At 39.5% G+C, this 72,089-nt stretch overlaps 1 protein-coding gene across 3 annotated transcripts; it reads right to left on the bottom strand.

The window, feature by feature from the left end:
- Positions 1 to 28,931: 28,931 nt before the first annotated feature.
- LOC124615641 lies at positions 28,932 to 58,770 on the bottom strand. Of its 3 annotated transcripts, XM_047143653.1 has the most exons (5): positions 58,485 to 58,617; positions 43,129 to 43,374; positions 34,083 to 34,170; positions 31,665 to 31,895; positions 28,932 to 29,443 (listed from the first exon to the last, which is right to left on the bottom strand). In XM_047143653.1, the coding sequence occupies exons 2-5, from the start codon at positions 43,140 to 43,142 to the stop codon at positions 29,327 to 29,329; spliced, it is 450 nt and encodes a 149-aa protein (XP_046999609.1). In that variant the 5' UTR covers positions 43,143 to 43,374; positions 58,485 to 58,617; the 3' UTR covers positions 28,932 to 29,326. The 3 variants fall into 3 exon arrangements, with proteins under 3 accessions (XP_046999609.1, XP_046999608.1, XP_046999607.1); XM_047143652.1 differs by lacking the exon at positions 43,129 to 43,374 and having other exon boundaries at positions 58,611 to 58,765; XM_047143651.1 differs by lacking the exon at positions 43,129 to 43,374 and having other exon boundaries at positions 28,933 to 29,443; positions 58,485 to 58,770.
- Positions 58,771 to 72,089: the final 13,319 nt, after the last annotated feature.

Raw genomic sequence — 72,089 nt, 5'->3', positions numbered from 1 at the left:
GTTAGGTGTAATTACTGATGTTGAGTGCAGAACACAGAAGCCATACTTTAGGTGATAATCTACTGCTGTACTGGGCAATACTTTTACAAATACTATCATAATTAGTCTGGAGCTGTGCCTGAAAAATGGGCAGTTTGATCACAAGTTGATTGATTGACTGATTGTGTTGGTGTTTTCAGGTGCCTAAAAAAGTATCGAGACTGTGACAGAGGAACTGCAAACGCAAATATTGACACATATGAATAGTTTTGCTGATAAAGATACTCAGGATAGTGATTTACAAGGTCTAGTTGGTGTGCAGCTGGCAAAAAGAGAAAGGAAGTCAAATACTACAAATCTCAAAATGTGAATAGCTTATTTGCATTCTCGTGGGAGCAGTGATAGAAGAGGAACCCAAGTTTGTAAAAATGCATTCTTGAGTCTCCATGGAACAGGTGAGAAGCATGTTTAAATCATCTGCTACTGTTAGGTATCTCACTAGATGACATGCGGGTCAAGTCGGAGGATTCACGACATAACTTAATCCTAGAGGAAGTATGTTCCCTAATTAAGGGCCATATTGATTCATTACCAGTATATAAAGCTTATTATTCAAACAAAACATGAAGAAAATATATATCACCGCAGTTGGTTGTCAAGAAAGTGCATGAGTTATTCAAACAACATTATACTGATGCTACAGTGAACTACAAATTTTATTTGAAATTCAAGGAAAATTTTGATAACAAATTTGGAAAACATCAGACTGACATGTGCTCAGTATGTGAGGAGCTGAATCAAAAGTTTTAAGCACACAAGTGAATGACAATGCAAAAAGAGTAGCCACACCAGAACTAATAGTACATAAAAAGAAGTCAAGAAATTTTACAAGAAAATTGATGCAATCAAGAAGCTTCCACAGGAAAACAATAGTGTTGGTGACATTAATATCAATTACACGCAGAACATCCCAGTGCCAGAGATTCCGGTACAGGAAGGGTATTATTACAGACAATTGTGGGATTTTTTAGTTTTGCATTGTCAACTTATAGGAACATACAGCAACGTTTTTCTCATACCATGAAGGACAGGCTCGTAAGGAATCCAATGAAGCCTGCTCATTGCTAAGCAAGCATTATCAGGAAAGTATTCCCAAATGGATGCTCTGGTCAAAATAAAAACATCATCATGGTCAGAGTTTTGTTGCTACAGAATCACCTGAGCAAATGGAAAAGATTATTCATTATTTTCGAATCAGAGGACATCTGTTCCTGCCTTATGATAGGGCTTTTACCACAGCAGAGAGACTTGTTCACAAGACTGATCAAACAACCTACAACATGGATTTAGAAAAGGGAGATCTACTACAACAGCAGTAGCATCTTTTATACATGAAATATTAAATAAGCTGGACAAAAGGGGCAAGGTGATAGGCACTTTCCTAGATATGAGTAAAGCCTTTGATACTGTGAATCATACCATTCTTCCGTGTAAGCTAGAAGAGTATGGGTTGAGGGGACTAACCTTGAACCTACTTACCTTCTATTTGAAAGACAGGAAACAGTGTGTAAAGCTAACTTATAAAAATAATGAACAGCTCCTAACAACCAAATCAAACTTCTGCTAACTTCAATGTGGCGTGCCTCAAGGAAGCATACTAGAGCCTTTTCTGTTCCTTGTATATGTAAATAACTTATTTGAACCCCAAAATTGCATGGTTGTAAGCTATGCTGATGACATATCCTTCATCAGTTGTGGCAGTGATATGCAAATTGCAGCTAACAGTACCGAGATCAGTTTCAATACTCTGTCCACATACCTTACAGCAAAACAGTAATAATGAAGGTCATCCACAGTTATAATGCTGCCATAACTGATACTGTATTTACATCCCCATTGGGCCTTGCATATGCAAATTCACATAAATTTTTGGGCATCGTTGTTGATGAACACTTATCATGGAAAGACCATGTAGATAATATTTGCAAGAAAATCAGTAGAAATGTGTGTCTACTGAAACGGGTCTCAGCCTTCTTGGACCATGATACTTTAAGGCAAATATATTTTGAGTTAATTCATCTGCACCTTCAGTATGGTATTGAGATATGGGGTGTGGTATCAGCAGTTCATATAGATAGACTTTTTAGATTAAAAAAAGGCAGTAATAATGGTAGCCAAGGTAAAGAAGAGAGAGCCTTGTAGAGACATCTTTAGAAAATATAAAATTCTTACAATGTACTCCATGTATATACTGCAGACAGTCATGTTCGTGAAACAAAATCCTGAATTTAATATGAGAGACAGTATTGTACACAACTATGATACACGGGGAAGGGAAAATTTTCATAGAATTGTGACTAATAAAAAGGCAATGGACCACAGCCCATACAGAATGGGAGCAATTTTCTACAATGCACTACCCTGTGAACTCAAGAAAGTAAATCAAAATATACTAAAGAGTAGACTGAAGCAAGTATTAATAGAGAAGTGTTGTTACTCTATAGAGGACTTTAAGTTGTAATGCCATCTTGGAAAACAGTGTATATAGACAATGTATCTGATCTGTCAGTGGTATGAAAGAATGTACAGTAGAGCATCGATTATCCGAAGTAATTGGGGGACATGGGTGTTCGGAAAACTGGTTTGTTCAGATAATTGAACTGTACACGTTTATTTGCCAAAAAGAAGTACTGTACAGTAAATTTATTCATAAAAACAGGCATCTCTTTCAGTATTACAAATTAACATACAAAGGCAACTTCAGTAGGAAATAGTGGCACAGTTTCTAAAATTTGCTATGCTCGTCTTTTGTTTTTTTTATATCCATAATTGTCGACTTCCCCACCTTGTACTCATTGGATAAAGTGGTTGCAGATTCACCTTCTTCTAACCTTTTAATAATCTCGTACTTGTCCCTCATAGAAAGAACAACACGTTTGCATTTAAGCATTTTGTATCGTCAAGTTCACTTTTTCACGCAGCAGCACACAAGTGGTCGTAACAGAGAACAGAAGGTGACTGTTTACACCGTGAGAAGCTCTTCTTGGGGGCGCGCAATCCTTCAAACTGTGCGGAGCGGCACACCTCAACTCTAAGCTGGCGCAGCTGTTGCTGTGAACAGTTTTGATGCTGCCGCTACTTCTACTGCCAGTGCCAAGCTGACAGAAGTGTGCTGATTGTTGAAACACAGCGACTGGCAGCTTGGCCGGTCAGCAGCGCCTTGTGAAGGCCCCATTAGAAGCAATGTTCCGCCAGCGGTGGCCCAGTGTGGCGACTACTGTGGGGAACTTGGTTTGGGAGTGAGGGGGATGATGGACGGTAGGGTGGGAGAGTAACAGGTGCGAGCAAGTACACAGTTTGGTTAAGCGGTCGTTCGGTGACCGACGTTCGGATAATCGACGCTCTGCTGTAATTATACACTGTATTATGTGTACTGTACTATTATAAATATAAGCTAAATTGTGTTACACTATAGAGGAAACTACTTGTAGTGCCTTTTTGAAAAATGATGTGTACAGATGTGTCTTACCATACGAAAGTGCTGGCAGGTCGACAGAAACACAGACAGACACATACATACACACAAAATTCAAGCTTTCACAACAAACTGTTGCCTCATCAGGAAAGAGGGAGGGTCATTGTGGGGGTGTTGTGAGGGTGACATGGTATTAGAAGGTGGAAAGTGTAACATGAGGCTGAAATGAAAATGAAAATAAAAATATATGGGGAGGGATAAAGGTGGATTGGAAAGTAACTGGAGATCTGGCGTGAAAAAAGGTGAAAAGGTGTTGGTTACAGATGGGCTATGTTGGATTTGGGTTGGTAGACAACGATGTGCACAAAGGTTTTCCTGATGAGGCAACAGTTTGTTGCGAAAGCTTGAATTTTGTGTGTATGTATGTGTCTGTTTGTGTTTTTATCGACCTGCCAGCACTTTCGTATGGTAAGTCACATCATCTTTGTTTTTAAACACACACACACACACACACACACACACACACACACACACACACAAGACACAAGACAAACTCAAGTCACTAATGTAAAAAGCGAGTTCTGATTTCCAAGTTCATCCAGTGCAACCTAGTGGCATCATTGATTTTAAGGCATGGTGGTCTAACCCTCATCAAAAATCTGTTGTATGAAGGAAAAAACTGGCCAAAATTCCATGTGAACAGAAAGTGATATTACAACTGTTGCCGTATATGATGTTTGAATATTGAAAGAGTAAACCTGGTTTATTGAAAGCATATCAGCTGATCGACGGCCTGCAGTGAAAAGAATTTTTCTTAGAGAAGCATGCGAGCTCCATGCCTGAAGCACTGAACACTTCTGTATACAAAAGAAAACTTCCGATCAGTGTAAAAAAATTACAGACATTAGGAAATTGATTCAGTACATACAAGACATTACTTAGGTTTCTACAGTGAACTTTGTGAATGGCCTGAAAACGCCCTGAATGAGCATGAAGAAGACTTTGGATGATTAAGAGCTTTTCTGTTTTGTACTGTTCCAATCTCAAGAAAAAACTTACTGACATATGTGTCGTACTGCATTCCATATAACTCACATTTTTTATCATGTTACTTGACCATAACACAAGTCATGTATCATTTTGCCACACAATTTCATGGTCACATTATGTTAAATATCCTACACTATAGTCTAAATATACAGGGTGATTATAATTAAAGTTAAAGTTTCAAACTGCTGTAGAAATAACACCACATGTCAGAATGACATCAAATTGCAACAGAATATTATCGGAGAAGGGGAAAAACGTACGGCAGAAGAAAAATAAATAGTTAAAAAATGTAGCAATTGATGGCACTGTAAGCATCATAATTTAATAGTAGTTGACTACAAATGACAAATGAATCAAATGCCTATGCCAAGGTCATATCACATCGGATGGGAAAAATCGGTTTTTAACTGTCTTGAGGCCAAAAACGGCATAAAAAGCATCACTCACATCGGTGTTTAATTGTCCTGAAGCCAAAAACCGCATATGAAGCACCAGTCAAAATCAAATCAGATTATTAATTTCTGTGTGACCAGCGCAAAACATGTTCAATATGCTGTCCACTGTTTTCTGCAACAAGTTGAAATCAAAAAACAGCATGCTCCACAACTGATCACAGTGTTTCCGAGATCATGTTCAGAATGTGTTACACAATGCGTGCTTTCAATGTAGTTGTTTGCAATCGGAAAACTGAAACAACACCTTTCAGATAGCCCCATAGCCAGAAGTCACATGGCTTAAGACCAGGTGATTGGGACGGCCAGGCTGTAGAGAAATGGCGGCTGATAATTTTAACATTTCTGAAATGGCGCTTCAGCAGCTGCTTAACTGGATTTGTAATATGCAGAGGTGCACCATCTTGCATAAAAATGATCTCATCCACACATCCATGCTTTTGGAGAGCTGGAATGACATGGATGTGCAAAAGACACTCATAGCTCTTACCAGTGCTGGTACAGGTAACAGGACCAGAAACACCTGTTGCTTTGAAAAAATATGGTCCTATGATAGATGATGCCTTAAACTTGCACCACACAGTGACGTTTTCATGATGAAGTGGTACTGGTTGATTTGCATGTGAATTTTCCATTGCCCATATTTGACAATTCTGTGTATTGACATATCCAGTCAGATGGAATTGGGCACCATCTGTCCACTAAATCTTCCACAGCCAATCATTGTGCGCTGCCATGTGAGCAAGAAATTCTAAAGCAAAGATCTCTCTTGCTGGCAGGTCAACAGGAAGCAACTTGTGCACATGGGTCATTTTGAATGGATAGCAAAGAATGTTTCATAGGATTTTACGCACCATGCTCATGGATATGTCCAATGTTTGGGCAATTCTCTGTGCACTACTCCTTCTGCATTGCTGTGGCCACTGCTTCCATTGACATTGAATCAATGCACTTCCTCCCTCTACCAGGCTGCACACCGAAAGAAACCCATCTTTTTGAATTTCCGGGTCATTTTCTCCAGACCCATGGCAGCGTTTTGAAAGTTTAACATTAATTATAATCATCCTGTAAATGAAGACATTTTACACTTTGATCTTGTAATCCAAACAGTTTTTTTCTTTCTCCTGAAAATTTTACTTTGCTGGATATATGGCCTTTTCAAATTCACAGATTCAAATGTAGGATACAAATTTGAAATCTACTACAGTTGCCAGATATCTCAAAGTTATAAATTTTATTTACAATATTTATCATTTGGCATAAACATTAGGACGTGTATGGTGCAATGAACATTTAAATTACTCCAGATAAGGAGCTAAGAAAACAAGTACATCAAGTTTTACGTGCATTAGTTGTAAAATAGATATAAGATATGCGCTGAAATAAACAGTGGAATGAGTGATGCAGTGGACAGTAGAATGACTACTAAAAATGGCCTGTGAGAAAAGGAGCACAAAATTGTACATTAAGATAACCAGCTGAATGGACTTTAAAGACAATACGAAAAATAACATTAAAATGGGCTGTAAGATCAGTAATGAAATGAACAATAAATTTATAGTAATAAAGTTGACCAGATTACGAGACATAAGCAGCAAGCATAATCCTTGTGTTTTAATGTTTACACCATGCAGCCAAGAAACAGCAGCATCCTTCAGTTCATGTAGATCTGTTTTTGGACCAGGGTATCCTCTAATGTTGCACTTACTCAGATTGTGGTCAATTGTCTGATAAAGAGTATTACAGTCACAATGAGAGCTTGAGGACTTGTCCTACTTGTACACAAAGTCCTGGCAGACTCTGTGTGTTGTTTGAATCCTGTTAACAGCCTTCTGCTGGCAGTGGAGAAGTCTGAACCCAATGGGCCTTTGTGAGGGATCAGGAGGAGGTCAGTGAATCATCATGTTGGCGTTCCAGGTTCTGTCTGTCTCTGTGCAGCATGGGGGAGCACAGGGCGCACCCCCCCCCCCCCCCCGGTGTGCTCCTCCCCCTCCCCCCCCATTGCAGGGCCGTCCATATTGTCATCCTCGCCTCCCCCGCCAGTCAACCCGCATGCTATTTTTTCATTTCTTTCGGCAGTCGACTTGACTGATTCAAGTTATCAAGTAGGTGTACTTTCCTATGTAGCACGTGTGTCCAGGTTGTCATATTTTATACATTTCTGTATGGCACATAGATAGCTAACAGTTACCTATGAGAAAATTCGTGGCCATATTAGTGATCTCACTGCGTTATTCTGTCTGGAATTTGTTTGAGATAAGTCGTGAATATTCTACTGTTCTGTGATTAAAAAGAGACTAATGGGAGAGATTCTTCGATACAAGCAAATGAACATAAATGCCCTTAACGATCATGATTCTGTTATACAAGCGTTGTCTGTTTTCCCTAGATCTGACTATCCTACTCTGCACACACCGTAAAAAATATTTGCTTGTCTGCCTGCCTCTATTGCTACAGTAGAAAGAAGTTTTTCAACACTGCGCTGTACAAAGACATGGCTGAGATTGACAATTAAGGAGGATGGACTTAATGGCTTAGCTCTGACATTGACTATCCTATTGATGTAATTAATCAATTTGCCAGGAAGAATAGGCACATAGAATTCATCATTTACGGAAGAGAACCACAATTGTAATTTTTTATATCATAAGATGGCATTGTCTTATATATGTGTATAATTAGTTTAATTAAAACTTTCTTAAACTTTGCATGTGACTTGATTATTTTTTATTACGGTAAAAGAAAAGGTAGCTCAAGATATCTGTAGCACCCTGTCCTTGAGGTTTTTCTGTATCGGTCACTGCTGAACAGTGATGTTGAAGTCTGTGTCTAGTAGCTGCTCTGCTAAGACTAATGGTAGTTTCCTGGATCTCAACTTTCTCATTGTATGAGGAATGTTCTTATGCACTGGCAATTCTGTGTCTTCGAATCCTCTTCAGCTGATGTACCAAGAAGCCCTTCCTGCATAGTTGAGGTGGCAACGTGGCTTAGCATGAGTAACCATTGCAGGGATGTACTTTTGATGCATCCACTAATGAAACACATCATCTACTTTCCTTACGTGGCTGATATTCAACCATACAGGGCATCAGTATCCTACAGCAGGATATACAAGTCCTAGGATGGAACTTCTCAGTGTGAAAGCGAATGCCCCCCACCTGCTGCCATACAATTTATGCACGATATTGTTGCATGTGTTAACTTTAGGTGACATTGCTTCTATGTGTTTCCTGAAGGACAGTGTGCAACCCAGTATAATGCCAAGGTGTTTAGGAATTTGGTTATGGGGAATCACTTTACTGTTGAAGTACCTTTGGGAGATTTTGAGGCTTTCCTATTATTCGTGTGAAAGCAGGATGTCTCTATTTTGCTTGTGCTGACAGTCAGTCACCAGTCACTGTAGAATTTCCTAACAACTTCAAGGTCTTGTGAAAGGAGAGTGTCAGCATCTTCTATCTTGGACAGCTGTGGCCAGGTTGTCAGCATAACCAAATTTATGTGCTTCTGTTTCTGGGATGTCTGATATGTATAGGTTGAAAAGTGCAAGCATCAACATGGATCCTTGAGATTGGCCGTTGTTTGTTTTTTGGACACTACTTATGTTGTCATTGACAATGACTGTTCACATCTGTAGCATTAGTACGCTGTGTGAGTCCCATGGGTGCACTAAAGAACAGTCACTTCGAGGCACAAACCCAGAGCAAGAAGTCACAGCAGCCAGACCACTTGTGGATTTTCCTAGCTTTCAAGCACTTGAGCTAATTAATGCAAGTATGAAGAAGAAGAAGAAGAAGAAGAAGAAGAAGAAGAAGAAGCATCATGCTCCTGAGTCTGTACCAACAAGAGAGTTGGGCAGCAGTAACCAAATTTACCAAAGTTATAGATAATAATCCAGCAAGCAACTGGCTGTTGTTTGACAAATGCATGCATGAAAAGTCAGACTTGTTTTTCAAATTGGCCATCAACCAAAATTTCATTCAAATGCAGTCTATATTTCACAAAAATGTTAAACAAAGCACATGAAGTCTGACAAATAGTTTAATTGTCTGTGCGTGCTCTCATGTCCACAACCCAAGTGTATTCTATCACAACTCGCAATAGAAGATAACATAGCTGTATACACCTAATATTAGAAAACAAAAGAACAATGTGTGTCCAAAGGTAGTTATTGGAAAAAAATGTTTACCCTAGAAGACTATTGTCAGAATTGAATGGTGAAGATCTTCGAAATTAATTGAGAAGAATTATAAAATTTCATTACCTTACTACATTTGATTTCAAAGCAGAATGATGTCATGAGAGAACAAGCTACCACTGAAGGAATACAGGTTGCCTCTTGAAGGTTTTTGGCTGGTGGTAGATACTACACAGATCTAAAACACAGCACTGCAATCTAATTGTGGGATGTTGGGCATTTCTGTGAGCATAAAACTGCCTCAGCAGGAATTAAAGACTGCTCAGTCTCTCAACCTTCCCCCTTTCTTCATTAGTTCTGTAGCACAATTCTTTTACATGCAACACAACTTATTTTCATTCTTTGTGTGTCAGAATCCTGCAACAGAAATTGTTTGGCAGGAATCAGCAAAGCATTTTGAACCAGTGGCAATTCAACAAATGTGTAGACACATATTACGAAGCAAAAAGTTGTCAGGATCTGAACCGTTATTTTACAAGTAGGGGGCACATTTAGTATTATTTTATTTGAGACCCTATTTATAGGCACTTTGTTTCATTTGTAGGTGTCAATGATTAGTATGAATTCATGTGCTGTTACACGGATATAAATGGAAGTATTTCCCATGTAATACAATAACAACCAACTTGTATGAATGCAGAAAGCAAGTTGGAGTGTACAACTTTCAGGGATTAATAATTATGAAAATTCCTGGATGGAACAATCTGTAAAATAAAGGAAAGGCAGCCATTCATCTTTAGCAGACTGAAGTGTGGCACACAGACACACAGGTAGCCGAACACAATATTAAATAGCTTTTCAGCTCTGGCTCTTCTTCTGTTCTGACAGAACATACACACATTCACACACTACTGCAACCATGGAGAAATTGATTATTAAAGGGCAGCTGCCTCAGCTGAAGGATGTGTGAACACAGGAATGCCAGTGAGACAATTCCCACCAGCGTGCTCAGAGAAACTTGTGCTGGAAGGAAATATCCAAGTGGCAAGCATAGTGAAGCAGCTGTTAAAGTCATTTGTGTTGGGGGACACAGCATGTTCAACAACTGGATAATTAAGTTTGTAGTTAGCTACAGTTTGGTGGTTGCCATTCTAGTGAGTAGCCCACATAAAATGTTGCCCAGTCATAGCAGTATAGCTGATATTCATGGTCCAATCATAATGTGACCACCACCTGTGTTTGATGTCAACATGCAATAACTACTCACAGATGGTACGTGGCCGCACTAGAGCAGGTATATATAACGTGTCGGGAGGACGGAGGTGGGGGGGGGGGGGGGGGGGGGGGTAGAAAAGAGGGCAATCATTGTCATAATGTGAAAGTGGGGTGATTTATCTGACATCCTAAAGGGCATGATTATTGGGTTTCAGGCCAATTGTGGGAGCATTTCTGAGGCAGCTAAGTTTGTAAACTGTTCATGTCCTGCTGTGGTTAAAATATAGTATGCATGGTAAAATGGTACTATCCAAAAACTGCATCAAGGCTATTGTGGTGCACCATAGGCCATAGATGACAGTGCTGAACAACGTACATGCAAACAGTTGTGCAACTTTGAGTAAATGACCACTCTGATGAAACAAAGGAACTACCAACAGTCTCTCCTCAGTGACCATTCACCAAACGTTGCTGCATATGGGACACAGCAGCAGACTCCTGGTTCATGCACCTATGCTGACTACTGTTCATTGACAGTAAAGGCTGTAATTTGCACGCCAGTGCTTCAACTGGATATCCACTGAGTGGAGACAGGTTGTTTTTTCAGATGAATCACATTTTATGCTCCACTGGACAGATGGCCTTGGTGTGTATGGCCCTGCAGTTGTCAGAATGGTCCAGGCTAACACAAGTATGCATATATTCTTAGGTACCATGTTCACCACTACAAGCAGTTTGTTTTATCTAAGTACGATCGTATCTAACAGCAGGACGATGCAAGGTGTCACACAGCTCACAAAGTACAAGTCTAGTTTGAAGAGCACCAGGGTGCTTTTACCATACTCCGCTGGCCACCGAACCCTCCAGATTAAAACCCGGTCAAGAATCTGTGGGACCATCTTGATTGGGCTGGTCACACCATGGATCCTCAACAGACAAACCTAGCGCAGCTGGTCACAGCACTGCAATCAGTATGGCGCTGCATCACTGTCGGTACCTTCCAAAATGTCATTGACATTCTTCCTGCATGTCCATGATGGAAAAGATGGCTATTCAGACTTCTGACAAATAGTCACATCAACATGACTGGACCATGTGTAACGCAACTGCTTTCATATTTGGCTCTTCCTTGTATTGCGTAGGCTATGCCTGTGACAGCACTGGATAGAAGGTTGTGGTTGGGTATATGGGACAGTTCTGGATAGTCCTCAAGGGAATGACCCATGGGATGCAGGATTGGAATAGGGGCTGACAAGAATGTTCTGTAGGTTGGGTGATACGGATACAATGTTAAGATAGGATAGTTCTCATCTCCTGGCATAAGGAGAGGTAGTCAAAGCCCTGATGAAGGATGTGGTTGGGGTTTAAAGACCAGGGGGGATACTGGCTGACAAGAGGCATATTAGTCAGTGGATGGTTAACAGTTTTATTAATGTTGAAGGAGAAGATGTCACTGAGATCTGTTTATGGATGAGCTGGATAGTATGTTGGCTGTCATTAAAGGCTCTGGTAAGGTTACTGGCATTTTTCGACAACTCCTGCTTTCCACTGCAGATGCGGCATCCATGGATGTCGTGAGTCTGTAAGGAAAAGACTTTCTGACATGGAATGGTTGACAGCTGTCAAACACTACATATTGTTGGTGGTTGGTATGAACAGATGTATTTTTGCAGCCATCTGACAGGTGGAGATCAACATCTAGGAAGGAGGCTTGTTGAATTGCAAAGCAGGAAGTGAAGCAAATTTGGGAGTAGGTGTGAGATAATGGAGCAAAGAACAAAGTTTGTCCTTGCTATAAGTCCAGATCATGAAAATGTCATAAAAAATATGAACCGAACAAAGGACTACACTGTATCTGTTGACTGGATATGAAGGATTCCTCCAGATGACCCAAAAATAAGTTAGCATAAGATGGCACCATGTGAGTACCCATGACAGTGCCCAGATTTGTGTATGATTTGGCCTAGGAAATCGAAATAAATGTGGGTCAGCATGTTGCTGGCTAGGAGGATTAAGAAAGACTGGATGGGTTTGGTATCAGGAGGATGGTGGGAAAGTTAGTTTTTCCTGACTGCAAGGAAAGGTGCTGAAGAAAGTAAGCAGTGTCTTGGATGTTGGATGAGAGGTTATGGACAATAGTTTGGAGGTGTTGGTCAACAAAGCTGGACATTAGTTATGTGGGAGTTTTGTAACCAGTCACAGTGGGACAACCAATAGTAGAATCTGTGAGAATGGATGTGTCAAGTTTGGTAAGTAGGTAAAAAGTAGGAATGGTGTTGGTGTGAGAAGGAAGATGGGTTCACTTGCTAGGTTTTGGGATGAACCTAACGCCTTGAGGAGCTGGTGGAGTTCATATTGGACTTCTGGAATCATAGGCATAAGGTTTATAAGCAGAGATGTCTGAAAGTTGGTGGAGACTCTCAGAACATAGTAACATGGATAAAAGTCTGATTCAACCTGGGACGTCTTATTAGCAGTTCGCTGCTCACTTCCAGTTACCACCACTACTCTTAACGCATATCCCAGTGAAGAGGATAGTGTTACTTTCTGATCTTCGCATAGCTGTTTCTTCCACTACAGTAGAGGTCACATCTTTGGACTCTACATCTGGTGTCAGAAGTATCTACTGCAAAGTCAGCTGCTGCAATTTGTTGAGAGGATGCTCCAACTGTGACATCACCACCAGCTCTGTCCCATGGTTTAATGGTATGAGTGTGACGAGTGGGCTTTATATTTTTCAGGCCTTTGTTGCATTGTTCTTGTGCACAGCCATCATGGATAGGCCTAACCTGCATAGGAATTTGTGGATATGCTTTGAGAAATGAGAGGGACCTGGATATCTGTCACTTTTTAGCAAGAATTGTAATTTAATGGTTCATGAATTACTTTGTATGCAGGCAGTGGATATTGTAGAGCTAGTTCAGGATAAGTGGAATGTATTTTCCTCCAAAAGAAGATGATGTAGGTTTAGATGTAAGGGCCACATTCATAAACAATGCTGCCAACCATAATTTAACGAATGTGCGATAGTGGGGCATCGAGTGTGGGACTGTCAAAACAGCAAGCAAAGTGAACAGGGTCAAAATAAGTATTTGTTAAATGTCAGTGGGAATACCTCAACTGCCAGATGGTGTTCCCAGTAAAACAGAATACTGCAAAAGCATATGTAAGAGGAAGAGTGCTTCATGATGGGTATGGCAAACAGAATGGAACACAGGCTTTTGGAAAACACAGGAGCTCATGTGTCAGTAGCTAGTCTGGACCTACTGGGCGGGAAGAAAGTGAATTCTCTACAATATACATCAAATGCAATAGGTTGCAATGATGTGGCATCACTGAGGCCAGCATGCTCAATTTCTGTGTTGGAGCAAGAAATTTTTGGGAATATGTGGAAGTGTTAGTCCCTGTCAGTGAAGGGTACTGTGCAGTCTCAGTCTTGGACTTTCTGAATAAGCAGAATGCAAAACTGATCTCTTTATGAGGTGGAATCCAAAATTTTCAGGACTGGTGCCGTCATCTGGAAAGTAGGAGCTGTGTATCTGATGAGTCAGTGTGCGGAGTGGCATTCAGCTGGGAGCACGTGTTGCATGACCACAGTGATTTGAGTAATACTCTGTGTTTGGTGTGTGGCAATTTTATGATGGATCCAGTGTGTGTGTATCAAATTCTGTGCAAATCTCGGGAAAAGTGCTACGGAGACCCTTGCAATGGTTCGACAAGTGTTTGGGGGACAGAGCATGGGCGTATGCGTGTATTTGAGTGGTGTGCTCAGTTCAGTGCCGGCCATACAGATGTCTAAGATGATGCTCACACTGGAAGTCCTATTAGCCGCACAGCGTCAGACATTGTTGTCGAACTTCAACAATTGGTTCATGCGGATCAACATCGAATCATTCAAGACCTTGGGGATGAATTGGGCATGCATCGTGTCACTGCAAAATTTGTGCAAAGGATCTTGACTGCCGATCAGAAGGCACACTGTGTTGAAGTGTGTACAGACCTTCATCACACTGCATCTGATGATCCTACCTTCTTGTCACGGGTTATCACCGGTGACAAGAGCTGGATTTGCAATTAAGACCCAGAGACAAAGCAACAGTCGTCCCAGTGGAAGAGCCTGGGCTCTCCAAGACCCAAAAAAGCGAGACAGGAGAAGAGCAAAGTGAAGAGCATGATCATCGATTTCTTTGATACCAAGGGAATTGTGCACAAAGAATTGGTCCCACCCAACCAAACAGTGAATTCCACATACTACCGTGACATTTTGTGATGGCTCCGTGAAAATGTGCGGCGACGACGGCCCGATCTTTGGTGTCAAGGGAACTGGCTGCTGCATCACGACAATGCGCCCTGTCACACATCCTTGCTCACCAGGACCTTTTTGGCATAAAACAACATGGTGGTTGTAACCCACCCACCATACTTGCCAGATTTGGCACCTTGCGACTTTGCACTATTCCCAAAACTGCAACTCAAGTTGAAAGGCCATCTGTTCAACACTCTAGAGAGGATTCAAGAAGCATCGTTAGCGGTGATAAACACCCTCAAAGAACAGGACTTCCAGAAAATGTTTTACCAGTGGCAGAAGCACTGGGACCGGTGTCTACATGCAGATGGGAACTAGTTCAAGGGTGATGGTGACCATTAGTCCAAAGGTAAGGTTTTCAACAGATGGCAGCACCAGTCCCGAAAATTTTGAATAGTACCTCGTACTACTGAATTCATCGGATGTTGTTCCAGCTGGGAATGACATCTGCAAGTGGTATCTTGTCACCAGGTTCGCTGATCATGAAGGTGGAACTGAGTAAACTACAGACATGTTCATTAAAGCTCAGTTTACATGATAATGTGCCAAGAGTACAGGAAAATTATTCTGAGGGAATGTTTGTACTGACCTACTGAACAATGTGTTGTGCGTTATAGAGCCACTGCAACACACTGACAAGCTGGATACTTTGCTTTATTTTGTGAATAGAAGTGTGGCATACATGCTGGAAATAGATGGATGTTACATGCTTCTGCTGAAGTGGATCTACCAAAAGGGTTAGTGGCTGCTGAGTTAGATGTCTTATAAGAGGACAATTTGGATAGGTCAATTGGAGATCTTTGCCACAAACAAACGGTCAATGTATCTGCATTGTGCAAGAAAGTAAAGCAATTAAAAGGAAGGGATCGGTCAACTACGGAGGGTTTGTTAATATGCTTTGCAGATTTGTTCAGTCCTAGTCGACTATTACCAGCAACTCCTGTGACACACCATAAAACCCCTACAGAGTATAAGCCTCCAGTCTACAAGAAACCACACAGAATTCCCAGTCACCTGCAACCTTTAAAGGAACAATTCATCAGTCAGCAGTCATCTGATAGCATTATTGAGGGAAGTGACAGTCCATGGGATGCAGCCACCATCATTTCTCCATATCTATAAGCCAGAACAGTCATAGATGCAAATCCTTTTCTGAACATAACAGTGACTTTAGACAGCCTAGTGTAATGGAAGTACTTCTTCATGATAGATTTAAAGAGTGGGAGCGGTTCTAGAAGACTGTCCAAGGGCCACATTTACCATTCCATTGGGACATTATCAGTGCTGATGGATGCCATTTACGCTTAAGAAAGTGCTGGCCACATTTCAGAGAATATTGGATGGAGAACTGAGGGGTGTGATCTACATGTTCGCTGTGGAAAGACACCACACGATAAGCATAAATTACATATATCTAATAAAGGAGAGAGTATGTGTCTTGCTGTTATTTTTATAATATAATCTGGAATATCATCAATATCAACTGAATAATTACTCTTCAGAGAATTGATGGCCTTTAGGAGTTCTGTTGGGCCTATTAGACTGAGGAACGTGTGTTTTCTAGAAATCAAGAGGAACATACACAATAACTGGAGGTTAAGTGATTGTGCTTGGAATGTTTAATACACACATCAAAAATTTTTTTTACTATCTCAGTTCCGAGATTTCTGGAACCTGTACAGAAAATTGGAATAGAGATCAACATAAACATCATTTCCGCCATTTTTATTGCTTATTAAAACCACGCATTGCATGTTGTACCACGATACAGCGAGACCTTTGGAGTTGGTGGTCCTGATTGCTGTACACACTGGTAAATTTAATACCCAGAGGCACCTTGTCTTGCATTGATGCATGTCTGTATTCACCGTGGCAACTATCCACATGTTCATCAAGGTCCAGATTGTCCCACTCCTCAACGGCTATTCGCTGTAGATCCATCAGAGTGGTTGGTGGGTCACATCATCAATAAACAGCCCTTTTCGAATGTTCGATAGGGTTCATGTCTGGAGAACACACCACCCCAGTTGAGCGATGTCGTTATCCTGAAGGAAGTCATTCATAAGATGTGCACGATGGGGGTGCAAACTGTCATCCATGAGGATGAATGCCTCACCAGTATTCTGCCGATATGGTTGCACTATTGGTCAGGGGATGGCAATCATGTATTGTACAGCTGTTATGGCGCCTTCCATGACCACCAGCGGTGTACTTCGGCCCCACATAATGCCACCCCAAAACAGCAGGGAACCTCCACCTTGGTGCACCCGCTGGACAGTGTGTCTAAGGTGTTCAGCCTGACCAGGTTGCCTCCAAACACGTCTCCGACGATTGTCTGGTTGAAGGCATATGCGACACTCATCAGTGAAGAGAACATGATGCCAATCCTGAGCAGTCCATTCGGAATGTTGTTGGAGCCATCTTGTCATGGTTGCAAAGATGAACCTCGCCAATGGTGTTGGGAGTGAAGTTGTGCATCATGAAGCCTATTACGCACAGTTTGAGTTGTAACATGATGTCCTGTGGCTGCACGAAAAGCATTATTCAACATGGTGGCGTTGCTGTCAGGGTTCCTCCAAGCCATAATCCATAGGTAGCAGTCATCCACTGCAGTAGTAGCCCTTGGGGGGCCTGAGCAAGGCATGTCATCAACAGTTCCTGTCTCTCTTATCTTCACCAGGTCCGAACAACATCACTTTGGTTCACTCCGAGACGCCTGGACACTTCCCTTGTTGAGAGCCCTTCCTGGCACAAAATAACAATGCAGACACAGTCAAACTGCGGTATTGACCACCTAGCCATGGTTGAACTAAGACAACACGAGTCGTGTACTTACTTCCTGGTGGAATGACTGGAACTGATTGGCTGTTGAACCCCGTCCACCTAATAGGGGAATAGGATTGGCATCATGTTCTCTTCACTGATGAGTGTCGCATATGCCTTCAACCAGACAATCGTCGGAGATGTGTTTGGAGGCAACCTGGTCAGGCTGACCACCTTAGACACACTGTCCAGCGGGTGCACCAAGGTGGAAGTTCCCTGCTCATGCATGGTTGTTCACATCTTTGGGTGGGTTTAGTGACATCTCTGAACAGTAAAAGGGACTGTGTCTGTGATACAATATCCACAGTCAATGTCTATCTTCAGGAGTTCTGGGAACTGGGATGATGGAAAACTTTTTTTGATGTGTGTATTAGATATTGAAAAGTGTCACTATGTCTCCAGAGATAAAACTATCTAGGTCATGAGATAAGCCAAGATGGCATGAAGACTGACCCAAGGTTGATACGTACTGGGTGTGATTTCTTACCATCATAAACAAGGAGACAACTTTAAGCATTTTTGGGCCTATGTAATTATTATAGAAAATTTGTCAAAGGGCTTTCTGAAATTGCTATATCACTGACTCATCTGTTAGAAAAGGAGGTGAAATTCCAGTGGTCAACCAACTGTCACACACATTCATGAAACTGAAAGAGGTGCTAATAACTAGCCTGGTATTAATATTTCCAGATTATGAGAAATAATTCATCCTGTTCTGTGACACAAGTAATCAGGTGAGTTGATGCATGTTCGCTGTGGAAAGACTGACTCTGATATAAGCAACTGGGGAATCCATTGTGTCAAGTGACGGATGAATGGGAAAGAACGCCCAATGGCATATGCTTCAAGACAGCTGAATAAAGCTGAACAGAATTACTCAGCCACAGAGAAACATATGTTGAGTGTTATATATGGTATTACCTATTTCTGTTGTTACCTGTACAGTAGGAAATATAGTGTTCAAGAGGTTGTTAGGGCTAAACAATCCTTCAAGTGAGTGAATTTGAGTATAAGGTAGTACACAAGTCTGGCAAGAAACACAGCATTGCCGAGGGCTTGAGCAGAAGGATTAGAGTCATATAGGCACTTTGGCAGAAGCCTTGCAGAATTCCAAGCAGTGTAGACCACTGACACAGACAACCAATTATCTAAGACCCAGCTGCAGTTCACTGTCACTGATGGGCTGTTGAGTAGGATGATAAAATTTGAGCCATGTCTTTTGAAACCTGCAGCTTTGAAAGGCAAAGTGTTAAAGGACGTGCATGATGATATGTTAGGAAGTCACTGAGGGCAAAGAACAACTGATTGTTGAATAGCTGAGCAATATCGGTGGAGGGTGAGGAGACCAGATGTTGGACACTAAGAAATTGTGTACCACGTGTACGACATGGTGGTCTTAGTCATCATCGCAAACTACAGACAGATTAAAATACTGAATTACATCAGGCATTAGAGTATCATGCAAAAGGAAACGGGAACTTTATCTGCTCTCAAAAACTGACAGCAGTCCAGAATTGTTTTGTTATTTCAAAAAATACAAGTTAGTTTTGAAACATGTCACAAAAGAGGCAAAAATTAAGGAAAATGACAAACATATTATGAAGCCCTCCAATAAAACTAAATCCATGTGGAAAGCTGTGCAGGATCTTATGGGGAAGAAGACAACCCACTAAAATATTGTGATAGCACACAATGGCAAGATGTCACTGATCCTAGTGTAGTGCTTCGAGAATTTCGGCATAAATTCTAGAACCACTCGGCCTTCCACCATCTTGAACACACAATATTTTAGATGTGAGTGGGGAGAAATGAACCCTATCTACTGCACGTCACCTGTCTGGGTCTGAAGGTTATCATGAGAAGAGTGTAGACACGGTGGTCGAATGGCACCGACAAGTACTTGTCAGTTGGGCCATGGAAGTCGTAATGAAAGTGCACGGCAGAACCAAAGAACTTTTGTGTTATTCTGTGCTGTTTTGAACTGTGACTATTGTTAGTGATGAACAACTGAGTGAAAAAAAAGATTTTTAATAACTTTTAACTTGAACTTGCTGGAGGCAAGACATGCTTATGATTTCTGTGGTTGTTAAACCAACTCTGTAGTAAATATGTCTTAATTGTGTCTAATGTGAGATGACACAGGCGACTTACAAGAAGTCAAATATTTATGTGAGAAAAGACAATTTGTTCTTATGAAAGTTGAAATATACCGGCAGTGAACTAAAATTATTCTTCGAGTACCTACTTATTTCACAAGTAAAGAGAGAGTCTTATATATTCCTTTAACTAGCATCATTCTTCAGAGAAGTAGTTTTTGGAGGCTGACGTAACTGGCTATCCAGAGAAGAAGATTGGCTGTGCATACCAAGTAAGTCAATGTGTGTAAAAGAAGTGGGAAGGTTGCATCCAACTTCACACATTCTGTCGTCAAAAATGTTATGACTAGGGCAGTTGCAAACTACTTCAACTCTTATTATGCAACTGTTGCTGGAAAATCAGTGATGGAAAAATTTGATAATCCACCTAATACAGCATTGAAAGAACGTTCATCTATTGAAATAAATAATATATCCATGTTCCTCAATCTAATATGTGCAACAGAACTCCTAAATACCATCAATTCACTGAATAGTAATTATTCAACTGATATTGATGATATTCCAGATTATATTACAAAAATTACACGAAGACATATACTCTCTCCTTTATTAAACATATGCAAGTCCTTCTTATCATGTAATGTCTTTCCACGCCAACTGAAAATGATGAAAGTAGTACTCCTATATAAAAAAGGTGATCAACAGTGTATGGGTAACTATAGGCCTGTGTTACTACAGTGAGGGTTCTTGAAACTTGCTGAAAAAGTGTTTCTTTCACAACTAACAATATTCTTCAACAAGAATAATATTACTTCTAGACATCAACATACCTTCAGACTACAGTAGTCAACTAAAACAGCCACTTCCAACCTGATAAACCATGTCTTAAACACAGTGGACAACCACAAAAAAATCTCAGGTTTATTCTTGGACATAACAAAAGCTTGAGAAAGCTTGAACAGTATGGTGTAAGAGGTGTGCCAAATCAGTGGAATAAATCATATTTGGAATATCACTCTCAGGTAACTGAAATTAAGTGCATGGAAGGAAATGAACTTCAGGTACACATTTCAAAACAATGTAGACTAAGTCATGGTGTTCCACGGGGCTCTATTTTAGGTCCCTTTCTTTTTTTGGTATACATTAATCATTTCCCATTACACGTTAGGGATTTGGAACCAGTATTGTTCGCAGATGACACCAGTCTATTGATTGAAGGAGGTAAAGAAGAAAATCTTTCTGCCTCTGCAAAAGATATTACGAAAGAAGTGTCATTGGTTTACCAGAAACGGGCTAATAATTAATCCCGAAAAACATTACTCATGAATTTCAACACAGATCAAAATAGAAATGCACTAAACCAGTAACATGTATAGATAATCAAAACATTAGTGCTGTCACTGAAACTAAATTTCTTGGGATTCATATCCAGCTCTATAAGACATTCCTAAATTCAAAACTAGCAAAAATGATCTATTTAGTAAGAATTCTTTGCAACAATACTTGTGCAGAAACAGTTAGGCTGCATAATTTGCTCATGTACATTCAATACAGAAGTGTGGTATTATATTCTGGGTAACGTACACCAGGCCATAACAGTTTTCAGCAAACAAATAGCAGTTATAAGAATAATGAAACAAGTGAGCAGCATAAAATCATACAAATCTTTCTTTAAAGATTTTACCCCTTCCCTGCATTTATGTACTGGAAGTAGTCATACATGTCAAAAAAAGTATACTGAGATAAGAAAACCTTTTTCCTCAAAACAAGTGTCCATGATTACAGTATGAGGCCAGACAGTGACATACATGTTAGTCAATTTAACATCACATTATGCCAAAAAGGTGTCTATCGTGCAGATTATCAAGACATATAAAATCTCTTCCTGAACTGCAGAACTTTAAAAAGTCTGTGACAGTCTATCTTCTGCAAAACTGCTACATTCAGTCTCACAGTATCTTATGCTACGAAAAATGTAATTTGTATCTTTAATTGTATAAATAAGTTATAAATATACAGTACTTAATCTAATTTGTAATTATTAACTTTGTAGATCCAGTTTGTTATAAAAATTTAAAGAATGTATGTTTGATGTTTGTAAAATCAATAGCTAAAAAGGTTTCCTGTCAGATAGCCTGCATACGATATATGTACTGAAAAAGCGACTTTTAGGGACAAAATAAATAAACAAAAGTAAATCACTCCAAAGATTACCAGAGGTATCCAAGCCATTTAAGTAATGCAATGGTCACTTTGGGTCCATTCAACTTAACACTGACAGGTAGGCACTATGTGTTAACCATCAAAGACCAATTTTTCCATTATGTCACAATCTTGGCAATCCCAAATCAACAAGCAAGTGTTGTGGCACAGGCCATGGTGAGCAATTGGTTATTAAAGGTTGGCATTCCCAACACAATAGTTACAGATCAAGGCACCAACTTTATGTCCGAGTTGATTAAGCAGATATGCCACATACCGCAAATTTGGAAGCTAAAAACTAGTCCCTTTGATTCTAAATTAAATGGAATAACAGAACATGTCCATTTTACCATCAGTAAAATATTAACTTGTGTGTCAACAATCATCATATCGCACTGAGCTGCGTCTCAGAGTATCAGGGTTGTGACTCTGATATAAGCAACTTGGGAATCCATTGTGTCAAGTGACGGATTTAGCACCACATACATTGTTACTATGGAAGAGGGAATGGTTAGATGAAGGCAAATCAGGTACTAAATAATACAAAAAATGGTTCAAATGGCTCTGAGCACTATGGGACTTAACTGCTGAGGTCATCAGTCCCCTAGAACTTAGAACTACTTAAACCTAGCTAACCTAAGGACATCACAGACATCCATCCCCGAGGCAGGATTCGAACCTGCGACCATAGCGGTCGCGTGGTTCCAGACTGTAGCGCCTTGAACCGCTCGGCCACTCCGGCCGGCCTAAATAATACACTGGTACAAGTAAGAGGAGTAACAGATACTGACAGAGCATCTGTGGAATGCCACACCACACAGTTGAAGAAAAATGTGTTCCTTAACACCAGAGTGATACAGGAATTGACCACAGAGCTAACAGGATACATGAAGATGAGTATGGGAATAATTAACTGAAATCTGGACAAAGCACAAAATCGATGTAACTTACTGGATGGGAGAATGGCTGTAGCAAAGTTGTGTGATCCTTGGCAGACAGCCTAGGTGATGCGAAGGTAGAGGTGACAGCATTGCAGGAGGCAATACATCATGTGATACATGGACAACTAAGTCCCATGTTGGTACCCCCATTACATTCCTAGTGGCAGGCAATGGCCTGTGCTGGGAACTGCATGTAGACAACTTAGTTCCTTTGCACCACAGGCCTACAGGAGGTGTAGCAGGAATTAATGGCAGAGCTGCAGCACGTAGTAAAACCAACAGAACACAGTTTCTCACTGTTGTATCACATGTCAATCATCAAGATTAATGTTGACAGAGCTAAGATTTGTGTACTGGTTCAGTTCCACATGACAAGTGTGAATGCACATTACTAGTACTTCATGATCCACTCTCATCTGGTGAAATGGAGAACCATGTGCAAATTTTTATGCAGGATCTGCTGATAGTCTCCAAAAAGAGAGGGGAAACTATATATTGATGCCAACAGATGAGCTACACTTGTGTTGGAGAGAATCCTGAAATGCCCATCCAGGATGGTCCAGACTGGCACATGAACATGTGAAATGCAGTTATTCTTGGGTAAAACAGAAGTGATAGGGTGCCAGAGGGAAGTGCTGATATCTCTCTCTCTCTCTCTCTCTCTCTCTCTCTCTCTCTCTCTCTCTCTCTCTCTCACACACACACACACACACACACACACACACACACACACACAGTGTTGGTGTACATTGGTACATTGGGTTTACTCTGTGTTTATTCTGGAGGTAGTGACAGTAAACTGTTGCAAACAGGGATAACCCAGAGGAATACAAGGTTAGAATCACAGAATAGTGGAATGCTAGTCAATGCTATGACCTGTGACAGCAGGTACGACATTCCATCTCCCCCTCGCCTACACTGGAAAAAACACAATAAACCTGATACAACCTTTGTTGTATTGGTCACAAAGGCTATTAGGCACACATACAACCCAGAATCTGCCCTATTTACATGACACCTTGAAATCAGATCTCCTAAACTCTGATTTTACAGCTTTGCAGATTGGACATACTAGTGCCGAGCAAAGATTTCAACATGTACAGTAGTATCACGATAGGCAGCACAGTAAAATTAAGATCCCAAGTGTCTCACTCTCTGGTATGGGAGTGACTCTGATTTTGCTTTGTGTGACCTTCACTTACCTCTGGAAGAAAACTACACAGCGCCGTGAACTCCCACTTCATCATCTACCAATGGACTGGGTAACCCATAGGAAATGTAATAGAATTTAATAAGCTACCTGGTAAACAAGGAGGGATATGAAGTATGAGGAATAATTGGTTGGAACTATTTTCTGTTAAATGATTTGTTAAGGGAATTTGCTGAGAAAGAAAAGTTTTGGTGATTTTATTGTATTAGTGTTTTACACAACATAACATACACTAAGGAACAGCCAATGTACCATGTGGCCAATTGAGTAAGACAGAGAGGAGGAAACTTCTATACTTTTGTATTATTATGTCAACTTGTTAACTTCAGTGTTTTTGTCCAGACATTTAAAAAGGTACAAATCCGGAGGTCAGATTTCTTCAGAGAGTAGTGCCACACCCCTACACTGAAGCACTGAACTGCCTGGCACCAAATCAGTGAAATGACATCATTGGGAGAGAGGTGCTATCCTAGTGGTGACCCTGCACTATGAAGTAAGAAGACATATTCAGAGTACAAGAGCACTCTTTCAGGAAGCTGACAAAGCTAGTCAACACATCTTAAGGGCAAAGTTGGAAAACACAACAGCTCTGGCTGAACTGCTTCAGGGGCTGGCTTAACAACATATGAAGTCATCACCACCCAATGGGGACACCAAGCTTCTAAGGCCTGTTGTGTCTTTCAGGATGGGGTGCTGATACTTGAGAAGTACTGGCCAGGAGACAATCATAATTACCACTCCACATCAGTCTCTCGTTCTCAGGTGTTTGCTTATGATCTCTGTGCACAACCAAATCAACATGTGTTCATGGCACCAGCCACCACTGACTCCATCAGCTGCTGATTTTGAGATGGGACTACTGCACAACTATAAGAAGTATCCAGTTATCTACCAAAGGACTTCATCTAAAGTAGCAGCAGGTAATCACCTATGCTAGGGTCGGTACGCACAGGACTTAGCACCTTCATACCACTGGGTCTCATCTGACTGATACACAGTGCTGGTGGCCACCTCTCTGGTGGGATGACTACATACTGCTAGTGACCATCCCTCTAGCAGGGCACATGTTCAAGCCTGACATGGGGTGAACCGTTCTATCTGTTGCCGTGCACCAGTGTTTGAAGGCTTGTATTGATGCTCATGACCACACAAGGTGAGAATATGGCTCAACATGAATCGTGCTGCAGGCTAACGGTCTGATTATCATATTTCCTGTGCTGTATTCAGCAGCTCAAGGTGGGCCAGCAGCCTGGACAGGGCTGTCATACACTAGTCATGGCACATACTCTTACCGACTACGATTGTCCAGCTGACAGATGCACACTGCTACCCAGGTGTACCTGCCGAGTTCTGTAGCCCACTAACATTACACAAGTCTTGACGGATTCTCCTCCAGCAGTGACCACAATTCTGTATCAGCCACGAATAAAAGTCTGATTCAGTCAGGTATGTCTTATTAATTGTCCGCCAATTGCTTCCAGTCACCACCAATACACTCAACCTGCGTCCTGGCAAAGGTGGCGGCGTTACTTCCTGACTATCACATAGCGGTTTCCTCCGCCACAGGAAATATCACATCCCCAGCCTTGACAGGGCTGTCATACATTAGTCATGGCCTTTAGTAAGCCTCTGGCTTTTATCGTTTCCTCTTCAGTGCCCACCTCTGTGTGTTTCCAGTTACCTACATTCATCTTATTACTTCCTTTCTACCTAATTGTCCGTCCTTTGTCAATGTCAACAACACAAATTCCTGTATCTTTCATCCTGCTCCAGGTGTATCCTGACGATGTTCTCTCTCCATTCCTATACATCTTTAAACTATCAACATGTCTAAATCTCCTCCTTTCCACCACCCACAGTAAGCTGGTGACACCACCTACCCTGCAGATATCCCACACTCCTTACAGTTGCATGCCAACCAGTTCACCTACTATTGCAATCAGTGGCTTCCCAAGATAAATCTTCCAAAACAGGGGCAATAATTATACGATATATCAACTGTAGCTTCTACCACTGGGGCTTTTACTTAACCACCAATGTACAAAATATCTAATTAATTAACACGCTACAAATACGTAGGCCTAATCCTTAAATGGCAAATAACATGGAAACCCATCTACTAACTATGCAACACAAAACTGAAATAGGTGAAAACTGTTTACACTGCTAACTGCCCAAAATGGGAACAGTACCACTCTACCAGTCTTCACCCTTACAATGCCTTTCTTGGATGCATCTTCACTTATTCCAATGTCACCGGAATACCTCCTCCTCCTAAATCTATCACTCCTTCCTAATCCCTGAATGACTCATGTGTGACACACAGAGATAAGTAAAAGAAGACAGTATTAACTAGTTTTGGAGCTCTGGCTCTTCCTTTGCATGAAGACAAACATTCATACACAGCCACCCAAATGCACGCTACCACAGCTGCGGTGACACTGATTATTAGAGAACTGATAGCCTATTTTAGATATTCTGTTATATAATTAGTATGTATGGTTGTCATGTTATTTGACATTTGAGGATTACCGGTAGGTCTTTGTATTTTAGTGTGTTAATTAATTATATATTTTATTAATTGATGGTTAAATAAAAGTCACAGTGGTGATAGGTGAACTGGTTAGTACAGAGCTATAGGGACTGATTGCCACTCTATATCATGATAACCAGCCAAAGAAACATCACAGCTTGTCTTGTAGTTCTAACATGGAAGTCTTCTGAATCCCCAGATCTACTTATGAATAACTCTGTATATGTAACACCATACACGAAGAACAAGTGACTTGTTGGCTCACTTGTACAGTGCAGACTGTGCATCCTAATGTCTTGTGTTAAATCCAAGGTCATTTCTAAGATTTTCGTCAATTACTGATCACTTCCTTCACCTCTGGCAATATTTGTGTTAAAGATAAAAATATCAAATTGCACTGAGGTTTGTAGTTCACTTTTAAACTGTAGATCCACCTATAACTGGCTAGGTAAGTCATTTCAAAGGTTGTAGGAAGACAATGTCATACAACCTCCAGTAGGAATATGCGTAGTAAAGTACTGTGGTGTTCAAACCAACCTTTGGGTTGATGATACATTTACGTGAAGAGCAGTCATTGATTAAGGAAAACAAGAAGGTAAAATTCCTTTTCATTTCCTACCTGTCAGAAACTGTCTTTACATTAACATCACAATTTTGTTAGGTGCACATTTATATGTTGATATTTCAACATCAATCTTTGTAAGTACAGTTTAGTGGAAGCCACAGGCAATCTTTGTTCAGACATTGGTGGAGGGTGGGGGTGGGGATGGGGATGGGGTGGGTTTGGGGAGGGTTACAAAAGTCAACCTTACATCATAAAGATATTCAATCTTTCCTTCTGCTTCTCTCTCTCTCTCTCTCTCTCTCTCTCTCTCTCTCTCTCTCTCTCTCTCTCTCTCTCTCTCTACAGCCCACATATTGTCTTACCCTACATGAAGTTAGTAAAGGCAACAATGGAAAATCATGGATGGAATAATGACAATATGGAAAGTGGAAACGATAGACTGCTGCTCACCACGTAGGAGGCGTTGAGTCGCAGACAGGTACAATGAGAAACAATGCTAGAAATATTCAGATATCTGACTATGTCTTTCACCAGATGTAGAAAAAACCACTTACATTCACACAAATGCATCTTACACACATATGGCCATTGTCATCTCCAGACTCTAAGGCCCAAGTGTGGCTGCATCTGCAGTGATCAGCAGCCTTTGCTGGGGTGGGTACTAGGTATGTAGAAGAGGCGGGGGCACAGAGAGGGGGACAGGAAAGTAGAGACGGGAGCATGCAGGAATGTGGTGGAGACAGGATAGGCCTGCTAGGTGCAGCATCAGAAGGATGTGATGAAGTGGGAGAGAAGATTGAGGGGGGAGGGGGGGGGGGGGGAAGGGGAGAGGAGAAAAGTGGAAATGTCTATGCAGGTGCTTTGGCAGGATAGAAGATGTGTGCAATATTGGAGTGGGAACGGGGAAGAAGATAGGGAGGTGGATGACAGGCATTAGTGGAGGGTGGGACCTAAGGAGATACGGGAACTAATGATAAGTTGTGGGGAGAGTTCCCACCTGCACAGTTCATACAAGCAGGTGCTGAGGGGAAGAATCTACATGGCACAGGCTGTTAAGCAGTTGTCAAAGTGAAGCATACTGAGTTGGGCAGCACGCCTAACAACTGTGTAGTCCAACTATCTCTTGGACACAGTTTGGTGGTTGCCACTCATGCACACAGACAAATAGTTAGTTGTCATGCCCATGTGAAATACAGCACAGTGTTGCAGCTAAGCTGGTAGATCACATGGCTGCTTTCAGACGTGGCCTACCTTTGATGGGCTAGGAGATACCTGAGACAGGACTGGAGTATGTGATAGTGGGAGTATGTACAGAACACGTCTTTCATCTAGGTCTATTGCAGGGATATGAGCCATGGGGCAAGGGGTTGGGACAGAGGTTGAGTAGGGATGGACAAGGATATTGTGCAGGTTGAGTGGATGGCATAATACTATTGTGTGAGTGGTGGGGAGAATGGTGGGTAGAATATTGCTCATTTCAGGGAACAATGAGAGGTAGTCAAAACCCATGCAGAGGAAATGATTCAGTTGCTCCAGTCCTGCATAGAAGTGAGTTATGGGAGGAACGCTTCTTTGTGAGTGGACAGTGGGTATATGGGGGAGGGTAAGTAACTGGGGAGACAAGGTGTGGAAGATCTATTTCTGGACAAGGTTTGCAAGGTGAGACCCTTAGTATATTTGGATAGGGACTGCTTCCAGCTGTGACAGTTGAAGTATTGTTGGTGCTTGGTAGGTCTGATGTGGACAGAGGAAGTGATACAGTCATCCTTCAAGTCGACATCGACATTGACAAAGGTTTCTATTAACAGTAATAACAAACACAATTTAATTAATTAGAAACACTCACTAAGATTTGGAGATGGATTGAATGGATACAAATACTTACAAGAGAGGGGCCATTTAAGAATAAATGTTATCAATGACATGATCAAAATCAGTGTTTTCTTTCCTTTTTTATTAAGCATACTCTAAATGATTGTGACATTCTGTATAATTTTTTTCACAAGCACAGTTCAATGACAAGTTGTATAGAGAGGTATGATATAAACTCAGTTAATAGACTGCAAATATTTGGAGAAAATGTCTATTAACTATAAATGTCACATTACAGCAGTCTTTTGTTACTTTCTTTTTTCTTTGTAATGATTAATTTTTATTTTACATTGACCAAAGAAACTAATAATTGTTTAGAATAACAAAGCAACATTACATCTCTAGTTCAATACAAAAGATATATACTCAACTGTATATATTCTATTTTCCAGATATCTTGTTATTTAGAAAACTAAAGGATACTTTTAACAACATGAGAAATAGCGTACACATTTCTTTAACAATATGCTCAGCTTTTCAAGTTTTCAACCTCTTTACGAATATTTTCCTTTGCCTGTGCTTCAAATTTTTCACGAAACTCCTTTGTGGCATATATATTTGGGATCAGCAAGAAACTCTGAAGAATCTAGAAATAGTAAAAGTACTATCAGCAATATAATCATATTTAATTGGGAACAAATGAATAGATAATTAACATTTCAGGACACACTCCTAATATATATAATTTCTGCAATCAGGCTTGCAATGATACTGTTATCAGTAATCAATAGCAGTTCAAGGTGCAACTGTAACTCCAAAGTAAGAAAATGTGTTATTTCTGAATTATAAAAAACTCTTTCCAGTAGATGGAGGAGCAACAGCCTGGATGGCTGGCTGACCTGGACTCATAATGTTAGGCAAAATGGCCTTGTCATGCAGCAATAGGAAATTACAAAGAATGTATTTCATGGTGGTATGCAGTAGCAGAGATTCAGTAAGAAAAATCTGTCTTACAGCTCTTGACTTGTAAATTATGTAATAGAACATTCTGATCAATAAAAACATCATAACTACTTAGATGAATCTAAAGACTGTGTCACTTTCATCAGAGACTACTAAAACTGTGTTGAATACTACTGGAAATATGTAATTCTTAGGTGATAAAATAGTTTTAACAGTACTGTGAGTTTGCACCCAAATTCATCTGCAAAGAAGCTTTGAAGTCAGAAACTTTAAACACCTGAATAACTTACACATTCATTGTACTTATGTTGTATCGGCATTGACTAAACTAAGAGCAATAGAAGGAATCACTGATGGGCACTCCATGAAATATTCAGGACAGAGCAGGGCAGGCTGGGTGTATAACAGAACTGCAGGCAGCAGATGAAGCACAAGGCATTTAGCAAGTGAACAGGCAGATTACTGATAATGATGCAGTGACAACAAGGCAAATAGCAAACATGTTTAAAGCAGTCAGAGGGTTACATTACTAAGCTTCCAGATTAAAGGAATGTATTTGCTCTTATCTAACATGATATAATTTGAAAGTTATTTAAGATAAGATACGAGATTTTATTGTTTACATATAATCAGAGCAACAAATTATGCTTAAATACTGTTCTAAAAGGATGTGGTTAATTAACATTTAAAGACATACGTATAGCTAAGAAGTATGAGGAAATGCCCATAAATTATGTTAGTATAAAATGTGTGAAATAAACCTATTTAAATAATTTCTGAAGTACTGGTAAAATACACCCCAATTTGTTCTACAAACAGAACTATGAAACATGGAGGGAACAGAATTTTAGAGTAGTTATGTGCAGTAGAATTATTTTATTGCAACCTGACTTCTCTGGAAGATCTATGGCCTCCTTTACAGTACCCTTACAGTAATTTTTTTCTCATACTGTCAATAAAATAACTGCTGACATTTGAAACTGTATCAGCATTGTACTGTATAGCAACAACTTATTTCTTTATTAGAATCACACGCTATTCTTGTCCCAGTTTCCCTTTTAAAATCCCCAACCATTTTTCCATTGTTGTCAAGAGTTGTCTATTTAATATATGGTGTATAAGGTTTTGAAGATTTAAAAACTCGTTTTAAAACAATACAATATACTCTACAGCACTACTTTTTACAGGATTTTCGGATAACCATGATGATGCAGAAAATTCCTTTTTCATCCTACAGGATATTGTGATGCCTTTAGTAACCCATGGTTTCATTCTGGTAGCCTCAGGATAGTTTCTTAGTAAATACAGCTTTCAATATGACATATCATCATTTGTGAACAAGTCGAATTTAATATTTATGTCCCTATCTGGAATGCTGCTTTTCTGTCAGTTCCATCCCCAAAATGTAGAGCTACTTCCTCATCACACGGTTTACACTCTTTGAGTCACACTTGCCCTATGCACATCCCTGCTGGAATACTAGAAAGACTTATTTCACCAAAATTCAGAGGAAGATAGAGATTAGTAGATGATTCACCAGTACTCAACCACTTATTATTTATGTCAAACATTTTGAGAACTACTAAGTTGTCAATATAACTGTACGAGGTATAGGGCCTAAAGACTGTTATTCAGCAACCATTCATTATTACTGCCTCATCTCCTAAGGAAAACTAACATCCCTAAATCCTGATGGTTCGTGTTGGGATATGTAAGTTGTTACTGGCCAAGTTGTCACCCATACTGATAGTAAATATGAATATCACCTGCTTTCTGTACCTTTTAAGTCACGTACCAGTATTTAAGATGTTTTGTTAACTGAGTAAACATACTTGCCACAAAAGACAATGAAATATGAACTGCAAATGACAAAAAAGGAATTATATACAGTGAATAACTCATACCTTCAGTCGCAAACTTTTGTATGTATTGTCTGGTAAAAATTCATATTCTTTGCGAATGAGACTAGTATACTCTGCATAACTTTCTGGATCTGTTCCAAGGACAGCTACATCTATGTCCAGAAAATAGTGACAATCCTCATTACCATAGGTGCCACCTGTTTTATGCGCTTCTGTGCTGTGTGTTGCGGCAGCTTCTAACAAATTCAACACTTTGGCTCTCAAAGGAGCATCCTGAAATAAAGTATAGGTTAGTGAACTACACCACTGAATATTTCATTTGCATACCTATAGCAATAAAACTTTGTCTACAAATTATTCAAATAAATTAGGCAGTTATGAAAAATAATTCAGTTTGACATTACAATGCTATTTTCAGTATCACATTATGAATATTGCTTGCTTCACTTTCTGTCAAATAGTAAAGCATGGTGATATAGGTCCAATTTTTAATACTTCTGATTATTTTAAAGGATACTTAAATAAAGTAAAATTGTTTTTTTTTGTTTGTCACCAATAAAATAAGGTACAATATAGTTGCCAGGTTAACATAGACTAAAACCGATATCTTTATTCTTGAAACTTCCTGGCAGATTAAAAGCATGTGCTAGACAAAAGATCATTCATGTTGCTTCCATAATGCAATTAAAGTACCACTTGAGAGATAAGCTTGAAAGACTAGCTTATATTACATGACTTTTTGTGACTATAATGATGAAAATATTTGAAGTTGTTAAAAGCAAAAAAGTCTAAGTGACAAAAATCATGATTCTGAGTAAATAAGTTCCAAAGTTTGTATCTAAATTAGAATTTATGTCTATTTTTTACACTGTCTACAATAACCATCATGTGGAGTGATTATTAATGAAGCTACAAACATACAATATAAATGAATTAAATCCAGAATGTTGTGCTCAGTAATGTTTTTCCCAGTAGCAGTTACACCCCTCTGCCTCCAAGGACATCACTTGCATTCCTTTGAACCTCATTCATATTCGGTATAAAATGAACAACAATGTTATACAATATTTTGCCCCATTTTCACGTATTACATTAATCCATACACATAACTTTTACTGATTATACGTATAATGGAGAGGATAACGCAAATGAATAAACAATGTTGTTACATGCAGAAACACAAATTTCCAAGGAAAGTCTTAGGTCATACATATACAAAGACTCCCATTTGATTTTATTACAGGAAATGTCTATTTCGGTATAAAAGTTTCTCGGTTCACTTCTCATGCCAAATTCCGATAAAATTCCCAGCTTTTGATGATATCCTCCATTAGCTTTGTCAGTTTTGGTCCCTGATGAAGACAATGGAGGATATTATCAAATCCCGAACTTTTATCCGAATCTGATGCAGCAAGTGAACCGAGAAATTTTTATGCAAAGATTTCATTGCAAAAAGCTTTTTAACCATAATGTATAATCTGAGTCCCCTATGGCATCATCAGAAGGCACCACATTAGTAGATTGTGCACTTGGCCATCCACTTGCTGATGATCTACTGTATTGTTTGGAAACAGATGTTTTTGATTTGTGCTTGATATTTGTAAATGTAGGATGGTAAATTGGAGGCACAAATGGTATTAACTGCTGCATATTCTCACATTTCTCTGTTGATATGGCAGGTGGTAACAGCACATTCAATTGTATTATCTCTGAGATTGGGCATCTTTGGTTTGACCGTGTTAAGTCAATGGACTCTACATTTGTGTCATCATTGACGACAGTCTTAGGAAACATACAGGAGTGGCCTGAAGTGAGGAACTTGTGGCCAGTAGTCTTCAGTGAGATGTGCTTCATGATATACATCCACAACATACTGATGTTTTTGTTCTTGTTCTGACGCCCTGTATTGTCACTAAAAGCAATGAAGGTCATTACAGATAGAGGAAACTGTCATACATACTTCAGCAAACTATTACTATTAGTATTTTTACTGTCTGTCTGTTCATTACCTCCATCCTTCTTGATATGCTCAACTTCTTCCATTCTTCTATTTTAATGTTTTGAATGCAAAAACAGCTTCAAATTCACCAAATCTTAATGTACTGAATCACCTGATCACGGCAGTTTGCAAAAAATTTGGAACCAAAGAGTTTTCCTTGTGACTCAAAAGTTACTATCTGCTGAGAGTTGCTTTTTTATCTTTAAGATCTAAGAAATCAATATTCTGATTATAAACCTACAATGAAAGTAACCCAGTCACAACACTGTCAATCCATTATAAATGGCATTACGCACAATCTAAGGATGAAATAAGTAATTTGCAAACAAATTAAATTGACTATCCATTCTTAATTATTGTTCAAATTCTACCAGACCATTCAAAAAATACAGATAAACTCATATTATGGTCTAGAAATCTATAACTGAGTATTACTGTGTCATCCACCACAAAATACTCACTTTTGGTATTTCACCTTGATTTGCAAAATTCTGAAAATGTTCCACATTTTTTTCGGCAGCATCTACTGATTTTGGGTTGTATTCAAAGCTGAAAAAAGTTAAAATTTTATAAATAATTTGGGTTTACAACCCATCTGAACACATAGAAAACAAATCTCAATATAGAAAGAAGTGATACATACAATACTAAAAAAAACATATTTAAAAATTTATGTGATACTGTTACTATAAGGGGTAGTCACACGAAAACAAGACAGATGGAAAGAACATAACTGAACTGTTTACTGTTTCAAAAGCAGCTGCCATAATGACTGTTAATACATTTATCCCACTGTGAGACAAGATGGTCAATGCCTTCATGGAAAAACATTTATGATTGCCTACAGAACCGTGATTGTACTGATGCGTGCACATCTGCAGCTGAATGAAATCAACAACTGTGGATGTCTTTCTTCATGGAGAGAGATTGGAACTGTATGTAGAATGTGTAAGGACTTCTCAGCATACTCAAAACTTCCACAGCATACTCAAAACAGCCTGCCTCTGAAGCTGAGTGGCCAAAGTAGATAGCTGCCATGTGGAGGACCAGGGTTTGATTCCCAGTACTGCCAAGGATTTTCCTCATTGGGAATATTGGTCGGGGTTCACTCAGCCTTGTGATGACATTGAGAAGCTGCTTGACCGAACAATAGTGGCTCCACAGCCTGGAAATTCTGAAAACAGCCAGGAGAGAGGTGTACTGACCCCACGCCTCTCTGCACTGCATCAGCATGGTCCATAAGGCAGATGATGACACAGCAGCTGGAAGACATCCCTTGGGCTTCACAGCCTGATGAGAAGCTTTTTTATACTCAAAACAACCTTTGCAAAATGTGGGCAGGCTCACATGTTGCCAAGGTATTTCGAGTAAGTTGCAGAAGTTTTTCTGGGAAGTCCTTATGCATCCTCCAAACAGTCCATATCTCTCCCCATGCGATTTACATATTTTTTAGACCTGAAGACACAGATTTGTGGCCATCAATTTGCTTCAGATGAAGAGGTGCACACCTGGGAGCAGCCACGGCTCTGTGGCCAAAGGCAAACATTTCTCCATGAAGCCATTAATCACCTTGTCTCTCAGTGGAATAAATGTATTAACAGTTGTGGTGATTATTTTTGAATTTATAAATATTTTACTTACTTTTTCCCCATCTGTCTTGTTTTCATTTGACTACCCTTTATACATCTTCCTCCATGATAAAATTAATTCCAAATAAATATTATGATACCAATTTATTTAACTATACTGCATTAATTTTTCGGCTGAGACTACGCAAGGCATCAACTTAGGTTCGCAATTTATTTAGAATTTTCTACTATTGTAGTGTCTTGAGGTTATTAGCGGCACTCACTGCCTGTCATCACCAGTCTAACACACACATAAAGATAATTTAATAAAATGTGTTATGTTTCACAGTATGCATGTATCATGTTACTACAAAAATAGTATTCTTTCCCTATCAAGTGACAGGTGAATGCAGGAGACTGAATGACTTAGAAGATGGGCCACACTACCATATACAGCTCATCACTAGCCACCACATGCTGAGGCATAACACTCATTGATGTTTATGCACTGTCCCTGTGTGCTCCGTGTAAGTTATTCATTGAAATTTGTATCCTGACACTAGTTACGATGTGTGTCATCTGTTCTGATGTTCTAGAGATGTTATACAGTTTTCTACTAACAAGAAGGTAGTAAGAGAGCTGGAAATATTATTCCATATTCTATTAAAAAGTACTGAAACAATTTACTAATATTTAAATGAAGTAATTTTATCCTACAGTACTTTAGTTTCGCAGCAGAGGAGGGAGAAAAGGTATTTACTGAGCATGTGTATGTTGAGAACGATAACTTTTGAATGGGGTCAAGTTTGATGTACATGAGGAAAAGAGTGGATTAATAATTCTGAACATTATGTTGAAGTTCTATGCTGCTCAGCAGTGACAGTTATATTTGGTTTACTTAATGATAGGTTATCAAGAAAATTACCTAGAGTCATCACCACCTAGCATTTTGGTCATTCTCATGCACTTAAATGCCAAAGCTAAAACCTGAAACTAAACTCCAAAATTAAGTAGACATCACAGAGCTGTCACCCTTTACAACAAAGATGAAATTACATGCTTCACTACATACAGGACAGTAAATCTTACCAAAATGTCACAATAAATTATGCCTTTCAGATACATAAACTGCAGATAAGATACAGTTAGAGTGCCTGATTGCTGTGGTTGATTTAAGCAAGAGAAGACCCCTGATATTTCCAATGGCCAGCAACCATCTGTTATTCACAGTTGAAAGCTGGCAACAGCACTGTCAACTGTCAAGTATCCTCTCCCGCCAACTGTACCACAGCTCCGCAGATGGAGAGATTGAAACAATACATGATGGGCTAAAGAAAATTATTTGGACTGTTAAAGAAGATGATAATTTAATCATGATGAGTGAGTGACATTTGATAGTAGAAAAAGGAAGAGAATGAAACATACTATGAGAATTTGGACTGAAGGAAAGGAATGAAAAAGTAAACTGCCTAGTAGAACTTTGCACAGAGCTCAGTTTAATCATTGAAAACATTTGGTTCAAGAACCATGAAAGAAGGTTGTGTATATGGAAGAGACTGGAGACACCAGACAGTTTCAGATGGACATAGATTTTAAATTCCAGAACATTTCCAGTGGCAGATGTGGACTCTGCCATTATTTCTTGATTATAAATTGCAAATTAAAACTAAAGAAATTGCAGACAGGTACTAAATTAAGGAGATATGGTCCAGTCATATTGAAACAACCAGAGTTGTTGAGTGTTTCAGAGGGTGCATGTGGCAACCATAGACTGAAACAAGGGAAAGATATACAACAGAAGACTAATGGGTGGTTTTGAGATAGAAACCTGTGAACACACCAGAGGATCAGATAAGCAATAAGACAAGACCCAGTAAAAAATCTTTGGATAACACGAGATATTGAATCTAGTTTATGAAAGCAGAACATATAATAACACAGATAGTTAATTAGGCCAAACAAGATACAGACAGCTAGAAAATGAGATTGACAAAGCCAAAAATGGCAATGCAGGGTAAAGGACAAACACAAATATGAAGAATTATGAATGATTATGGTCAAAACAGATGTCAGAAGAATTAAAGAAACTTTTCAAGGAATGAGAACCAGCTGTGGGAATATCAAGCTTAGATGGCAAGCAAGTACTAAGCAAGGGGAAGTCTGAAATGTGGAAGGAATATATAGACAGGTTACATAAAGGAAAGAAATTTGAAGACAATATTATGGAAAGGGAAGAGGAAGAAGATGAAGATGACGCTGCAGATGTTATAAAGTAGGAGGAATTTGATAGAAAACTGAAATTTCTAAACTGAAACAAGGTATCTGGAGTAAACAACATTATCTCAAAATTACTGAGAAGCTTGGGAGAACACACCATGACAAAACTATTCCACCTAGTATGCAAGATATATAAAACAGATGACAAACCCTCAGACTGTTGTGTGTTATAATTCCCGTTCAAATGAGGGAAGGTGCTTAGAGATTTGAATATTACCCTATAATCAGTTTAATACACCATGGTTGCAAAAGAATGAGGCAAATTATTTACCCAAGCATGGATAGACTGATATAAGCTAAAGTTGTGGAAGATCAGTTTGGGTTTTGGGGAAACATAGCAGCATGTGAGGTGAAACTGATCTGACAATGACTGGAATACACTATGAAATACTGAAGGTAACAGGGATAAAATACAGAGAATGGTTTTATGCAGCTTGTACCTGTGCAATTAAAAAGAGGCAAAGGTTGTGAAAGGGGAACAGTAGTTGGGAAGGTAGTGAGACACAGTTGTTGTCTACCCCACATTACTCAATCTGTACACTAAGCAAGCAGTAAAGGAAACAAAGGAGAAATATGGAAATAATCAGAAATAAAAACTTCAACGTTTGCTGACAACTTTGTAGTTCTGTCAGATGGAATGGACAATGTCTTAACAACAGGTTAGAAGATGAACATCAACAAAAGAGAAACAAGTGTAATGAAATGGAGTAAAATTAAGTTATGTGATGCTAAAAGAATTATATTAAGAAGTAGGACACTATAAGCAGGAGTGAGAGTTGTTATATGAGCAGAAAAAAACTGATGATGGTTGAAGAAGAGACAATACAAAATGTAAGAAAAGTATTTATGAAAAGGAAATATTTTAACATGTAATGTAAATTTTTTGCACTCTGAAATGCTTTCTGAAATTAATTACATGGATTGTAGGCTTATATGGGAATGAAATGTGGACAATAAGCAGTTTAGACAAGAAGAGTGTAGAAGATTTTGAATTGTGGTGCTACTAATAATAATAATTGCAGAAAATTCAACTACTGAGGAGGCACATCTAATTTTACATCACTATTCTGATACTCACACTAAAATGTTTGTCAAAGCGTTCATGGAACCACTTAATGCCCCACTCTCAAATAATGTGTAGGAAAAATGAAAATGCAAATATTTTCATGCAAGCTCTGATTAATTTTATTATGGTGGTCATTTCTCCCTATCTAGATGCGAGTCAATAAAATAGTTTCACATACAGAGGAGAAAATAGGTGAATGAAATTTCGTTAAAGGATTTTGCTGCAATGACACACACTTTTATTTTAAAGATTGCCACCACAAGTTGTTTATCATTTTCATGATTCTTTTCCCAATTTCATGATAATGCACAATGAGCTGCCCTCCTTTGAACTTTTTCAATGCCCTTCACTTTCTTATCTGGTAATGATCCCATTCTGCACAGCAAAATTTCATAAGAGAATGGACAAGTATAATGTAGGAAGTCTCTTTAGCAGATTTATTGCATCTTCTAAGTGTTCTGCCAATAAACACAGTCTTTGGTTCACCATCCCCACATTTTCTACATGATGATTCCACTTTAAGTTTTTTGAAATTGTAATACCTAGGTATTCAGTTGAAACTATTACCTTTAAATTTATATCATTTATCATGAAACTGAAATATAACTGAATTTTATTAGTACTTGGGGAACCTAAAGTAGCACTTCTGTTTCACTACATAATATCCTGTCAGTTACTACAAACTGTGATCTTTTTGACAAGAAATCTTGAATCCAGTCGCGCAACTGACGATACTCCATAGACAGACAATTTGGTTAGAAGCTACCATGGTGCCCTACACATCAGGTGCTGACAGCACCATGCACAACTTATTCATCATACAGGATGCATCGAGGTCAGCCCCTACAGTGCATGTGACATGGAACTTTGCAGCCCCACATCTTCATGGCCAGGCCAACAGAGGAAATCAACAGCACTCCGACCAGGTCATCAGGCAACATACACGGAGATGATAGATGTCATTGGCAAACCACACCTCTTCACACATCTTCCACACCACACACCAAAAATAGGCCCACGCATATCACAAAATGAGAGAGCCATTTAGGCCAGGGCATGACCTCTGGAGATCAGTTCTGTTGCAACCAGCAGCCTGAAGATTTCCATTGCGCCGCACCAAGGACTGGACCATTGACTTCTGGACAGTGCACCGCATTCTCAGCTGGGATTCTTAAGTGATCAGTGACATGTTCATTGGGACTTCATATAATTGTACTGTTGTTCTTCTAGCTGACAAGATCGTGTCAGGCTGGAAGTTTCTATCCTTGTCATACCTAAATATTCAATTACTGTCGACTCTCAATAGTACTTCAGTGAAGTACATCATAAGAGTTGTAAACTGTTTATTTATCTTGATTTAAATTTGTATTTGGACTTCGGTTTTAAACTTGAAGTGAGAAACTTATTTTTCCATTTTAATTTAGAGTTAGTAGGACTTTAAGACTCTGCTCATTATAGAGTGTCTGATTATGGAAACTTAAATTACTGTTTTTAATGTGAAACTGCTAAGAATTTAAGATTTTCATTTAAGTGTGTGACTCTTTTCAAGATCCTGGAATTTAATTTATTTTCTCTGTGAGTAGAATCCTAAGTGACTCCATTGTTTATGAGCCATCACTTATTTTGTTTCACTTAGTGGAAGTTCACTTATTGAAGAACCACCCAATCTTTTGTTTCACTGTGGAGAATATTTTAGTAGAAACTGTACTTTATCAACTTTTGTTAGTTCCCAATACCTGGGCTGTTTACTTGTGTCCACCAGTGGAGAAAACATCAGAAGCTACTTATGATGCACAGTGTCAAAAGCCTGATTGAAATCTAGAAATATGGAATGAACTCGAGATCCCATGTCGACAGTATTCATTACTTCTGGTGACTGAATTGAATTGAATTGGGGAGGAAATAATGCTATGGCACAACCTGATTAAAAGAAGGGACTCGTTGACAGAACACATCGTAAGGCCTCAAGGGGTAGTCAGTATGGTTACGGAGGGAAGTGTATGGGGCAAAAAATTACTTTACGAAAGCGTGATTACAGTAAGCAGCTTCAAGCGAATGTAAGTTTCAATAATTAGGCAGCGATGAAACAACCTGCACAGGATAGACTAGTGTGGAGAGTTGTATCAAACCACTCTTCAGACTGAAGAGAACAACAACAAGTTTATGAAGATAGGTCATTATCCATCAAACAAAAAGGTGATGAGTAGTGGATAGGCACATAAAAAGACAGGTAACTGTTAAACTTCCAAGCAGTCTAGATGGCATTCCACTTTCCCTACACAAGCTTGGAAACTGTTCTGGCAACATAATATTTCACTCATACAGTCAGCCTAGTCTCAGTCTCCACTAGTACCTGTTCACCAAATGCAACCATCCCTCTCTCCCCTGTTCCCACCCCACACCACAGTCTTGCCCCCATGCAAACCTCTCACTATCTCTGTTAGCTTTCTGCTCCACCCTTCATTACCTAAAGAGACAGCTTACACTACACTTGTTCGTCCTCTGTTAGAATATTGCTGCGCGGTGTGGGATCCTTACCAGGTGGGATTGACGGAGGACATCAAAAGGGTGCAAAAAAGGGCAGCTCGTTTTGTATTATCATGTAGTAGGGGAGAGAGAGTGGCAGATATGATACGCGAGTTGGGATGGAAGTCATTAAAGCAAAGACGTTTTTCGTCGCGGCGAGATCTACTTACGAAATTTCAGTCACCAACTTTCTCTTCCGAATGCGAAAACATTTTGTTGAGCCCAACCTACATAGGTAGAAATGATCATCGAAATAAAATAAGAGAAATCAGAGCTCGAACAGAAAGGTTTAGGTGTTCGTTTTTCCCACACGCTGTTCGGGAGTGGAATGGTAGAGAGATAGTATGATTGTGGTTCGACGAACCCTCTGCCAAGCACTTAAATGTGAATTGTAGAGTAGTCATGTAGATGTAGATGAAACTTATCATTACCTCTTTCTTCCATTCTAGATGCTCTGCCATCCATCTGTTTCCTTCTTTTTGTCCTAGCAGCTCCATGACCTACCCTGTTTGCACCTACATAGTCCACCCCAGCATTATCTATCCTGATTCCACCCACACTGTTCCCTCTCCACATCCCTATCCCTTAAGAACACTCCTTCCAATTCCCCACCATCCACTGCAGCTAAGATCACTGCTCAAACCTGTCTCAGCGGCAGCATTCTCTCTCTCTCTCTCTCTCTCTCTCTCTCTCTCTCTCTCTCTCTCTCTCTCTGTGTGTGTGTGTGTGTGTGTGTGTGTGTGTGTGTGTGTGTGTGTGTGTGTGTGTGTATTTTTGTTGCACATGGGGGTGGGGGGTGTTCATGCCTGTGCACATTTCCAATCTACTGGGTGCAAAAATTGTACAACAGTTATGACTGTCATGTTCCTTAACTCCTACAGTAGCTTAACCACAAAGTTGGAGGAATTCATAGATGTGAAACCATCATGGCGTCTTCTTTTCTTTATTTTAATTTTGTTACAATTTAATTTTCCATCAAGAATAATGTAATCACAATGAAGATCGCACAAGTGCTATTTCACTTATGCAGATGTTATTGATAGCTCATTTGTTTATGTGAAATATGAAACACAGCACATTCCTGTTATGTTTATAGCTGTTGTGTTGGTGGGGTGGGGTGGGGTGGGGTGGGGTGTGAGGGAGGGACTGTCTACACAGAACATCCCAACTCCAAGGTTATGAAAACACAAGAATTTTCACATATCACTTTGTCAAAGATGTGCTGTGAGTACTCTGATTTGCAGAAACAATCATCTGCAACAACTGTCGATACACATTAGGGCACACCAAAGGCAAAAAATGAGTATGTCAAAAACCACCGGAGGCTGTGTCTCTCATTTGCTGACAGGACACTATTAAGACAAGTGGTGGAGGTATTCTTGTGTGGGGGAAATGATATATGGGCAGCTGATAGGTATAACACTGTATCTCTCTGGTGAATGATAGAGGAATGCACTGCCCAAGCAGTTGAATCTGTTTCTTTGCCTACAGTTTGGCAAAGACAATGCAATACTCCATTCCACCATAGTGGTGACAGCTCTATGAGAAACAGTTAACAACGAGTGCTTGTGTGACCTCCCAAGTCACCTGACCTATAACCTCTTGACGCCACTGAGCAAGATGTGAATGCATTGGATCCAGTCTTGCTAATCTCTATGTGTTGTTGACTGCAGTTATATTGTTGTGGATCGGGTTGACTTGATGTGTCAGTGGTGTCATAAGGTAAGAAAGTGCTACAGACTACACTGTAGATGTACCTAGTTAAATTACTCATGAGGGAATGTAAGAGGGTGTATATTATACTCCTGTGATCAAAAAATTTAGATTGATCTGAATCTACATTTTTTATGAGTCACACACATTACCTCAAATTCCTGTAAATCTTTGCAAAATCTGTGTTATGCGACAGATTTCATCAAGGAATTATCTAAAAAAAGAGAAGCCAATCACAAAGAATTAATCTGTACACAATATTAAGAATATTAAGAATAAAATGTCCTACATTGCTTATACTATTTGCACATATATTAGCTAAATGTAGCTTAGTAAGTTAGAATGAAAGCTGCTTACTTGAAAAAACACATTTCTTCCTTAGTTACATTAAACAGCTTTGATAAATGGACCAAAAAGTAAGTTCCTGGAGCTTACATTCAAAATATAAAGCATTAAAAATAGTCCCTGTTTGAATGATGTCTGAAACAAACTGTTCAGGAGCCAGCATTGACGGGACAGACAGACGCATCCTTTTTGGTGTTGTTCATACTCATAATGGAATCAATGGAACTGGTGCTACAGTAGCCATGATTGGTAGTATACCTGATAAATGAAATGCTGATATAAATTTTTCATGTCAACTATTTTTGGAATCATGTCATCCATAAAATATCCCCAAACATACAAAACAGAACTCTGCTTTCAATTTGGAGTAAATGAGAAGGCTAAGGTATTATGTAGGAAATGATTCCTGATCAAGAACATGGGGTGATGAAAGGGTTGTTATTAGTGAAATGTCACCAACAGGCAAGACTTTAAATTCTGAAAAGTTAATGTGACAGACAGAAGATAATATATTAGACCTAAGGTAAGGGTGCAGTGGAAACTGAACTGCAGAGCGGGTAATCATGGGTGTCAACAGAGATAAAGCCAAAGAAGTTGAAAATAACCAAAAGAAGACAAACCAATGAAGATAAAAATCAATGAAGATACAAATAAAAGAAGTCACAAAACATATAACAGAGATCACCTTCATCTGCAAACTGAGTCAATAATTGCCCTCTGTTTCTTCCATGATCACTACACAACAGACCTAACGCATATTCATGAACAAGCTGTCACTACGCCATGCCATGCAATGAACCTGTCATCGTTAGTCGCATAAACTTTCTCAGAAGCAATAATTTTAACTATAAATACTTGAACTTTAAGAGTTATTCATAACAAACAGTATAAGTAACCATATAAGTTTCTTAGACTGTTGATTTTTTTCAAGAAGTCACTTTCCTCATACCCCAAAACTAATGTTAAAGACATCATCTGCAACTTGTCCAGCATGCCACATTTCTCATCAGTAAGTAGGTACATAATACTTCATGAAAGAATGCCTTTACTACTCAGTGATTATGTTGTTTGTACTGCAGCCCTAAATCTGTACTCACCTTGAGATGATAATCTTGACCTAATTTTCCTTTAGCACCTTTTATACATCCTTTGTGATACACTAACATGCAAACACATGGAAAACAAAAGAAAAATCAACAGTTAACAACATAAATATCTGTAATCTAGAACACAATGGGGAAATTGTTACAATCCAAAGCTGCAAACCAGATAAAAATAATAGCACCAAAAAGCAGAACTGATCATCAATGCAAATAAATCTTAAAAGGCACTGGCATACAGACTGCTTTTATAGTGCAGCTAAGAATTCAACACTAAAAATTCAATACTGAATTTAAAGGGACAATTGTGCCTTATCTGTGGGAGAGGGGAAGAAGCATAAGAATTGTTGCAAAATGCTGCTCAGCAGACAAGAAATTGTGACTAACAATAACTTAAAAAAGAATCACTGTCAGACTTTGCCCTTCGTAAATTAACTAAATATCTAAATTATAAGATTTAATACTCCTATTAGTACAGTATCTACAAAAACACTTGGAAAATAAATCTTAATACATTGTATGGTTAAACCTTTTTTGTGTGTGTACATGTATGTATTCCTGTGGATTGTGCACTTGTATGTGAACAGTAAGTAAATAAAATAAGTGGAAAAGCAGCATCATAATTGAAGGTAGTATATTTTCTATAACTGACCAAGATATTAATTGTGGCTCATTTCAAGTACACCTAGGGAAAAGGAAATATAAGTCATCTGTATTGCATAGGCAGAGCTATCATCAATGTTACTAGGTAGCTAACATAGCAGAAGCAGAAAAAAGGGTTAAAATTTAATCTCCTGAGGTCATGGAGACCACTACAGGTGGAACACTATGTTCTGTTTGACAAGAATGGAGGAGAAAAACTGGAAATGACTTTCACAGATTTTCCTGATCTGAACAATTGAAAGCCTGAGCAATCACAGAAAGTACTAACAGAGTAATTTTTCTTCTTCTATATGATTACTCTGCTATTCACAATAAAGTGCCTGGCAGAGGGATCAATAAACTACCTTCATGCTGTCTCCCTACCGTTCCACTCTCTAACGGCACGCGGGAAAAACGAGCGCTTAAATTTTTCCGTGCAAGCCTTGATTTCTCTTATTTTATTGTGATGATCATTTCTCCCTATGTAGGTGGGTGCCAACAGAATGTTTTTGTAATTGGAGGAGAAAACTGGTGATCGAAATTTCATGAGAAGATCCCATATTAAGATCTACCATGAAGGAATTTGTGAATGTGTAGAATGGTCTGTGAGTCAAAAAGCTATTATGGAAGTAGAACTGAAACGCTGTTTAAATGTTGTTGTCATAAATGTGATATACTATTATGTTATGAGCTAACTTCTAGATTAAAAAATATATAAATAAATCAAATTTTTAAAAAACTGAAAATGTAGGAAGGAAGGAGATAGGTCTAGAATTACAGGTCGCTTGCTTGTATAATAGGGTGTTACTACTGCTTATTTTAGTCTTTTAGGAATTAAACCTCATTGATTGCTTGCAAAGGTAAATCACAAGTGCACTAGTACATCACCATAAGAATTTAGTACTTTTGTTTAAATACACAGAAGAGTTACTACTTTTCAGTGACATAACGGTTTTTTTATCTCTCAGTTCATCTGGCAAACTGATGTCTGCCATGATGGAGCCTGCAACATCTGCTTAAGCAAATCTAATGGTCATGTTTTCAATGGTCAGTCTACCTCCCCCCCTCTATCGTTTTCAGTTACTGTTATGAATAACCTACTGGCTAGAAATTTGAATTGAAAATAATATTTCTCTGCTGCTATCATCAGAGTGCTGAATATCATGTGCCTAACTGCAATTCACCATGATCCAGAGTAAAAGAAAACTGGATTCATAATGTTCCTATGAATATTTTAATGAAAAAATTAAATTTGTTAATCTCATAAATTCGCTGAGAATAGTGAGAGTTAGCATTTATGGAGTTGTAAACAGCATTTTTCTTGTTAGCTGGATCTGTTTCACAGGGACACTATGGATGGCATCTTACCATAGAGTTCAAATGAAACTCTTATTACAAGGCTTAAATCCATTTGATCAATTACAACTTGAACTATTTATCAAAGCCTCTTAGTCTTCAAGGCTATAAAGGGTGTTACAAAAAGCTACGGCCAAACTTTCAGGAAACATTCCTCACACACAAAGAAAGAAAATATGTTTTGTGGAAATGTGTCTGGAAATGCTTACTTTCCATGTTAGAGCTCATTTTATTATTTCTCTTCAAATCACATTAATTATGGAATGGAAACACACGGCAACAGAATATACCAGCGTGACTTCAAACACTTTGTTGCAGGAAATGTTCAAAATGTCCTCCGTTAGCGAGGATACATGCATCCACCCTCTGTCGCATGGAATCCCTGATGCGCTGATGCAGCCCTGGAGAATGGCGTATTGTATCACAGCCGTCCACAATACGAGCATGAAGAGTCTCTACATTTGGTACCGGGTTTGCATAGACAAGAGCTTTCAAATGCCCCCATAAATGAAAGTCAAGAGGGTTGAGGTCAGGAAAGCATGGAGGCCATGGAATTGGTCCGCCTCTACCAATCCATTGGTCATCGAATCTGTTGTTGAGAAGTGTACGAACACTTCGACTGAAATGTGCAGGAGCTCCATCGTGCATGAACCACATGTGTCGTACTCGTAAAGGCACACGTTCTAGCAGCACAGGTAGAGTATCACGTATGAAATCATGATAACGTGCTCCATTGAGCATAGGTGGAAGAACATGGGGCCCAATCAAGACATCACCAACAATACCTGCCCAAATGTTCACAGAAAATCTGTGTTGATTGCACAACTGCGCGCGGATTCTCGTCAGCCCACACATGGTGATTGTGAAAATTTACAATTTGATCACGTTGGAATGAAGCCTCATCCGTAAAGAGAACATTTGCACTGAAATGAGGATTGACACATTGTTGGATGAACCATTCGCAGAAGTGTACCTGTGGAGGCCAATCAGCTGCTGATGGTGCCTGCACACGCTGTACATGGTACGGAAACAACTGGTTCTCCCGTAGCACTCTCCATACAGTGACGTGGTCAACGTTACCTTGTACAGCAGCAACTTCTCTGACGCTGACATTAGGGTTATCGTCAACTGCATGAAGAATTGCCTCGTCCATTGCAGGTGTCCTCGTCGTTCTAGGTCTTCCCCAGTCGCGAGTCATAGGCTGGAATGTTCCGTGCTCCCTAAGAAGCCGATCAATTGCTTCGAACGTCTTCCTGTTGGGACACCTTCGTTTTGGAAATCTGTCTCTATTTAAATGTACCATGCCACGGCTATTGCCCCGTGCTAATCCATACATCAAATGGGCATCTGCCAACTCTGCATTTGTAAACATTGCACTGACTGCAAAACCACGTTCGTGATGAACACAAACCTGTTGATGCTACGTACTGATGTGCTTGATGCTAGTACTGTAGAGCAATTAGTCGCACGTCAACACAAGCACTGAAGTCAACATTACCTTCCTTCAATTGGGCCAACTGGCGGCGAATCAAGGGAGTACTGTACATACTGACGAAACTAAAATGAGCTCTAATATGGAAATTAAGTGTTTCCGGACACATGTCCACATAACATCTTTTCTTTATTTGTGTGTGAGGAATGTTTGCTGAAAGTTTGGCCGTACCTTTTTGTAACACCCTGTATAAACTACACCGCGGCATTGGCTCTTGGGGGACTGATGACCTTCGCTGTTTAGTCCCCCCTTAAACATCCCAACAACCACCACCATTGGCTCTTTTGTGGATACATAAACAACGATGAAGTTAGATGGGTGGTAGTGTGTAGAGGAACAGAGCACGTTTTTCACTAAGGAACCTTTAAGAGGTAGGAACCAAGAAAAGGCTCAAAACTTTCTTGGTAATTTCTGATTTATTACCCCCCACCCCGCATACACACAAAAAGCTACCAGCATTACAACAATATAAGGAGGAAGATAGACTGATACTCACCATACAGATGACATGTTTAGTTGCAAACAGACACAATGAAAAGACTGTTACACATTTTGCTTCCATCCAAAGCCTCCTTCCGAAAAGAAAAGCCACACACACATTTATTCACACACGAAGGCATACTTCATGCACAGAAATGCCGTCACTAGCAGCTCATACTGGAGTGCAACTGTCACATTGAACAGAAGCAGTAATCTGGAGGGTGTGGGGAAAGTAAAGGGATAGCAGGGTACTTGACGGGAAAAAAGAGCATTGTCTGGTGGAGCATGCAGGGACTAGGAGGCGGCATGGCAGGTCTGCCACTAGGCACAGCGTCGGGAGGCTATGGGGTAGGGAGATGGGGCGAAACAGGTAGTGCGAAAGGGGAGGAGCAGGGAAGGGTAAAGACGAGGTGGGTGCATTGGCAGATGTTGACGCATTAAGAGTGTGGGTGTCATGAGTAGAGAGCAGGTGATAGGACAGAGGGGGTGGAAACTATTGGGTAAAGGCAGGAGGAGGGGGGGGGGGGGGAGGGTGGCATTAGGTTACCTTAGGATAAAGCCGGGTTAATTTCGGGAGTGGGTAACATGTTGTACAGATGACTCCCATCTGCCCAGTCCAGAAAAGCTGGTTGTGGAGGGGGAGGATAAATATGGCCCGGGTTGTGAAGCAGCCATTGAAATCAAGTATGGAACTTTCAGCTGCATGTTGTGTCACAGGGTGGTCTACTCTGCTCTTTGTCACAATTTGGAGGAGGCAGTTCATCCTGTTGGGCAATTAGTTGGTAGTCGTACCAACATAAAAAGCTTTGCAGTGATTCCAGCAAAGCTAATAAATGACATGGCTGCTGTCACAGGTGGCCTGGCCTCTGATGGGATAGGATAACTGTATGATAGGAGTGGAATAGGAAGTGTTGGGGTGGATTGGTCCTACCTACACTACAACTTGACTGGTTGCATTGTAATTGATGCACACTTTCAGGGAGGAGGAGAGAGAAAAGTTGTGGGGAGGAGGGGTGGGGGGTGGAGATAGAACAGAGGAAGAGAGAGACTACGGAGATGAGAGTATAACTGTAAAAAGGGGGAAGTAGGGGAGTAGGGTAGAGGACATGGGGACAATAGTGGATGCAGGATGAGGGTTAGCAGAGATTGAGATCAGGAGAGGAATGCTAGATCGAAGGATGTGGTGTAAAGACAGTTGCTGCACATGTAGCACAGAGAAACAGATTGGAGGGGGGGGGGGGGGAGGAAGGCGGGGAAGGGAGGGAGGAGGTTGGGATCAAGACGGCACAGGTTGTGGAGCAGCCACTGTAGTCAAGCAGATTGTGTAAGGTTGAACAGACAGCTAGTTGAGAGTCATGCTCACAAAAACTGTCCAGAAGTTGCAAGTGAACTGGTCCGTGATATGATTGTTTTCACTTCATTAATAAATAGTACAGCTATAAGCGAAACAACATTTCTCAAAGTAATATTCAGGGGCAAAGATGACACGTTGAATTGCAGTGTGTCTTTTGTGTGTGTGTGTGTGTGTGTGTGTGTGAGATATACATATATATTAGATTAAGTTGAACACGGTGGCTCTATTATGGGAAAGTAATTCTCTCGTTAGGGAGAAACAGTCTTACATTGCCAATTAGTGGGGCTATATTAGAAGAAACAATCAAAATTGCCATTGCCTGATACATCTGCTAAACATCTTGATGGCCACTTTCTAGAGGTTTTGATTAACCTTCTCTGCCTTTATGTAGCATGTATGTTACACTCAACTTTCATTTTTTCCTAGCTCAGAGAATAAACTAAGCTTTCTTTGCCTGATTGTGGCATATACTCTACATTACACTCTTTCTGTGCACTACTTCATTTGTATCTGCATAGGCATGACAATGCTGTGAACTGTCACTATTAACACAAAATATTAAAATATTACTATACCAGCAGATGGTGGTTCGACTACAAGCCCAGGGAGCTGAGCCCGGGAAGTGGGAACGAAATTCAATATCCGATTCAATCTACGAAGGAGCAGAGCGTCCAAACACAATCGAGAGACACAAACACAATGAAGTGTGAATTGTGTTTTATTCATCTCATGACGTACATTTGCAATCCATTTGGTTTGCATACAGGAGACATGTCAAAAATTTATAATACAGTTACAATTATTTTTACATTAATAAATAATAGCACTACAGTAAATACCAACACTATAAGGATATTTCTTGGAATGTGTAACACACAGTATCCACCTCAAATTTCCAGTTTGTCCTGTATGAATTCATCCACTGAGTAAAAACACTTCAGTGTCAGGACCTCATATAGTTTTGTTTTAAGTGAACCTAAATTCATCTGCATCAACTTGTTCTCTTTTAATTCATTACAAATTTCCATGCCCATGTATTGAGGTCCCTGGGCATACAGTCGGAGGCAGTTGATGGGGAGCATAAAATTTTCTTTGTTTCTAGCATCATGTGAATGGACAAAATGGTTTTCCTCAAATAATTCATGTCTGGTGTACGAAAATATAATAATCTCTTATATGTATAAAGATGGCAGAGTTAATATTTTAAGTTTTTTACATAATGGTCGACATGGTTCGTTGAGTAACAGAATAAACTACGCATATGGAGAACAGAGCATGCTGGGAGGTGAAGACCAGGTCCAAAACAGTTGGCATCCACGTAACAACTGCCGGTCCAGGCCTACTGCCACCAGCCAGCAAACATCTGAGTCAGTGCACCCACGACAGCATTCTGCACTATTCCTATGCAATAACAGTGCCACCTCATCTGTATCCATCTCAGTATCTCCTTGCAGTGATCCCAACCTCTTGTGAACGCCACATAGGGCAGAAAATGGCCAAGTTTGTGCCACAACCTCGAGCACATAACTGGAGAGGGCACAAGATTTTCCTACAGCGTACTGACCACTGAAGGAGACAATGCTGATGCAGCTGGTTCTGCTGTAGGGACAGAAGATTGCCAAGGCCAGGGTAATGGTGAATCTGCTGGCATAGGCCACTGCAAGCCCTTATCCAATTGCAAGTGGGGGAAGAAGGGCGCTTGTTCAAATTCTGTGCACCCAGTTTCAGTACTCATAAGAGCTGACTCTTACAGTACCCTATTCTGCAGTTGAAGATAGGACAGCAGAAGCCGCACTGAGAATGTTAGCGTGTCAGCACACTATTGCAATTGGAAGCCTCCCACCTGAAAGACTAATCCCGCCACCCATTCGGTTCAGAAATGGCAGATTTGATGGTCCGACAGGCCTTGGGCGCAACTGATTGGAATTACAGGTCAGCTCCTGACCAACATCCACCACAAACAAACACTGGCCTTTATGGCCAACTACGGCACCTGGCAGCCATCTCTGCTGCCAGATGAAGGACCGGGACCAAATTGCAGTCCTGCGAGAAAAATATCAGGGGTTGTGATGGTCCAGAGCATGTGAGTTGGGGTGCAATGGACCCAGAGACCCCTCGCCTGGTGTTCATGCCAATGTTCTGATGGACAGCACACATTAACTAGCATTGCACGTATTCCTCTACCTTTGAGTTAGGAGCTGAGTGAAACAGGGGAATAGTCAGATGCTGGATACCATCACAAATGCAAAAATCTTCAAACTCTCATGGGACCAATTGCCAATTGTTACCAGAGATGGGGATCTGGGAAGAGCCCATCATATAAAAAATGACTGACAATCTGCAAATAATTGCAGTTGACTTCATGGAGGATGACGCATAGACCACCAACAACCAGTTGCTTCGCAAAAAAGGGCCCACAAACTTGACGTGCACACTGTCGCAAGGGTGCTTGGTTACTGGCCAAGGAGAAAACTGATGCAGTGGCACAGAAAGGTTCTGTGCAAAGGCCATGCAAGGCCCACAAAAGACATTTGATATCTCAGCTGATCGCCAACCAGTAGATGTGATGCCACATCAAAACCTCCAAATGGGGCGTATTCCAGTGTGCCGCATGCAGCTTTTCTCCACCATGGCCAGCATGAGGATCCCTAAACAAAGCTGAGCTGATTCTGCAGCAGCAAAAACATATGCCACACTGAATATGCTCCCAAAGGAGCACACTCTGCCCATCCTGTATGGAATACTAGAACAGTTTTCTGGAAAAAGCAAGTTGGCGGCCACAGTGGCCACAACATTTTGCCCTGTCAAAGGAAAACCCAGTGCTGTCTATGGCAAGGTAACACACAATGTGAAAACTAGTGCCTCCTGTCATGCAAACTTCAGATTGGATCCTGCCGGCAACCACAATTGCATGTCTGCATTACAGAATGCTGGGCAGTGAACCAGTACCAAATGTCATCGCAATAATTAATGATGAAGAGGGCCCACTTCTGCAACTGGTGGGCACGTGGATGCAGTATCTTAGAGCAATGGACCATACAAGGAAACCAGAGGCTTGTGTTTTGGTAATGAGCATAAACTTTGCTCCATACAAAATAACAAGATAATTTTTAATGTTGCGCCTCCTTTTCTATCTGCAAGCAGTTATTTTGTGCTCCAGAAAGTGTCTTTGAAGTGTACGTGATGGGCTGCTCAGTGTCAGCCGAGTTCAAATGCAACAGAACCTCATCAATGCCAAACTGGGATGCATTGGCAGCCAGGATTAACACTAGCTGGCATCTGTGAAGCCAAACTGGGAATGGAGAACAAACCCTACTTGAGAGACTGGAAAGATCATTGAACGTCCACAGCTTACATGAATTTCACACCCTCTTGGTCTTTTTGGTGTAGCCAGAAGATGGCAGATATGCATGGGTTGAGGAATGACATTTGCATAATAAGAGATCTTGCCCAAAATAGACTGGATCTCCTGTAGGTTCCTGGACACTGGCAGGTTGGCAATGGCTTTGATGTGCTTGTCCAAAGTTTTAATCTCACAAAGACTCATTTCAAACAAGCAAAAATGACCTGGTAGGAGTAAGCACCAGATGCTAATATTAATGGTCACACATTGAATGAAACATTGAGTCTGAAGTACATTGGTGTGTGACTGGACAAGAAATGAAAATGGAGTTAACACAAGGTAAACTAGTCAAAAGCTCAGTTCGGATCAACTGAAGCCTTCAATAGTGTTCTGCCAACTCACAACCAAACTGTCATCTATGACCCTAACCTGGCCCTAAGCTACACTACAGATCAGTATGCCACAACAACAGATTAATATTCACATTCATTGACTAAAAAGAAAGATGCAAAAGTAACAATGTCAGTGTTCTGTACTATTCCTGTTGACATATATGTGACGTCATATGCCACATCATCATTATGGTACAGGGATGAAGTCAACATCTGTTATCAGTAGATTCGGATGATATCGCAATTCAGCATGTTTTGCCTGTAGGGGCATCTCATCTCACTGTATTGACCTATCATTTAACCTTTTGTTGTCTTATGGGATTTTCTTCTGGAGCAATGCTCCTAAAGTAAATAAAGTACTTATTCAGCGAAATCAAGCAGTACTAATAGTATCTGGTGCAGCAAAGGTATTCAACAAGCATTCATCTAACATAAAGCAAGAAATTGGGAATCACAACCAGTTCACAAGAAAACTATAAAACACACCATCAGCCATACTTTCTACAAATTAATAAAATATCTAGATTACAGGATTAATAAACTCTATACACTACATTGCAAGTAATAGCAGTAGTTGTAAAGTTGTAGTCAAGTATTAAGAAGTGTAAGACCAAGTATTAAATCAAAGGAAATTAGGCTTAAAAAGTCTGCTGTATTGAAAAAGATTTTGAATATTGTTTATGTGAACTAACAGATAGTAAAATTATAATTTCATGTTTATATAGGTCCCCTTCTGTCAATTTTGAATTATTCTATGAAAATTTGGAAAATCTTCTGAACTATCTAATCAGTCAGTCAAATTACATTAATTGTGCTTAGCGATTTCAATATTAATTTCAAGGGCAACTGTGAAAAAGGGCAAAAATTTGTTAATCTACTAAAACCACACAATATGGACATGTGTGTAGAAGACACCACCAGATACAGCAGCAAAAGTGGAAGTGTTATAGACCAAATATTCATTGACAAATCAAAATGTGGCTTTAAAACTGAGGTATTGGATACAGGTTTTTCTGATCATCAAGCAGTTAAATTGATTTTAGATAAATCTCATGAGAAAAGTGGCAACAGGAGATATATTGAGAGAAGATTAATTAATGATGACAGCATTAGGGTCTTTAATCTAATGTTAAAAAATGTTAGCTGGGACTTGGAAAGCAATAGTTCTGTAGACATAAAATTCAACAAGTTCTTGTCAAATTATAAATACTGCTGCGATATTTCATTCCCTCTGAAGAGAATTTAAATAAACAAAAAAATCAAATTCATGGAAATCAAAGAGTCATCAGAAAGTTTTAGAATGCTATATAAGTGTGCGAAGCAAAATACTATCTTGAAACCATATGCCAAGTGTTATAGGATAAAGCACAGGGAAGCTATAATTGCTGCAAAAAGGAAGCACAATGATTCATATATCAGAAAGGGTAACAACAAAATGAAAACTATGTGGAAAGTTATTAATAATCACACATGCAAACATGAAAGTGCAAATACAGTAATAAAATCACTATAAAACACAAAAATGAAATTGATGATGATCCACTTCTAATAGCTAATACACTTAATGATCATTATATTAATGTGGCCCAAAACCTGATCACCACTAAACATAATCCACAGACAAAGGTAACAACTCCAATAAATGAAAGGACAATGTATCTATATCCAGTAAAACCCAAAGAAGTACAATTGGTTGTCAGCAAACTAAAGAGTAAAATGACCTGTGGATTTGATGGTATCCCTGACAAAACTATTAAATATAGTACCAATAACGTTGTCTCTCAACTTGTGGACATAATCAGTGACTCCTTTGAAACTGGTGTGTTTCCAAGCAAACTTAAGCAATCAACAGTAATACCAGTTTATAAAAGTGTTGACAAGTTTGACATTAAAAATTTTGGACCTCTATCATTATTATCTGTATTTTTGAAAAAAATTGAAAGAATAATGTATGATAGATTGTTAGACTTTCTAAACAAAAATAAAATTCTTGTAAATGCACAGAATGGTTTCAGAAAAGGCAAATCCATACAAACAGCTCTCTTCAGTTTCCTAAAACTTGTTTACAAAGGTAGTGAGGACAAGGAACTGACCTGTTGGTTCTTTTTGGACCTTTCCAAAGCATTCGATCTTATAATCTACTGCTCTTAAAACTGTACAATTATGATGTCCATGGTATTTCCTACGAGTGGTTCAAGTCATATTTAACTGAAAGGGTGGAAATTTGTACCATTCTGAATATAAAAAAGTTAATTATGGAGTGAAGTTAATTATGGAGTGCTCCAGGGCTCAGTATTGGGACCATTGTTATTCTTGATATTTATTAATGACCTACCTCATCACTTTTCAACAGCTGATACCATATTATTTGCTGATGATACCAGCTTCATTATAAAATGGAAGAATGATTATGAGATGCAGCAAAAAATCGACAAAACAGCAGAAGTGGCAGAAAAATGGTTTAAAGATAACTGTCTACTTGCCAATGACAAGAAAACAGTATGGATGAACTTCAACCATACAAGGAACAAAAATAGGGCCAATGTAAAATTCACATTATCGAATAGCCAAATTCAGCAAAAGAATCACATAAAATTTTTATGATTATGGGTGGATGAGCATCTAAGATGGGAAAAACAAGTAGAAATGCTTAACTAAAAAATAAGCAAGTTCCGTTACATATTAAGAGCGCATTAAGATTGCTGCAATACCGAAACAGTGTTAAGTGGTTATTACGCTTACATGCATAGTCTACTGAAGTATGGAATAGTGATCTGGGGAAATACTTCTTTTGCAAAGCAGTCTTTTAAGCTCCAAAAGAAAGCTATAAGATTAATAAGTGATGTTGCTTACAGAGCTCCATGTAGAGGTATCTTTTAGGAATTAAAAAACGTGACTTTGCCATCTACATTTATATTTGAAAGCACATGCTTCACAAAAAACCATCAAGTTTCACTTTTGAATAGTGAGATCCACCATTATCAAACACGGAAGAGGGATGACTATCTTAGGGATGTGCACAGAAAATCAATATATCAAGACAGTGCTGTTTACGAACCAAAAATTCTGTGCAATGCATTGCCATATATAGCACAGACAAATATCAAACAGCAATACATTCAAAAAAGAACTAAAAAAAAATCTACTAATAAACAACAGCTTCTACAGCATTAAATACCTGGAGTTTTGCTCAACTCTGTCGATCTACTTCATAGCTCTCCAAACAGAAATTCATAATTATCAACCGTGCCTAGATAAAACCAAACTTCTTTCATCAATGTATGTATGTAATTATGCATCTAGCTTTTGTGCTGTATGTTACTACACTTAGTTAACTAAAGTACTAGGATTTTATAATTTTAGTAAAATCAACCAAGGGGTTTCACAAGCTTTTCTTCTATCTGTATGTACATAAGCAAAATAATGTTTTTGTTATAAAGATGTGCTGATACCACTGATAATATTTTGTACATGATGTAAATATGTAATATTTTATAGTGTTCTATACGTTGACAAGTCCAATATCATTAATATGATAATACGGGCACTAAACAATCTATCTAGCGTAAGTGTGGACAGCACAAAGCAGTACAGTGATTATTTATTTTTACTTCAGACACAGATTAAGTTTCTGTAATATACTCATATTGGATATAGTGCTCTGTATTAATACAGATAGGTACTGATTTCCTTTGAAAGATACCAATGCATTCATGTAAATACCAAGAAACAAACAGGATCTAAACAGCATCTATCTATTAGAAGTGAGGAGACAGCAGCTACTTCTTCTGCATTTAAATTTATCTAGCATAAGTGTGGACAGCACAAAGCAGTACAGTGATTATTTATTTTTACTTCAGACACAGATTAAGTTTCTGTAATATACTCATCTTTTCCATGTGCACCTTGATTTATTTCACATCTCTGAGTGGTTCACTACTTGATGCTGTCTACAGAATGTGACGAATGCATGAATGAATGGTTGTATCCAACTGGCCTCTTACGTTTCTGTTACACTATCAAATATCGTCGGCCAATCTTTTGCTAAAAGCTAGGAGGACACTCCAGCTTTTACAATATATGATAAAAATACACCACAAAACCTTTTCTAATAGGCCTTTTACACAATATATCTTACCAACTGATTTTACAGTGTAATGATTTTATTAAGGCAATCACTTTGCCTTTGTTTCTGCCAGTGTACACTGCTTGTAACATATTCACAGATGCGTTTTATTTTCAATGTTTTCTGTTTAGTTTGAAATTATCTAGAAATACCATAAATACTTGCAACGATAGACATGTGACAGTATGTAAATCACTATTGTTCCATGTAGAAACAGTTGGATAATGAAATAGAATGGAAGAATAATTAATGCCACACTCAAAGTTTAAGTAAAATGCATTTTTTGAGAAACTGACTAAACATTTTTCCAACACTGAAAATTCATTCAGTTACAGCATGTGAATGTATAGGACTTCACTGTTCACTTTATACAGTCCACCCCATTAGTAGTTACCAAAGCAGCATTTTCAGATAGATCGTTTAATTTTTGTACAAAATTTAGAAAATAGTTTCTCATCTTATTACAATACAATCTATTATGAAGCAGCGTGCGGAAAATTTACGCTACATTCATGATGCTTGATTAACCATCACAAAATTCACCAGACAAAATAACGTAGAAACGTGGTGAACCTACTACTCAGATGGATGCATACTGCAGTTAACATTTTTAAATGGTTTGTCAATAAAACAAAAATAACGTTAAAGGTATTTAACAGCTAATACTTAATTTTGTTATACTTTCTCAATGACAGGTGACGATATATATTGTTCGCAACAGATACTGTATTTAATATATTAACAAATTGCATCTATACATTCAAATATACAGAAACACTGCAGAAAATACAGCAATGAAGATGATCTATCATTAAGTGACGTGATAAATTGTTCGCAAGGTACAGAATCTCGCAGACCGTTGTAAAAGCTTTAAATTTATAGACCGAAAATATTTGTGTGTTGTACCGGGCATAACTAAATAAATTAAAAAGTGTATGGTTTAAAGTGGTAGGTCACTGCCGCGACTACCAGATACAAAATTCTAATTGCTACAGAGACTTAATGTTGTGTGGTTTCTAGCCAATGTCGCAAAAATAACAGCACTCAGCAAAACATTTAAACAAATATATTAAAGAGACTTACTACTGGAAAAACAGTGCTAACGCTACAGCATCTGGGTCTCTCAATATCGATTTAACTTTCTCGTAATGACGGAATTTCTCTTGAATATTTTTAAAATTATGGTAATATCTATGTTCTTCACTAAACTGTTTGAGGATTTTGCTCCACCACTCATCCACAACAGATTTTGGCATGGAAGACGTCACGCATTTCCAAATTAATTCAATTTCTGATGACATCTGTAACAGCTACCACCGGCGATCGATTAGCCTGAACATTTAAAGAAAGCGCATGTATGCTACATTTTGACACGCAGGTTAGCCAACATAGAACTATAGTACAGCTCTAATAGCCTTCTACAATTTTCCCCCTCCGTTTCTGAGTAGCTAAGTAATCGGTCAAGATACACATGACGAATTTACAAAGCATAAAATGTCTAACAAGCAAATTCACACTTTAAACACGAAGCTATGCGTAATAAACAAAATTTATGTTCTCGTTTTTACTTAATCAATTTTCCTGTTAAGTTATTCTGTAGTAGTTGTAGTTGTATTCATTTTCGACCTCTCTTAGAGGGATACTGTCGGGTAAGATAAGGTAATTTGGCAGTATTTCCAATAACATGTAATTTTTATTAGTGCAAAATAACTTTTTTTATAAATAATTTTATGAAGAAAGTTTTTCTTATTGGCACTGTTCATAATTATAAATAAAATTGAAGCATACAAAGGAACTTAATTTTACGGTAGATAAGACATGAGATTCTGTTGTAGTGCCATGGTAATTACGCAACACAAAGTTTCATTCTCTCAGTCTAATAATGTGTTCAACAAAAACCTGAGCTGGTAAAATTAGAGTTAAAAAGTATGTAACTATGAATATCATGAGCAAAAAATTGATGTGTCTCCTGTACAATGCAATCACATGATCTGTAAAATGTATATTAGGAGACGAATACAAAGACAATACAATTAGATTAGATTTACTTCATTCCAATTGATCCGTAGTGTGGAGGTCCTCCAGGATGTAGAACATGTCAGAAAAACAACAATACATGACAAATATTTACAACTAAAATAAGCTAATGTACCATTCCACAGGTCCCAAATGGAATGATCGACATTTTTTTTAATGAACACTATATGAAAGAGTCATTTTACAAATACTAATGCACTGAATTTAAAATAAAAAAGTTTTTTTTATTTATAAGGTAATAAACGTGTAGGACAACTACTATAATACTTATTTACAATGACCACATTACTGAACTGAAATGGTGCAGAAGTTAGATTGTACTTACACACACACACACACACACACACACACACACACACACACACACACACACACACACACATTTACAATGAACATATTACTGCACTGAAATTGTACATAAGTTATATATATATATATATATATATATATATATATATATATATATATATATATATATATATATCAGTTGGTTTTACTGAGAAATTCATCAATGGAGGAGAAGGAGTTGGCCACCAATAAATCCTTTAGGCTTCTCTTAAACTGAATTTCATACAATACTCCACTTCATCAGTCCTGATCTTCAGAGCTGGAATGTTCACGATTATCACAAATTTGGATAGCTTCTTTTGTCGTTTGCTTTTGAAAGCTGTCATGGTAGGGTGTTGAGCAAAAAGAGCTTTGGCCCATTATACAACTAGCTTTTTTTTCTTCACATCAGGTGAGAAAGTCTTTCAGCAACATCACAAATCTAATCGTCACCTTTCGTGTTGTCTGGGCTTTGTTGTTTGGATTAACTTGTGGAAACTATTGGGGCATTGTTTACAAGAGTGTAATTGGATTTTGATGGAATGTAAACTTAAATGCTTTCAACCATATTAAGAAGCCTCTAGCTATACTCTGCAAACCACTGTGAAGTGTTTGGTACAGGGAACAATCCACTGTTAACACTTTTTAGGTCTTTTTCTAGTTCCATTCACGTATGGAAAATAGGAAAAATAATCATTTAAATGCCTTGGTGCAGGCTGTAATCAGCCTAATCTTATCGTTACAACCCTTATGGGAGTGACATACATGGGGGAAGTTGCCAACTTTTTTTTCTTTTTGCCGAAATAATGGAGACTTCGGCCTGACAGAATGAATAGGCCTAATGCAATATTTTAATATTTGAAAACAGGTTTGTTGCCTCACCGAATCAAAAAAGGTCTTTATAACAATTACAAACTGACAGCCTACAGCATTTTTTACTTAAAACTATATTTGATTACTTTTTTTGAGATCATTCTTTACAAATTTAACAAATTATTCACATATGTAACCAAAATTAACACTTATTAGTAATTTTGCTTTTATTAAGTCCACATACAACGGTTCCTATCACCAGATCTTTTATTGTTTTGCAGAGAAAAAAATCTTTCTGTGTGAACACTAGATGCTGGTACACCAAGGACAAAGCAAAGGATATTATTTATCTCCCCGGATTTAATTCCTTTGGGCTCAACCACAATCATCACAGATCGCCACTTTCCCAATGTGCTACCATCAATGGAAATTTTATTCTTATTATGCGGAACGAAAATGAATACGACCACATTCTAGAAAGAAACAACGAGAGAAGGGCAACGTGAGTTGTGACGCGACGCCGTGTTAAATATAAATTGTTTTGTATTCAGTATTTATTTACGCATTCATTGTATCAACCTTACTTCGCCATATCGATTAATCGATGGTCAAACGATCATCCAAAAACGAGATTTGAAAAATATGCGGCAAGTTTGCTGTCAAGGTCAGCTCACTCTGGCTGTCACGGCACTGTCACATCAAGAGCACCGCACGTCAAGTCAATTCAAGTCACTTGATTTCAACTCTTATATCTGTCCCCAACTGTTGTTTTCGCGGGGACAGCGATCTAAGCAAAATGATTTTCAACTTCTTTAACTCGTTAAGTCCACATACACAACTAAGTACCTTATTTACATTGATGCTGGAGTCGACATTTGTATGAAAATTAAATATATTGGACTCAAATGATTTGCAACTTGGAGGAATAGTTCGTGTATCAGAGCAGGAAGTCAGAAGTGCAAAACAACACAAAACTGCGTGGATCCGAAAAATGTCATTACATAGTACAGAAGGAGAATTTTACACACTATGTAAGGAGCTTGAGGACGAGGAATCTGCGTTTTGTAAGTATTTTAGAAAGTCGAAACACTAGTTTTTCTATTTGTTACATGAAATTGCACCCAGAATTACTAATAAGAACACAGTGTTACGAGCTTTCTTCACATTCTATAAATTTTTTGTTTAATATCATGTTTAGCTGTCAGCCCAGCACAAAATTTTTGTGCAATAGTCATATCTCCCTCCATACCTATCTCTCCAAAATTGATGGGTTTTCTTTACATCTTGTACTTGGCTTTTAATAGTTCAAGCACCCTATTTGTACTCAGTTTAGCTAGTGAAACCATAAAAATATTGAGCACTGATGCTTGCAAGACCGTGAGCTACTTAACAATAAATAAGCCTGCCACAAATTACATAGTTAAACAAACAACTCTAACACATTACTTGATCTATACTTGACAAAAAAGGGGTATTGCCAATGTTGCAGTATCTGCATTTTTCAGTCCATTTCTTTAAGAAACATTGCAAATGTCGGACAACATGCAAAGACATTCTACTTACTAATCAAACTCATTCTATCCACAATACTTTTTCACTTCAAGTTGTAGCGATATTGCAGTCCATTTCATTGCAATATATTAATTACGATACCAGTATGTATAAAACCAACTTCATAAATGTACCAAAGGCAAGTAATTTATCATCCTCATGTCATACAGTTCAGCTCATTGCTTCAATTAATCTTTCATCATTTCTTAGTTAAAACTTCAGGGCTGAGAGGCCGTGGTCGAGCTGTAAAATTTCTTCTTACTGACTTTTTGTTGGCAACTGTGGGCAACTTCCAAGATGACTCAACGACAGGCTGCCAGGCCGTGGAGGTCCCATTTTTATAGAGCGCATAGCGGACACCATCACACAACACGTGGGGCCAGCTGTCAGTTTTGATGTGATATCACAGTTTACCATGGTTACTGTTGACGAAGCTCTTTCATACAGAGTTGATATGTTTCCCACTGATATAGTAGCTCTGTTTCGACATTGCCTGTCCATGACTTATTTTCAGTGTGATAATGAGTTTTATGAACAAACTGAAGGAGTGCACAGGGGCAGCCCTCTGAGTCGAGCTGTTGCTAATCTATTCATGGAGTTTTTTGAACAGCAGGCGCTGCAGCCTGCCAGTAAAACATCTTTGAAGTACGTGGATGACACTTTTGTGGTATGGAATCATGATGGAGAAGAATTGTATGGCTTCTTGATGCACTTAAAAAGTATTAATCCAAAGATACAATTTACTATGGAGAAAGAGAGTAAAGGACAACTAAATTTTTTGGATTTATCAGTAATTAAACGGGCAGTGGGAGTCTAGGGCATCAAGTGTATAGAAAAGATACACACACTGACTATTACCTCCATAAGGATTCGAACCATCATTCTAGCAGAAGAGAGGTGTCATTAAAACATTGGTGGACAGAGGTAATAAGACCTGTGAGCCAGATTATTAGCAAGATGAATTAAATCGTTTGTGATAGGCTTTTAAGAAAAATGGATACGCTGACAACGAGACAGATCGAGCACTCCATATCAGAAGAAAAGTGTCTGACAACATTCAGCAACAACAACTGTCAGCTGGAAAAGTTTTTCTTCCATTTATTTACAATATTACGGACCATTCTGAGTCAGTTCTGGCGAAGTTTCAGTTTGAAACGATCTTTAGACCCACCAAGAAGATGAGTGAGTGTTTAAGATCGGCGAAAGACGCTCGACACCTCTTAGCAACTCCTTGTGTGTACAAAATTCCGTGTAGCTGTGGGAAGTTTTATATTGGAACAACAGAAAGAAGTGTCAATACCTGCTTAACCGAACACAAAAGGAAGTGTCGACTGGGACATACCGACAAATCAGCTGTAGCGGAACATGTTTTTAAAGACGGTGATCATGAAACAAAATTTAGTGAGACGAGCGTGCCAGACCATCGCATTATTTTGCACGTACGTATAAAGAAACTATAGAGACTCAGACACCATAATAATTTTTGTAGAAAAGAGGAAGGCTTAAACTTAGATAAGATATGGCGGTAGACTTTGCACAAAGATGTGACAATCGATTACCTTCAATCGAGAATAATGGTGTTAGTCAGAGAGAGACTTACAGTCGGCCCTACGTGACATATGGCGGTGCTCAATATGTGCTCTATATAAACGGGACTTCCACGGACTGGCAGCCAATAGGGACCTCCCCTCGTCTAACGAAGTAAAGTATCTACGCTTAAAGATAGATTCCAAACTGCTGTGGAACTCCCACATTACTGATGCGTATAATAGAGGTTTGGGCAGCATTTACAACTTATACCCACTGCTAAAAGGCAATGACCTGACCACTAGGACCAAACTAAAGATATGGAAGTCACCACATTCATTCAACAAAAAACCCAGTCATTCTACACATGTTCTGAAAATTCTCCACATCATCTCATATCTTCACTCAATGCAGAACTATTTCACATCAACTACAGACATCCGCAAAAGACGACAACTAAACACTTCAGAGTGTAGCACACTCTCAACACAACACTTCAGCCGGCTGGGGTGGCCGAGCGGTTCTAGGCGCTTCAGTCTGGAATCGTGCGACCGCTACGGTAAAATGTTCGAACTCTGCCTCGGGCATGGATGTGTGTGATGTCCTTAGGTTAGTTAGGTTTAAGTAGTTCTAAGTTCTAGGGGACTGATGACCTCGGCTGTTAAGTCCCATAGTGCTCAGAGCCATTTGAACCATTTTGAACAACGCATGTACAAACACAAATAACTCAAGCAAATAAACCGTCATTTCAAAACGCCCTAGATCATGACAGATGCTACTGAGCAAGAAATGTCCGACATGATATGACGCCGCCGCCGGCAGCCAGTCCTTGACTCACCTTGGAAGATGTTGCCTGCAGTAGACAACGAAATGTCAGATCGACCATGGCCTCTCAGCTAAGAAGTTTTAACTAATGAAAACGCCAGCTGTGAAAACCTACACGTTATAATTTCATAATTTATTATAAGATTATAAATTTTAACGAAAAATAACGAGACGAAACAATTTGTGACGAATAACAACAGTAATGAATAACAAACAACTATATCAATCACGAAAACCATGATGAAACTAAATATGGAAATGTGCGCATAACCATCTATCGTGAGTAAATGAGCTTGGGGGTTACATGCTTAACAACAGACAGATGATGTCAGTCATCAAAACTTTCTTTCCAAGCAACCCTGATGGTGACTTGGCGTGACGTGATGTGATGTGACGTGATGGGATGGATAGTGTGGATGTCGCCATTTGTAAAAGCATTGCAGAATGCTTTGAAGGGATGTGATGTGACATGACATGACGGCCATTATGAATTGGACTTTAATAACTACTTTTTTAAATTTATTAGCAACTGTTTCGTTTCGATATTTCTTTCGTTGAAATTTTTAATTTTACGAGAGACGAAACATTAACTGAAGCAGTGAGGCACCTGTCTGAATTGTATGACAGAAGTGTACTAAATTACGTGCAGTGTGCTACATTTATGAAGTGGCTTTTTACACACTGTATAATATTTTATGATGATATGGACTGCAATATGGCTGCAACTTGAAGTGAAAAAAGTACAGTGGGTAGAATCAGATTGATTAGAAAGTGGAATTTATTTGTATGCTGTCAGACATTTGTAAATGCTGCAAAAACATATGGACAGAAACGTGCAGACTCTGTAACAGTGCGAAAATGTTTTTTTCAATTGTATATCAAGTAATCCAGTAATATATTAGTATTGTTTATTTAAATTTGTTTCTGTGGCAGGTTTATTTATTGTTAAGCAGCTCTATGGCCTGTATGTGTGAAAAGTTTTGCAAGTATCAGTGTTCAATATTTATGTGGTTTCACTAGCTATCCCCAAAACAAATAAGGCACTTGAACTATTAAAAGCAAAATACAAGATGCAAAGGAAACCTATAAACCTTAAAGGCAAAAGTATTGAGGGAGATATGACTATTGCACATAAATGTGCATTGAATTCGCATTTTAGTACCTGAATAGTGTAAAATCGCGTAGTCTCCTTCTGCCGCCGAGCAGTGTGTCAGCAGTGCGCAAGTAGCAGCATTACTGCATTTATTAGGCAATCTTGTATTTTAATAACCGTTTAAATTTAGTGTCGAATTGTTTGTGCTCTCTGTAGATTAGTTCAGACGTTCTTTGCAAAATGGTTCAAATGGCTCTGAGCACTATGGGACTTAACATCTATGGTCATCAGTCCCCTAGAACTTTGAACTACTTCAACCTAACTAACCTAAGGACATCACACAACACCCAGTCATCACAAGGCAGAGAAAATCCCAGACCCCACCAGGAATCGAACCCGGGAAACCGTGAGCGGGAAGCGATAATGCTACCGCATGACCACGAACTGCGGACCGTTCTTTGCACAACAGTATTTAGCATGGATAGGAACTGCGACTGCTGTGTTCAGGTGCGGGCTGAGTTGGCATCCCTTCGCTCTCAGCTTCAGGCAGTGTTGGCTTTGGTCACACAGCTTGAGAGTGTTGCCAATGGGCATCACTGTGGGGGTCCGGATGGGGGTTTGTCGGGGACGGCCAGCTCGTCCCACGCATCCTCCGATTGGACTACGGCTGTGGCTGCCTGGGATACTGCCCACATTGAGGCTGACCCCTCACCCGTGGTAGAGTGGGATGTCGTCTCGAGGTGTGGCAGGGGGGGCGAAAGACATTTCGGAGGGATGAACGGAAGGCCTCGCCAGTTTGTCTGACAAACCGGTTTCAGGCTCTGTCTCCAGCTGATACTGATCTTCGGCCGGACATGGCTGTTTGTCCTGTTCCCGAGGTTGCCCCTCAGTCTGCAAGATCTGGACAGTCGCAGAGGGTGGGCTTACTGGTAGTTGGGAGCTCTAACGTCAGGCACGTAATGGGGCCCCTTAGGGATATGGCAGGAAGAGAGGGGAAGAAAACCAATGTGCACTGCGTGTGCATACCAGGGGGAGTCATTCCAGATGTGGAAAGGGTCCTTCCAGATGCCATGAAGGGTACAGCGTGCAACCATCTGCAGGTGGTCGCTCATGTCGGCACCAAAGATGTGTGTCGCTATGGATCGGAGGAAATCCTCTCTGGCTTCCGGCGGCTATCTGATTTGGTGAAGACTGCCAGTGTCGCTAGCGGGATGAAAGCAGAGCTCACCATCTGCAGCATCATCGACAGGACTGACTGCAGACCTTTGGTACAGAGCCTAGTGGAGGGTCTGAGTCAGAGGCTGAGACGGTTCTACGACCCTGTGGGCTGCAGTTTCCTCGAATTGCGCCATAGGGTGGTGGGGTTTCGGGTTCCGCTGGATAGGCCAGGAGTTCACTACACACAGCAGTCGGCTACACGGGTAGCAGGGGTTATGTGGACTGGGTGGTTTTTTATGTTAGATGGCCTCGGGCAAGTACAGAAAGGGCAACAGCCTCAGAGGATGTGGGGCAAAGTCAGGACATGCGGGGACCAAGCAGCAATCAGTATTGTAATCGTAAACTGTCGAAGCTAAGTTGGTAAAGTTCCGGAACTTCAAGCACTGATAGAAAGCACCGAAGCCGAAATCGTTATAGGTATGGAAAGCTGGCTGAAGCCAGAGATAAATTCTGCAGAAATTTTTACAAAGGCACAGGCAGTGTATAGAGAGGATAGATTGCATGCAACCGGTGGTGGCGTGTTTGTCGTTAGTAATAGTTTATCCTGTAGTGAAGTAGAAATGGATAGTTCCTGTGAATTATTACGGGTGGAGGTTACACTCAAAAACTGAGCTAGGTTAATAATTGGCTCCTTTTACCGACCTCCCGACTCAGCAGCATTAGTGGCAGAACAACTGAGAGAAAATCTGGAATACATTTCACATAAATTTTCTCAGCATGTTATAGTCTTAGGTGGAGATTTCAATTTACCAGATATAGACTGGGACACTCAGATGTTTAGGACGGGTAGTAGGGACAGAGCATCGAGTGACATTATACTGAGTGCACTATCCGAAAATTACCTCGAGCAATTAAACAGAGAACCGACTCGTGAAGATAACATCTTGGACCTACTTTTCGACTCTGCAAGTGCAGAACAGGGAATCAGTGATCATAAGGCCGTTGCAGCATCCCTGAATATGGAAGTTAATAGTAATATAAAAAAAGGGAGGAAGGTTTATCTGTTTAGCAAGAGTAGTAGAAGGCAGATTTCAGATTGCCTAACAGATCAAAACGAAATTTCTGTTCCGACACTGACAATGTTGAGTGTTTATGGAAAAAGTTCAAGGCAATCGTAAAATGTGTTTTAGACAGGTACGTGCAGAGTAAAACTGTGAGGGACGGGAAAAACCCACCGTGGTTCAACAACAAAGCTAGGAAACTACTGCGAAAGCAAAGAGAGCTTCACTCCAGGTTTAAACGCAGCCAAAACCTCTCAGACAAACAGAAGGTAAACATGTCAAAGTTAGCGTAAGGGGGGCTATGCGTGAAGCGTTCAGTGAATTCGAAAGTAAAATTCTATGTACCGACTTGACAAAAAATCCTAGGAAGTTCTGGTCTTACGTTAAATCAGTAAGTGGCTCGAAACAGCATATCCAGACACTCTGGGATGATGATGACATTGAAACAGAGGGTGACACGCGTAAAGCTGAAATACTAAACACCTTTTTCCAAAGCTGTTTCACAGAGGAAGACCGCACTGCAGTCCCTTCTCTAAATCCTCGCACAAACGAAAAAATGGCTGACATCGAAATAAGTGTCCAAGGAATAGAAAGCAACTGAAATCACTAAACAGAGGAAAGTCCACTGGACCTGACGGGGTACCAATTCGATTCTACACAGAGTACGCGAAAGAACTTGCCCCCCTTGTAACAGCCGTGTACCGCAAGTCTCTAGAGGAACGGAAGGTTCCAAATGATTGGAAAAGAGCACAGGTAATCCCAGTCTTCAAGAAGGGTCGTCGAGCAGATGCGCAAAACTATAGACCTATATCTCTGACATCGATCTGTTGTAGAATTTTAGAACATGTTTTTTGCTTGCGTATCATGTCATTTCTGGAAACCCAGAATCTGCTCTGTAGGAATCAACATGGATTCCGGAAACAGCGATCGTGTGAGACCCAACTCGCTTTATTTGTTCATGAGACCCAGAAAATATTAGATACAGGCTCCCAGGTAGATGCCATTTTCCTTGACTTCCGGAAGGCGTTCGATACAGTTCCGCACTGTCGCCTGATAAACAAAGTAAGAGCTTACGGAATATGAGACCAGCTGTGTGGCTGGATTGAAGAGTTTTTAGGAAACAGAAGATAGCATGTAGTTCTCAATGGAGAGACGTCTACAGATGTTAAAGTAACCTATGGCGTGCCACAGGGGAGTGTTATGGGACCATTGCTTTTCACAATATATATAAATGACCTAGTAGATAGTGTCGGAAGTTCCATGCGGCCTTTCGCGGATGATGCTGTAGTATACAGAGAAGTTGCAGCATTAGAAAATTGCAGCGAAATGTAGGAAGATCTGCAGCGGATAGGCACTTGGTGCAGGGAGTAGCAACTGACCCTTAACACAGATAAATGTAATGTATTGCGGATACATAGAAAGAAGGATCCTTTATTGTATGATTATATGATAGCGGAACAAACACTGGTAGGAATTACTTCCGTAAAATATCTGGGAGTATGCGTACGGAACGATTTGAAGTGGAATGATCATATAAAATTAATTGTTGGTAAGGCAGGTGCCAGGTTGAGATTCATTGGGAGAGTCCTTAGAAAATGTAGTCCATCAACAATGGAGGTGGCTTACAAAACACTCGTTCGTCCTATACTTGAGTATTGCTCTTCAGTGTGGGATCCGTACCAGGTCGGGTTGACAGAGGAGATAGAGATGATCCAAACAAGAGCGACGTGTTTCGTCACAGGGTTATTTGGTAAGCGTGATAGCGTTACGGAGATATTTAGCAAATTCAAGTGGCAGACTCTGCAAGAGAGGCGCTCTGCATCGCGGTGTAGCTTGCTGTCCAGGTTTCGAGAGGGTGCGTTTCTGGATGACGTATCGAATATATTGCTTCCCCCTTCTTATACCTCCCGAGGAGATCACGAATGTAAAATTAGAGAGATTCGAGCGGGCACGGAGGAGGCTTTCCGGCAGTCGTTCTTCCCGAGACCCATACGCGACTGGAACTGGAAAAGGAGGTAATGACAGTGGCACGTAAAGTGCCCTCCGCCACACACCGTTGGGTGGCTTGCGGAGTATAAATGTAGATGTAGATATAGCTAAACTTACATCAACAAATTTTTCTTGGGGTGTAGTGGCAGCTCATAATACTGTGTTCCATTTAGTAACTCTGGGTGAAATTTGACATAACAAATAAACAAACTGATGCTTCAACTTTCTAAAATACTTATAAAATTCAGATTCTTCTTCCTTAAGCACCTCATATAATGTGTGAAATTCCCCTTCTGTACCATGTAATGATATGTTTTTGGACCCACACTATTTTTTTGCGTTGTTCTGCACTTCTGTTTTCCTTCGGTAATCTACAAGCTATCCCTGTAAACTGCAAACCATTTGAGTCCAATAAATGTCATTTTCATACAAATGTGGACTCCAGCGACCGCTTATGTAAACTACAGCATTGTGTAAGTGCACTTCATGTATGAAAAGAGTTGAAAGTCATATTGCGAATATCGCAGTTCCCACAAAAAAAAAGGTTGAGGACAGCCAGATGAGTTGAAATCACATAACTTGAATTGACCTGAGGTGCTCTGACGTGATCGACAGTGTGAATACACCATGATGTGATGATGTTGCAATGTGATTCTGCTGGGATGGCCAATATGAATTAGCTTAATTCAGGAGAGTTGAAACCCAATAGCTGATTGTAGTATGTTCCTAAAGTCATCATTTGAAGTGGGTTCTTGAAACTCTGTTATTAGACTTTCTTGGGATAGTTTACATCTATCTGCAAGAATCTGACAGTTCAGTTCTTTCAGCATCTCAGTGATACTCTCCCATGTGTCAAGCAAACCTGTGGTCTTTCATGCTGTCCTTCTCTGCATACATTCAGTATCCCTGCTAGTCCTGTTTGGTGTGGGTCCCACACACTTGACTAATATTCTAGGATGGGTCACACAAGTGATTTGTAAGTCATCTGCTTTGTAGACTGATTGAATTTCAATAGTATTCTACCCATAAACCGACTTTGCTACAGCTTTACTCACGACTTAACCTATGTGACCATTCCACTTCATGTCCCTACCAAGCATTGCATCCAAGTATTTATATGAGTTTATAGATTGCAAAGTGACTCATTAGTATTATACTCATAGGATACTATTTTTCTTCGTTTTGTTAAGAGTACAATTTTACAGTTTTGAACATTTAAAGCAAGCTGCCAGTCATTGTTCCACTTTTAAATCTTGTAAAGGTCTGACTGAATATTTGTATAGCTTCATTCACATTCTATTTCGTTGTAGATAACTGCCTCAGATGTGAAAAGTCTGAGGTTACTATTAATATTGCCTTCAAGATCGTTAATATACAATATGAAGAGCAAGGGACCCAACACACTTCTCTGGGGCACACCCAAAGTTACTTCTACATCTGTCGATGACTCTCCATTCAAGATAACACATTTTGTCCTCACTACCAAGAAATCCTCAATACAGTCACATATTTCATCTGATACCCCATATGATTGTACTTTTGATAATAGGCATAGATGTGGCACTGAGTCAAATGCTTTCCATAAATCGAGAAATACCACATCTACCTGACTGCCTTGATCCATGTCTTACAGAATATCATGTGAGGAAAGTGCGAGTTGGGTTTCACATGATCTTTGTTTTCAAAATCAGTGCTGGTTGGCATGGAGAAGGTTGTTTTGTACTGCTTATAATACGTACTAAGATTCCACAACAAATGGATGTCAAGAATATTGTGGATAACTTCTGTTACCTTTCTTGTAGATGGATGTGGCCTGCGCTTTTTACTGTCTAAGGGCACATTGTTCTTGTTTGATGAGATCTACCGTAGATTATAGCTAACAGAGGGGCTAACTCAGTCACGAATTTTATATGGACTCTGATAGTGATTCCATTGGGCCCTGGGGCCTTGATAAATTTTAACATAATGTTAGGAAGAACTCCGCTTACAGCTGGTAAAATTGTTGTTTATTAAAACACGACCAGTTTCGCGACTTTAAGTCGCGTCATCAGGTGAACAGTGTTAGAAGATCATAGGTATACCCATCGGTGCTACTCAAAATGTACTATCATCAATACTACGATGAGTGAAAGGTAAAGAAGACGTGCCCCATTCTTTAAAATTTACCTGCATCCGTATGACAGCAGGGTAGCTCAGTGCAGGGCAAGGCAAATTTGAAAGAATGGAGCACGTCTGAAGTTACTAATATATATTGCTGAAATAATGCAGAACTTCTTGAGAGTGTTATTTGGCTTTTATTGTTTGACT

The sequence above is a fragment of the Schistocerca americana genome, chromosome 5 (genome assembly GCF_021461395.2).
Source record: "Schistocerca americana isolate TAMUIC-IGC-003095 chromosome 5, iqSchAmer2.1, whole genome shotgun sequence".
Taxonomy (NCBI): Eukaryota; Metazoa; Arthropoda; class Insecta; order Orthoptera; family Acrididae; genus Schistocerca; species Schistocerca americana.
This window is presented reverse-complemented; position numbering and strand designations above follow the sequence as displayed.

Bases quoted from the DNA above. Each gene is read 5' to 3' on its own strand.
- LOC124615641 (XM_047143651.1), bottom strand. From the start codon at position 58,702: ATGTCATCAGAAATTGAATTAATTTGGAAATGCGTGACGTCTTCCATG. The intron at 34,171-58,484 runs GTAAGTCTCTTT...AACTTTTTTCAG, and splicing joins TTAGCACTGTTTTTCCAGTA to CTTTGAATACAACCCAAAAT. The intron at 31,896-34,082 runs GTGAGTATTTTG...ACTTTATTTCAG, and splicing joins ATCAAGGTGAAATACCAAAA to GATGCTCCTTTGAGAGCCAA.